The following is a 72,089-nucleotide window of genomic DNA, read 5'->3' as shown; positions in this document are numbered from 1 at the left end:
TATAAGTTTAGCCTATAGTTTAGAGATATTAATTTTATCATAAGGTTTAATTATTGAAGCTGGTCCTAGAAATATTATTTATTATAACCTAAGGTTTAGATAGAACAATTAAGAATGTGACATTTGTCACATGTATGTTTATTAAGGATTTTAGATGAATAAAATAATCAAGGATAAACCTAGGAAGTCTAGAACCTTCCCTCAGATGTTAGGATCTCGTTTTACTCAGTCAAAGTGGTTTAATCAAATTCAAGTGTGCTTAAAATGTGCAAAAACGTGATTTAATATATCAGGGTAAGTCGATATATCGCAGCAATAGGAGCCAATATATCACCTACGATGATACGGAAAACATGTTGACTTAGCCTCGGAAAATGGGGCAGGCGATATATCGCCTATAAGGGGTGATATATCGGCTCCATCATGCCACGCTACAAGAAAATAGGGGTTTTATGACTTTATTTGGGAGACATTGAAAGTCTACAATGTCTCCCAATTGGGAAGACGTTGTAGGCAAGGTCATTGTAGGTATAGGTCTCACGTCTCCCACTGGGAGAGGTGGGAGACTTCCCACGTCTCCCAGATTTAAAAAAAATAAATTTATAATTAATATTATTTAAATTTGATTTAATAATTAATTAAATTGAAATGATTTTAATTTTAATTTAAATTGATTTAATAATTAATTAAATTGAAATTATTTTAATTTTAATTTAAATTGATTTAATAATTAATTAAATTGAAATTATTTAATTAATTAAATTGAAATCAATTTAATATTAATTAAAATTGACATAATTAATAAAATAAAAATATGCAAGAAACACAAAATTTGTTAGACATATATTTGTTAGACATATACAAGAAATACAATATTTGTTAGACATATTCAAAATTAACAAATATTGCATTGTGTATGAAGAAAGATGTAAAAAATAAAAAAAACCAAATACAATATTTGTTAGACATATTCAAAATTAACAAATATTGCATTATGTATGAAGAAAGAGGTAAAAAATAAAAAAACCTATCAACTAGATCGGTTACTTTGGTCGTTGTGATCTGGTCCTACTTGTAGAGGGAGCTTGTATACAACAATATCAACAATTAAAAAAAATGCAAACAAATAAATATAGAATTGTAAAGATAATTATGTAAAAATTTGGCATCACCTCATGATATATATCTTCAGATATAATGACCAAATCCTTAGGCCACGCTATTGGCATCCCAATGACTTGAGCAACTATGTACATGTCCAAATCAGGATATGCAAAAGGGAGAGGACAGGTTGGCTTAATAACGCTAGTAATCATAACTTGGTAGTTGTTTCCTGCATCTCTTTCAATGAGTTTACTAGATGAAACAACGTTTGAAATCGAACCAATTGCTAATTGGCATGATCGGCCATGCGCAAGAAACATATTATATACAAATAAGCATGTTGAAACTGTAAAGAAATTTATTTGGTTTCAGAATATTCAAGAAAGTTTAATTACCTCTTGCAAAAGCGGTTGTAGTGCAATAATTTGTTCTTCTGCTTGAGGCACTAGTGGGTCAGAAGTATAGTAGGATGCATGCACTGGTGGCATTGGTGGGTCGGGCACATAGTATGATGGTGGCGTTGGTGGGACTCCAACGTTGGATCCCGACCCACTCTGTTGGGCCATGAATTTTCTCAAGAGCTCGTCTTGTTGCTGAAGGCGCTCTTCTAGACGTTGTGCTTGTTGACGATGCACTTCTTCTTGTTTTTGAAATCATTCTTCAATCTCCTTTCTAATGTCGTCATTCGAAGAAGAGGCTTTCGATTTATTTTTTGTTGAGGTAGGTGACGGAGTATTCCAGTATACTGTGCGGGACACACCGTGTCCTCCAACCCTAAGACGTCCTCGGGGCTCAGGAGTGCCCAACGCCCTCGTCAGCACATCATCAGGGCCATCAGTGACCACTTACCCTCAGCTTGGAGTTGTCGGTAATGATCTTGTAAAACAATATTTATATATAGAAGCTAATATATAATTTGATATATCAACATTATTAAATATGAACACTTACAATATTTTTTTGAATCTCAGAGGCCTCTCCAACTAGCTCTCCTTTTGCATTCTGACGACCCATGCTCCACAAGTCTGTCCTATTAAGTTCAGTCAGACTTTTCCCACTTTGTTCCATTAACATCTCTTCAATACGCACATAGCCTCCTCTAGAGATGTTGTGATTGTATTTATTCAATGCTCGATAATTTTGCATCTCTTCTCTCTTTCTACGCCACTCGGGAGTTAATCTTGAGTTCACAAACTTTAACCATTCATCTGGAGTTATGACACTCTCAAATCCAAATGGAATAGCTGGCGGGAACTCATTTGGGAATTTTTTCATAGTGCCATACACGTGTACCCTTGTGAGATTAGTATTACAATTTCGGAAGTACTTTCCCGCATCTATCAACATTTGTTTATTTTGTTTGGGGTCCAAATCATAAGTTTTCTGCAATTTTGAAAGTAAAAAGAATCATATTATCAAAACAATATATATTTTAAAAACATTAAATGAATTATAATTAATAAAATCATACATTCATTGTATCCCATATTATATTTTTATCCACCATACTAACATCGTTCCAACTGTTAGTGTTGATGGACACAGTGGCTCAAACAATAGCTCCAAGTTATGATGAAACATTGCTTCTAGTCTCACCAACTATTTGACCATACTCGTTGTATTCAACAGGTGTAAGATGTCATTCGCTCCTTTTTTTGGTGTTTTTAGACATCCATGTACGTCATCTCACAGTTTTTTGTTCTTGTTCCACTCGCTGAGAATGAGGGCGATGCTCCCCCTCATCAAAACTACCACCAAAATGATTACCCTCCATCTGTAAAACATAAATATCATTATTATAACCATTTTGGAACCTCATAATCATAAAAAAAATTTATACAAACATTTGAATTAAAGATGAAACTAAAAATTTCACATATCATAAACATATCAAACTCAATAAATGGTACCTCAAGACCCATTATCATCAACCCATAATCCTTCACCGTTTTCATGGAAACAAATACAATCATCATCAACTTCATCATTATCTTCTATTGCGGTGAATGTGACTAGTTCTTCTTCGAGATGTATATCATGTAAATCACCATCTTTAATGTTCCATTCTCGTGTTTGCGTTGGAAGAACAATTGACCATTGGTTGTCTGAAGGATCATTCACATAAAATACTTGTTTGGCTTGTGAAGCTAATATAAATCGGTGAGATTTGTGCCCAATTCGTTTTAGATTAACTAATGTGAAACCAAAATCTTCATATATTATACCGCTGTCACTTTTCACCCAATCACTAAAGAAAACAGGTACTCGAGTTGTGATATAATCTAGCACCCAAATTTCATTAACTACTCCATAAAAAGTCATATCACATTCAACTGGATTTTTATCTTTTGCACTAGAGATTTGCACAATTTTAGCAACAAGGCTAACACCACTGTTTTGTGTCTTTCTGTTTTTATCGCGTTCCCTAGTGTTAAATAGAGAACTGTTAATCATGTATGATGAAAACTTGATGATATTAACAGAAGGTCCTCAAGAAATCCACTTAGCGATGTCTGAAACCTTATTTGATGTGTTTTGTAATTCTGCCACAACCTATTAAATCAATATACCAAAAACAAATCACTAAAAACAACCAACCATGTCATCTTCTAATTACCAATTAATGACAACTTTCCATAATCAACACAATTTACCTTTTGTTCTATCCAACTACTAAAAGTTCGATAATGTTCATCTTGTAACCATTTTGAGTTCCTTGACTTGGATGGAAATTTGGTCTTTATCCAATTAAAATGTTCCCTTCAATTATACATATGTTTTTAAACAACTTAACATACAAAATTACACAACTTAAGCTAAATGTATTATATGAATATAACTCATTCGATATAAGGTTGAATTTCATTTATATTCTGCAACACAAGACGATGCGCTTCATCTAGTATATCTCGACTTACTGTGCATACAACGCTACCACGACGACTCTGAATCTCAACATTTTCAACATCATTTAGCCCAATTCTTTGTACACCAGTCATGTATTCAGAAAAAAAATTCAACTGCCTCTTCTACAATATAGCATTCGACAATGCATCCTTCTGGCCGAATTCTATTCCTAACATACCCCTTAAGAATCTTCACATATCGCTCAAATGGATACATCCATCTTAAATAAATAGGACCACAATATCTTAGTTCTCTAACCAAGTTAACTGTCAGATGGATCATTATATCAAAAAATGACGGCGGGAAATATTTCTCCAACTCACACAATACCTCAACAATTTCATATCTTAACTTATGTAACTTAAGCGGATCAATCACCTTACAACACAATGACTTGAGAAACAAGCATAACCTTGTGATTACAGCTCGAACTTTCCTAGGCAACATAGATCGAATGGCCACTGGTAGTAAATGCTACATTAGAATATGACAATCGTGAGATTTCATACCAGTCAGAATACAACTTTTCATGTCTACCAATGACCTTATATTTGAGGAATATCCGTCTATAACTTTTATATTAAACAAACATCTGCAAATTTCCATTCTTTCCTCTTTAGTAAGAGTGTAAGCAGCAAGAGGTAAATATGTTCGTCTCTTATCTGGTTTTGGAGTTAATTCTTCCCTTATACCCATTGTTGACCCAGATTTTGGTCAACTGACACGGAGTCAGAATATGCTTGATATGAATGAATGTGTAGAGAGGAACGTAATGACAAAAAGTAATAACAACACGATATTTTTATAGTGGTTCGGCCCCAGGATCTGGTAATAACTTACGTCCACTTAGACTGTTATTGATATAAGAATCAAGGGAGTGATCAAAGAACAAGGATTCAATGAATTTCACTAACCTCTGAAGAACAATACAATATCACTAGGAGAATTAATATAGTCTCAAATGATTCAAAAGCCAAAAGTCCTTTCCTTGAGCTATCTTTTGCTATCTATAGGCTCAAGGGGGATTACAAAAGATTGTTACAGATATTCTTTCCTGAATAATCGGATACTCAGGAGATTGTGTGAGTTAGATTCGGGATTTACAAAGATCTTCACAGTAATGTTGCTTTGTATGTGGAACCATTGACCAGATTGGTCGCAGGTAAGACTGGGCTGCTTACTGCTTCTAATGCGTCTTCTGGTCGATACTCTAGCAGAGCTTTTCCATGTGTCAGCCACGTGCCCAGGGATCACTTTCCACGTCATCAATGCTAATTTTTTGGATAACACCCATTGCCACCAAGTCTTGTCTAGCCTTAATTCCATCCTTAGTTTTCCCAGGAATATTCAACAAAGTGCCAAGCAAACTATCACATACATTTTTCTCTATGTGCATAACATCTAAATTATCGCATATAAGGAAGAAAGGCCAATATTCAAGTTCGAAGAAAACATATTTCTTTTTATAACACCCTTTTGGCTCCTCCACAACCTTAGCCTTATGACTACGTTTCATCTTTGTAGGTGTACGAACTTTAGGCTTCCCTAACTTGAACACAATTTTAGACATCTTCTCAAGAACTTGGATCCCATTCAATGGCTCAGGAACCTCCTCAAACACTTTTTTACCATTGAATTCCTTCTTCCTAGTCCGAAGTTTATGCGTATTTGGCAAGAACTTCCAATGTCCCATATAACATATTTTTCGAGAGTGTTTCAAGTATTCAGAACATATTTTTTCTTCACAAATGGGGCAAGCCTTATATCCTTTCACACTAAACCCAGATAAATTTCCATAAGCAGGAAAGTCATTAATTGTCCATAATAAGACCACTTTAATATTAAATTCTTCTTGCCAATACGCATCATAAACCTTAACCCCTTCATCCCACAAAGTTTACAAGTCATCTATAAGAGGAGCTAGATAGACGTCAATGTCATTACCAGGTTGTTTAGGTCCTGATATCAACAAGGTCAAAAGCGTATACTTTCTCTTCATACACAACCATGGGGGTAGATTGTAAATAACAAGCATAATAGGCTAACAACTATACTTATTGCTAAGAGATGCGTGTGGATTAAATCCGTCAGTTGAAAGACCTAGACGAATATTACGAGATTCATTTCCAAAAGAAGGCCACTTCAAATCAACTCTCTTCCAAGCTAGGGTGTCAGCTGGATGTCTTAATTTACCATCCTTTATTCTTTCATTAGCATGCCACGACAAACTTTTAGCATGTTCAACATTTCTAAACAATCGGATGAAATGAGGAATTGGCGGAAGGTACCACAAAATTTTGGCAAGTACTCCTTCCTTGACATAGTCACCATTTATTTTCTTTTGCCATCGTGACTCACCATAAGTAGGACATGATTTTGCGTCTGCAAAGCTATTTCGATATAATATGCAATCATTAGGACATGCATGAATTTTTTCGTACTGCATGCCTAATGAGCATAACGTCTTCTTTGCCTCATAAAATGAAATTGGAATTTCATTATCTTCGGGCAGTAACTCCTTCAAAAAACTAAATAAATCAGTAATGATTTTATCACTCCAGCCATGTTTAGCTTTTAGATTGTACAACCTAAGAAGCGTAGATAATTTTGTAAATCTTGTACAACCAGGGTAAATTGGTTTCTCAGCATCATTAAGGAGTGTCTCAAACTTATTTGGGTCTACTCCTGATCCAAAATGTGCGTCGTCAATCATTTCATCTAATGGATCCCAGTTCTCCTCTACTATATTTCTCCTCACTCCTTTTTGTCTACTTGGCAGAGTTGGAGCAATAGGAGCTATCTCCCCATGGTAATACCAAATTGTGTAACTCTTGTCGATCCCATTGAAATATAAGTGTTCTTTAGTCTTTTTAAGATCCATCTTTTTAACATTTCCACACTTAAGACATGGACAATAAGTAAAATTTGGGTCTTTCACATTTTCCGAACAAAACCTTAAGAATAAATCGACCCCGTTCCTATATTCTGCAGATAACCTATTCGCTGACATCCACTGTTTATCCATATAGTCTCCTGTCTATCAAAAAGAAAAGAAATGACACTAAATAAGCACGTGATAAAGTTGGATGTCTATATAAAACTAATCGTTTATTATCCTAAATAAAATCGGGCAACATTTCCCCTATAATAGTGACCTAACCATTTGCATGTGAATAGCAAAACAAACAATTCAAACAACATACAATAAGTTTCTTGCTTATAGGATGTCTATATAAAACTAATTGTTTATTATCCTAGATAAAATCAGGCAATATTTCCCCTATAATAGTGACCTAACCATCTGCATGTGAATAGCAAAACAAACAATTCAAATAACACACAATAAGTTTCTTCCTTATAGCTCCACAGCAGACAACCAAATTTCTCCTAACCTACTTCACTAAAACACACAAGTTCTTAACCTTCCGTTATCACCGCAGCACATAATTTTAATCTCAGAACCTACTTCACTATGGATTAATATTTAAGATATTCAAACTCCTCTAACATTTGTTTAATAATATTAAAAGTAGAAGTAAGAGAATATATATGTACATCTTGCAATTAATAATCCAAAAGCTAGCAAAATTACTTCACGTAGTAATCGAATTCGCTATTAAATCCACAAACCAATAAAATTAAATTAATAAATAACAAATAAAATATCACTAAATATCTAATAATAGTAAATGATTGGTAAACAAATAAAAAAAACTCCAATGCGCCACTAATTATAACCTAAACAAAAAATCAATAAACATTTTCATAATCTAAAAACTTAATAATCAACAAAAACATAAAAATTTTCATATATTTATATTTTAAAAATTATTTAATAAATTTATTTTAACATAGCTATATATATAACAAAATAGTTACAGTTTTTTTTAAAAAAGTTTAAATATTTAAACAAAAATATTTCTAAATTTCGGAATAAAAAAAAATTATGAACATATATACTCTAATGAAATCTATACAATGTGATAGGTTAAATTAAAAAAAAAAACTAAGAAATAATAAATCTATAAAAAAACTTCCATGAAAAAACTAATAAATCCTACAATGTATAGAAAAAAACGCATAAAAATGTAAAACTAATACAAAATCATGTATATTACTCATCCTAATGCTAAACCTATGATTTTTTTTTAAATAATTAACTAAAATTCAAGAAAATTAAAAAAATAACTTACCTTAAAACCCTAAAATCCCAGCTTTGTGCTCTCCTTTCGCTCTTTGGTTCGCGCATATGTGAGAAAGAAGAAGCAAAAATTAAGTAAATATGCTAGGGAGACATCCAACGTCTCCCAGTGGGAGACGTGTCACGTGTCCCACATCTCCCAGTGGGAGACGTTGGATGTCCCCCCTGGCCACTTCTCCAGCCTATTTTCAACGTCTTCCACCGTTTTTAATGTCTTCCAATTGTAGCCATTAATAAAAACTTTCAATGTCTTACACCATCAGACATTTAAAACCTCTGATAAGTTTTAATGTCTTACACCCACGGTGTAAGACATTGTAGGGAGTCATTGTATATCAAATTTGTTGTAGTGCCATTTTGAAACTCTGTGGAATTCGAAGCTAGAAACAGCCCTCAACAACTTGGACTTGCTTTTGAACGATTTTGATCGAGTTCTGGGAATCTGTTGAGCAGAAAATGTTGGTATTAAACAATTAAATCATGCAGCTGAATATATGGACCCATTTTAATAAATATTAATACCAGTCAGGATCATATACATATAAAAATATTAAATCACATACAAATAGATCAGGGATTACCTCTTGTAGCCTATCAAGTGTCCTTGAGTCTTTTTGTATAAATCAATGATCTTCCTATCCAGTGTTTTGAGATCTCACACCCTGATCTTCCAGACCAATCCTCAAACACACAAGGACATGTGTGGGCAGGTAGGATTCAAAAAGTTGATTAATGTGACTCCCTAGATGTACTCAACACATGAGTTCTAGAGTGTTTTGACAGAGAGAAGGTTTAGAATAGCTTTTAGGTTTATATAAATCTATCGCTTTTTAGGGAGTCTCATATCCTTCACAATCATTATTATCTTAATATCACGTAAATCAGATTTATAAAGATCTTATAATCTAATTAAATAATCTTTATTTAATATAATTCAAATTAAAAATGATTAGGTATTTTCATTTAATTGTCTTTTTAAATCATATTTAAACAAAATAATTAAATAATTTATCAAACAAATTTATTTGAAATTCAAAATTTAAATCTCATGGATAAAATCCCTGATGCTAGGCGCCACACACTGTACTGTACAGTGTGTGTCGCCTAACCCTATTAGGGTTTCCTTAATTTTCTTATTTGTTTATTTAATCAACTTTAAAGACAAGATATTTATTTCAAAATTAACTTTATCTTAAAATATCAGTTTTAAATTAAATAAATAAATATCATATTATAAAGAAGATATTTATTATTTTCTCTCTATATATTAATCCAAACAGGATTAATATTAATTTTAACCTGTAGTTTTTCAAAATAAAAACTCTATAGTTAAATAATTAATTAATTCACAATTGATCAATTACCCATAATTATCAAATAATTATTTCCTTGCCCTGCAAAATTAATTCATATACAATTTACTCCTTTCTCTTAACAAATCTTTATTTTGACATCCTTACCATTAACAGTGTAGACAGAGGTGATCTGGGGACCATGGACCTATAATACGATGCTCCAATAAACTAGATTATTAAGTAAACTTTTTAATCTAATAATCTTATTTATTAAATCCATGATTACTCCACTATAAATATGGAATTGCACTCTAAGTATTTATAGAATTATATTTACAGAGTTTTCTCTAGTAGTCCATTGATATAATCAATATATGTAGTTATTTCCTCCATCTATTGGTTCATTAATTAGAGCTGGTCAAAATTACCATTTTACCCTTCTAATTACCTCTTGATCCTTAAGTACCAGTAATTCACTAGTGAATAATTAATCTATAATCTAATTATAGATGTGAGCTCAATAACTATTCAATTCTAGAATCAACCCTTAAGGGAACCAATCTTCGATCGGTTAGGAAAGCATGGATTCTAATATTGTAATTCATGTTCCTAGCCATCCATGATATTGAACCTCCAAAACAAAAGTCATTAACCTCATTATTATAAGAGACCTTTTCGAGTGAATCAAAAGTTCCAATAGACATAAACCGGAGTTCATGAATACTTAGGATTTAGACTAATCTACAAATGATCATCTGCTATGACAAGAATTAAATCTTTACGTCAAACGACAAGTTTATAAAGATAATTATTTCTCAGCAGTCCTATCATATATAATCTCTATTATATACAACACCTTTACTAAGATGTCTATCCACATCAGTAATCCGAATCTAGATTTCTTGCATCTCGTATGCTTAGCAAACCGTAGTAGTAACCATTCATTAAAGACTCCTTACTTTAATATGTTACTAACTTTTTTATTTATTATATACGATCTTAATTCTCTCATACTAATACAAGATTATATTATCATATGTGAATAGGGAATTTTCTTGATATTATTATATAATTAATTTAAACAATAATTATAACATTCAAATATAATAAAATAGTACTTTTATTTAAAACCAATAAAATGTCTTTACATGCTTTTAGGGCATCAATTCTAACAGAAAATTCTATTTTTATTCATTTTAAAGTGAGTTAGTTTCACTCCTTGAACTCTATAAATAACACCCTTCACTCAGCCATTTTCATCATCTTTCAAACACTTTTCAGAGCCTCCAAGATGTTATTTTGGTTCTAGAGAGAAACATTAGGGTTTTCGGGTTAAAGCTTTCCAATCTAGGGTTTTCTAAACACTTGGGAAGTAAGCTATAGTGTGATTTCAGTGTTTGAGGTATAGATCGAAGCACTAAGCTATCTATCATACTCTTAATCCTCAGGTCTAATCTATTTCTATTCTTCCTTTTACTTCAATCATAACTCGTTATAATGACTTTTGGTTAGGAACTTGATTTCTTTGAACTTAAGGTTTTCGGTAAGTCCTTATTTCGATGGTTTAGATCTTCTTTTCATCATATTCTCTTTAGAAAACTTATAATTTACTATTTTTTTAGGAGTTTCCACTCCCGCGCTTGTCTTCAATACCCCTGTTTTGGAAAGGAAAATAAGTTAGATTTTATGTGCTATGTGTTTGAATGTATGTTCTTTTTATGTTTGTTGGTTGCTTGGGAAACACGATTGCTTAGATAGCAAATACCGAGATATTTTATCATTATCGTAGACTATAGTTGTGTCTAGACCTACCTTTAAAATAGTAGTTAAGAGGACTATATCGGTTTCTATCACATACTACGATAATGAGTTAATGGCCATTAATATTGTAGTCCATTTTATGTTTTTATGTTTTATGTTTTATGTCCTATGTTTTATGTTTTAGTAGTTTTTTCTTACTGGGCATTAGGCTCATTCCTTTTTATTTAGATTGTTCATGTAAATAAACATGGAAGGCGATACAGAACCAAGGTGGCTTTGGCATGTGTATTGGGTGAGGACTAAAGGCATGGGCCGATGGGATCGATCGAGGATGACGTTGACATTAGAGTCTTTTTATTATGTATTATTATGATTTCTGCATTTAGTATTTGAACTTTTAAAATAAAGTTTTAATTTTCTTTATGATTTTCTGTATAAACAATGGGATCATGTATTCTTGGATTTTCTATAATAATTTTTTATCATTTTATGTATGTATCCAAAAGATAGTAGTTATTGTCTTAGTTGTTTAATGGTTCGAGGTCTTTAAGTTACTCGGGTCTTTACAGAATGCAATATGCACTTGTCTGGCCCGAACTCCACCTAAATATTTAGAAGTGCAGTCTGCACTTGCCTAACTCATTGACTGTTTAAATTGGACTATGTGCTTGTTTAAGCAGGGTTGTCACTACTAAACTTGTTATTTATATTCTGTTGCTTATTAGAATCTATTGATTTAAGTTTTCTTGCTGAGCCTTGACTCACGGATGTTATGTGGTGCAGGTAAAGGAAAGGGGAAGCTGGACCAACCATGCGTTGAAGAGCTTTAGGGGCTACGTGTACATTTGGGGCTGCTCAACCGCCACTACAGAAGATTCAAGAGGGACTAGAGTCAAACCCTTATTTTGTCACTTAGGCCGGCTTATGTCGTAATTACCCTTTGGAGTTGTAAATGTTTATTTTGGGATCCCATGTAGAGACCCAAACATTTAAATGAAAGTAATCGTTCCTATGATCAAAAAATTTAAACCCTAATCTGTTAATTACTATTAGTTACACGTTTATATCAAAATGACTTGATTTGCAATTCCAGCACTATTTAAAATACACAGTGTAATGGTCTTGGCTATCTAGGGCGTTACAACTTTGTATCAGAGCGGTCTAGGTTTAAGGGTTCCTGAAGACTAGTTGGGCATGTACACTCACCACTAAAGACAAGCTCAACTCAGGGTTTTGTAACTATTTATGTGGTTATGTGTTTCACTACTTAAATAAAATATAAATGCCTTATATGCCTATCTTATTAGGGAAAATGATATCTACTGATAGGGCCTGGCCCTTGACTACTATGTGTACATGAAAAGGCATGCTTATTAGCATTGCTAATGTATGTTAGTGTTATTGAAATGGTTGTTTGTAACGTCCCAAATTCGCTATTAAGGCTAAGTGCCTTGAGTTATGGTGCCTGGAGGGCATAATAGGATATATGTGAAATTAACGGAATATATGTATGATTATGTGGCATACATGATTTAAATGATAATATGGATATATGTGCATGTTTATGTGTATTAAATATGCATGTGGGCCCTTTCTTATCATTACGGGCATATTTATAATTTTGGCCCACTGAGGGCATAAATGTGATTATATGTGTTAAATGAGTGAGGATCACATTATTATGTGGATATATTTGCGATATTCGGCACGAGGCGATCTTAGTGAGTGGATTAGCAAAATAGTCGCAACGGGGTCCAATACCTAGCTCAGGGTGAGCCTAGGGGTATTTTGGGGACATAGCGCATATTTAGGATGTATTGGATAACATGAAATTATTTGGTGATTAATTAGGCATGTCGGGATTTATTGGGAATTTATAAGACAATTCGAGGATTAGTTGGGAATGTGCCTAATGATGTTTTTGCCCTCGATGGCATTAGAAGATAAGGGTGTACTAAGGGGCATTATGGTCTTTTTATTAAGAGGATAGACTTACCTTAGGATAGTTTAAGCACTAGAAGCCTGTAGAACACAAGGAAACAAGCAGAAAATTCTCTACTCTCCCAACCGGCCCTGTCTCTTTTTCTCTCAACTTTGGTGGAATTCTTGAGGAAGCTAAGGGGAATTGGTGGCTGAAAGCATGGGTAATTGAAGACTTGAATCCTAGAATTTGGTTAGCTACAACTAGGAGGATTAATTCACAGCTGAGGTATGATTCAATTTCTGTTTTAATGGTGTTCTGTCTTTGGTTTTATGGTTGTTCTTAACTTTAAGGTTCAAGGTTATGGATTTGAGTTTGGATGGAAGTTTGAGTGTGTTGAGCTGGGGTTTTGTTGGTGGTATCATATTGGTATTGTGTTGGGGATTGAATTATAGTTCTAGGAATTATTTGGGAAGCTTTTGGTGGGTTTTAGGCTGAGGAAAAACAAAGCAATCCTGGGTTCGTTGGGTTAAGTCGCGACCCAGACGAACTTAGGCCAAGTCAGGGCTTCTTCTTTGGAGGTGCACCGTGACTCTCTAAGCCAAGTCGCAGCCCGTGTCCTTGTTCAAGTCAGGGGGGGTCTCTCACTTGGGAGGCGCACCGCGGCCCTTAGGGGTAAGTCGCGGCCCACCTGATCATTCATGGGCCACTTCAGGTTTTAGTGACAAGAACTTTATCCTAAGCACTCAGGATGAATAAATAGAAGTATGGTTTGCACTTAAATATTTCTATTGATTGATGAGTTTGGTTTATGCGTTTGATTGAGCTGAATGTTACTGTTGGTTGGTTGCTTACATCCTGTTATTGATTGATTCTAATGATTTATGTTTACTACGTTTATATAGTTGCCTAGTTGTTCATGCTGGTTTAAGTTTTATTACTGAGCCTTGGCTCACATGTGCTACGTGGTGCTTCAGGGTTGGTGTGTACATATGCAGCCTCCCCGATCGCCACGACTGGGATAGCCTAGGAGGAACTAGGGTTTCTCCTTGGTTTGTCGCTTCGGAAGACTAATTTGTATTACATTTATCTTTTATTAGTCTGTAACCAATTTTTGGGATCCCGGGTATAAAATTAATATTTTTGATGAAAAATAATCATTTTGTTGACAAAACCTTTTGATATCTGACCTTTACTTAGTCTTTAATTACACATTTAAGTCCAAATGACTTGCTTAGCGAGTTAAGCACTATTTTAAACACAAAGGGTAACAGTCTTGGTTAACTAGGGCATTACAACTTGGTATCAGAGCGGTCTAGGTTTATGGTTTCCTAAAGACTGGCTGGTTGTGTACACTCGCCGATAATGATGTTTTTGCCCTCGGGGGCATTATGGTCTTTTTATTAAGACGATAGACTTACCTTAGGATTGTTTAGGCACTAGAAGCCTGTAGAAACAAGGAAATAAGCACAAAATTCTCTCCTCTCTCGTTCTCTCTCAACTTTGGTGGAATTCTTTAGGAAGCTAAGGAGAATTCGTGGCCGAAAGCATGGGGACTTGAAGACTTGAGGCTTAGAATTTTGTTAGCCGTAGCTAGGAGGATTAATTCACAGCTGAGGCGAGTTTCAATTGCTGCTTTAAAGGTGATTTGTCTTTGGTTTTATGGTTGTTCTTAACTTTAAGGTTCAGGGTTATGGATTTGAGTTTGGAAGGAAGTTTGAGTGTCATGAGCTGGGGTTTTGCTAGTGGTATCATATTGATTTTGTGCTGGGGATTGAATTATAGTTCTAGAAATTATTTGGGCAGTTTTTTGTGGGTTTTAGGCTGAGGAAAAATATAGAAATCCTGGGTTCGTTGGGTCAAGTCACAACCCTGTTCTTGGTGTGCCATGACCCAGGTAAACCCAGGCTAGGTGGGGGCTTCTACTTTGGAGGTGTGCTATGACTCTCTCAGGCAAGTTTCGGCCCGTGTCCTAGTTCCAATCAGGAGGGCTCTCTCACCTGGGTGGTGCGCCGCGACCCTTACGAGCCAGTTGCGGCCCACCTAGTCATTCTTGGGCCACTTTGATTTTAGTGACAATAAATTTATCCTAAGTGCTCGAGATGAATAAACAGAAATGTGGTTTGCACTTAACAACTTCTATTGATTGATGAGCTTTTTTTATGCTTTTGATTGAGTTGAATGTTATTATTGATAGGTTGCTTATATCCTATTATTGATTGAATCTAGTGATATATGTTTACTACTTTTATATTGTTGCCTAGTTGTTCATGCTGGTTTAAGTTTTCTTGCTGAGCCTTGGCTCACGGGTGCTACGTGGTGCATGTAAGGGAAAGGGATAGTCGGACCAGCCATGAGTTGGAGAGCTTCAGGGGCGGTGTGTACAGATGTAGCCTACTCGATCGCCACGGCCAGGATAACCTGCGAGGATCTAGGGTTAAGCCCTGTTTTGCCGATTAGTACGGCTAATTTGTATTACATTTATCTTTTATCAGTTTATAACTTATTTTTGGGATCCTGTGTATAAACTTAATATTTTTAATGAAAAATAATCATTTTTTTTAGCAAACCTTTTGATATCTAACCTTGACTTAGTCTTTACTTACACATTTAAGTCCAAATAACTCATTTAGCGAGTTAACCACTATTTTAAACACACAGTGTAACGATATTGGTTAACCAGGGCGTTATATTATTAGCATTGTGGTTGCATGTATTTTCTTCATTATTGGTGTTGGACCGTAGGATGACTTCGAAAAACCTATTATCAATACCTAATCAACAGAGTCTTTGATTGTAAATATACTTAAAGACCTATTCCTCCAAGGCGATCAATTCAACTAGCCGGAGCTGACAACGAGGCTAGAGATGATAACGAGGGTCAGAACCCTCCGCCAGTCCCTGGGAGCTGGAAGTAGATGCTTCCTGATATGCAAGCCAGATTTCAAAGTCAAGGGGAAGAGATCTGTTTATTGAGACAGCAAGTTCTGCCAAGGAACGCTACACCAGTCATGCAACCTGTAGTGGTACCAGCCGTACATCAGCAATAGGTTGAAAACATTTGGGAACCGCTGTATGAGAGATTCAGGAAGCAACATCCTCCAACCTTTTGAGGAAGGACCAGATCCGCTCAAGGATGAGCAGTGGATGAACCTGACTAACTCCATCCTGGATTTTATGAGGGAGGTAGGTAATGAAAGAGTTGTTTGCGCCACTTTTTTCTTATGAGACGATGTCCGTGATTGCCAACGAAGGGAAATCACTAACAAAAGACAAGGGGCCCAAGGAAGAACCCACCAAAGCCGCCAACGGGTCGGAAAAGCCCAATGGCAACGACAAGGGAAATGGGAATGGCAGTGGTAGGAACGGTGGAAAACGGGCGAACAATGAACCCTCAGCTTCTGAGAGTAAATGCCCCAAAGGCAATCGATACGAGCCGAGATTCACCAACTACACGACCCTTGTCGAAAGCCGAGCTGAAGTCTACCTGGCGACCAGCTCAAGCATGCCTTACAAACGACTTGCAGCTATAAGGAAAGATATCTCCAAGAGAGATACGACAAAGTTCTGTCATTTTCACAATGACTACGGGCATGAAACCATTGAATGTAACTAGTTGAAAGATGAGATTGAGTTCTTGATCAGCCAGGGACATTTAAGAAGATATGTACGAGCCACAGGAGGGTCTCAGCGAGAAGCTCAAGGTGGCAATGAGCAGGCGCCTACTCGCCAGCACTCGCCACCTCTACAGCCTGCTCCTATGGCAGGCACTTTACTCACCATCTGCGGAGGCCCACATCTTACAGGAGACAGTGGGAAGGCAAGAGAACGATACGCTTGAACCCTACGCCACGACCAAGATCTCGAGATGATGAGTGGTGAGGATCGAGCACTGAAAAAGGTTCGAACAGAGGAGGAATCGATAACCTTCTCTGAAGACGATGCCCAGCATGTGCGATTTCCACACTCCGATCCGTTAGTCGTAGACGTACAAATTTCCAACATGATGGTGAAGAGGGTGTTGGTCGACACAGGAAGTTCGGTCAACATCCTGTACAAGTCTTCACTGGAAAGAATGAAGCTGTCTATCAAAGACCTGGAGCCATGCAACCAAACCATTTATGATTTTTTCGGTGAAGGGCTCACCCCAACAAGGTCAATTAAGCTTCCAGTTACAGCAGGTACTGCACCTGCTAATAGGACATTACTCACTACTTTCATAGTAGTTGATTATCCTTCCGCATACAATGTTGTAATTGGAAGACCAATTCTGGTCGACCTACGGGCCGTCATTTCAATATGGTGCCTTTCCATGAAATTCTCGACAGACGCAGGGGCAGGATGCATATTGGGAAATCAGCGGGAAGCAAGGGAGTGCTACAATGCCTCAATCACCAAGGTAAAGAAGGGTGTATCGAGAGATGTTCCCAGAAAAGAGTTGTAAGTGCCAATTGATGCTCAGGCTCACTCAGGTGATAATGTCACCAAATAGGGTGTTGCCCAAAGGAGGATAGAGACTTGGATCCTTGCTTTGGGGATTTGAGGAAGAAATAGGACTCATCGAGGACCTTGAAGAGGTCCAACTTGATGAAGAAAATCTGACCTGGGTTGTGAAAGTCGGTAAAACTTACAGACAACAACAAAACAAGCACTGGTGGAGTTTTTAAGGAGGAACCAGGAAATCTTTGCCTGGTCGCACAAAGACATGGTCGGGATAGACCCTGTAGTCATCAGCCATGTCCTGAACATCGACAAGAGTTTTCCACCGGTGCAACAAAAAAGAAGGATGCTCGACAAAGATAGATCAAAGGACTTAAAAGAAGAAGTCGAATAGCTGAAAGAGAATGGATTCATCAGGGTGGCGATTTATCCATCGTGGGTCTCTAATCCCGTGCTAGTTCCCAATCCAAATGGCTAGTGGTGCACGTGCGTGGATTTCACATACCTCAATAAAGGTTTCCCCAAAGATTATTTCCCACTCCCAAGAATCGACCAGCTGGTCGATGCCACTCCAAGGCATGAGCTTCTCTCATTCATGGATGCATACTCCGGGTATAATCAGATTAGTATGCATCCCCCTGATGAGGATCACACTAGCTTTCAGACTGATATAGGGCTTTATTGTTACAAAGTAATGCCTTTCAATTTGAAAAATGCTGGTGCGACTTACCAGCGACTAGTCAACCACATCTTTAAAGAACTGATCGGCACAAACATGGAGGTCTACGTCGATGACATGCTGGTCAAGTCGAAGAAGGCAGAAAGGCATATAAAGGATTTGCAGGAGTGCGTAAACGTCTTGAACAAATATCAAATGAAGTTGAATCCCCTTAAATGCTCCTTCGGAGTAGGATCAGGGAAGTTCTTGGGATTTATATTTAACTAGGATCAGAAAATTAAAGCCCTAATCGATATGAAATCGCCAGCAAAGATTAACGATGTTCAAAGTTTAACCGGAAGAATTGCCCCTCTCAGTAGATTCATTTTGAAGTCAACAGATAAGTGCGTTCCATTTTTTAATCTACTTAGAGGCAACGAGAAATTTGAATGGACGGAGGAGTGCGAGCAGGCTTTCCAAGCATTGAAGACTCATGTTGACGGTGAGAACTCGTCAACCAAGTTAAGTTAGAAAAATAGAAATGTAGAGATTATCAAATGAAAAACTTCAAAGATGTAATTGGAAACTCAAAGATCAGTTGCAGAAAGAAAATGGTGAAATGAACTTGTATTTCTTATGGTGTAGTGCTATAGTGTTTTTCCCAACCCCCTTCCATGTGGAAGTGGGATTCCTTTTATAGTGGGCTCTGATAGCACGTGATACATTGTGGTCCAGGGGACCAGATGGTACATAAGTACACTGTTAGGAGAATGGTCTCAGTGGTAGTGGCGTTGGCCCCAGTACAAGGTCAGATTTCGTGGGGATGTCTCCACTACTTATTTGGTACAAATGTCAGAGGAATGGAACCAGGCGTAGTGGTGCTGGTGGTTGTGTCGACTCTGACATCTGGTTAGAAGCATGCATGCCATGTCTCCTCTCCTAGTACTCCCACTACTTTTCTGGCATGGATGTTGTCCTTGTATTCAGACGCCTCCCGATTAGTACGCACATTCTATACCCTCATGTGTACCCTGCACCTAGTGGATGTTTTCACCTTTCAAAGATGTGCATGTTGATCTAGCCTCTTTATATCTTTCTAAGTATCGGATTACTTATTAACTAGGAAGGATACATATGGGAGGTAACCTTTGCTGGTGACACCTACTCTAAAAAGTAGGGTAGGGCCTCGTCAGTGAGGCTCAAGAAATGATGGCCTCAGGACACTTGCATGCGAGAAGCATGAAGAGGCATGGTGAGGCACGACATGCTCCCAGGCGCGACGCGCTTGCTCTCACGAGGCACTGCTTGGGGCGCGAGACGCCCACGCTCGCGAGGCATTGCCTGGTGTGCGAGACGCCTACCCTCGCGAGGCGCTACCTGGGGCGCGAGACGCCCACTCTCGCGAGGCGATGCCTGGGGCACGAAATTCCCACTCTCGCAAGGCGTTGCCTGGGGCGTGAGACGCCCACCCTCGTGAGGCACTGCCTGGGGCGCGAGACGCCTAACCTTGTGAGGCGTTGCCTGGGGCGCAGAACGCCTATCCTCGCGAGGCGCTGCCTGGGCCGTGAGACGCCTACCCTCGCGAGGTGCTGCCTGGGGTGCAAGACGCCTACTCCTCGCGAGGCACTACATGTGGCACTAGACGCCTACGTTCGCGAGGCACTGCCTGGGGCGCGAGACGCCCACTCTCGTGAGGCTCTGCCTGGGGCGCGAAACGCCTAATCTCTTGAGACGCTCCCAGGCGTGATGCGCTTCCTCTCGCGAGGCATTGAATGTGGCGCGAGGCGCTTGCTCTCGCGAGGCTCTGCCTGTGGCGCGAGATGCTAGCGGGCATCCGAGGTGAAGTTGTCATTTGGGGTAGGGTTGATTTTAGCACTACTTCGAAGGATCAAATGGAATTCAAATATGGTTACTTTGGACCTTCCAGGGACCTTAGACATGAGATGTGGGTTCTTTACCGGTGTTGAATTTTTAGTATCCACACTTGCCCCCCAGTCTATGAGAGAGTCTTCAGGCTCTCTTGTAGACTTTTCTCTTTGATTCTTATAAATAGGCCTTCATGCCTAGCCTATTATTTACACCTTACTTCCTGAGCTTAGTGGTTTTGAGATTCCTTCTTCTTTCAAGAGGTGAGGGGTTCAATCCCCCACTATCTCATTTTTTGTTATTGTTTCCTCCCCCTTTTTTTTATATATATATTTGAGCTAATTTTTGGTATGTTTATATCCCTTCATATATTTGGAGGGTAACACATCTTTTATGTTTATTTTTGCAGACGCGTACTTTCGAGCATTTGACTCTTTTTGACCGCGGCAGCGTCTCATTTCTCCTGCTTGAGGTATATTCTTTTTTTATTTTATATCCATTGGGTCCAAATTAGCACTGCTCGGGGTGGGGTATTTTAGCCTGAGCTCGTCGTGAGTTAGCCTTGATGCATGCCTCTTTATTCATACCCCGTAGTGGGTCATTTAGAGTGTTTGTGCCTAGAGGTTTTGAGTCCATTCCTTTGTGTTTTGTAGCAATCCTCCCATTTATACGTGAACCCTTTTTGCTTTCGGGATGAGGTCTCATGGCAAGTGAAGGTCCGTTCGACATTCCTCCGGCGGTCGAGTTTGTTGACTTGTCTTCAGACTCAGAGTCCCCTGAGGAAAATCCTTACCGTGACCATGACACTTTAAGGCAGGCTCGTATTCGTCATCTCGAGCACATGGTTGAACTTAGGCGTAAAATTTGGGTGGTAGAGAGCGAAATTGACTCGGTGTTGAGGGGAGACAGAGTACCTTTCCCTCCTGACCTTAGTGACCATATATCGAATCTTAGGGCGAACCTTTTAGATTTGCAGGTGGAGTTGGAGTTTATGGAGGGACATCTCCCGCTTGAGCCTCCTAGTCCGTTCTTTCCTGATGACTATCATGGGGTCGTCCCGTCTTCTCTTCAGCCCTTATTTTCGATCTTCCCTAGTTTAGCGCTTTCGCAGCTGGTGCCCCAGTGGAAGACTCTTGCTAGGAAGAAAAAATGGAGGGTAAAGTGTTTTGTCTCCTCCTCACCTTTTTCTTTTGGTTTTGCAGATATGCCGAAGAGAGGACGACGACAGGTGTGTGCTGATGACCAGGACGATGCCCCTTATTGGCATCCTCCCTAGTGTCCCACGTGTCTGAAAATAAATTGATTGAAATAGTAGAGCACTACCGTGTTCCTCCGAAGTACGCATTATACATCCCTTCGGACAAGTGCCGGGCTGACTGCCCTAATACTGGCTACGTGGCCATTAGCGAGCATATTCTGAAGGCGGGTGGTACAATCCCATTAGACCCGTTCTTCGTCGCGGTTTTCAACTATTTTGACCTCACTCCACTTCAGCTGGCACCCAACAGTTGGCTGACCTTGAGCTGCCTCTTCATCGCGTTTATGGAACTTGTCCACCGTGCTCCTACGGCCCAAGAGGTGCATTTCCTGTACAATCTCATGCCCTCTCCCAAATCCAAGAGCTTTTATTTCCTGCAAAAAGCCAATATTGCAGTCCCCTTGATAGATGGCGCTGTGTCCAACACGGGGTCCTGGAAGCAGGCCTTTTTCTTTGTGCAGGGCCCCCTTTCTGTTCGTGAGCACTGTCGTTCTACTCCCAGTAAGTACTACGAGCCACCCTTTTTTTTCTTTTCTTTTTGAAACTTATTGTTTTATAACTTATGTTTGTGTCGGCAATGGTGTGAATCGTGCAGAGCATTTCACCATACCTGTAGTTGTTGGATCAGAGGCGGAAGCTGTGAAGACATTCCTTAGTGCTGACCCCGCCGTGAAAAAGGCTACATACCTCTTCACCGTGGAAAAACTCAACTTTCACAAGCTGTCTCCGGTTTCAGATCCCGGGTTGCTGTGGACTCTTCCCAGGTCAAAGAAGACGACGGGTGCCTCGACTGAGCCTCGCCCGGGTGAAGGTGAGGTAGAGTGTGTGCCGGAAGGAGTCTCCCTTGGACACAGGCAACCTCACTAGCTATCTTCGTCCCCCGGGGAATGCCCTCCCTTTGCCTCTTTCGACCTTGACATGGCTTCCTAATCCCAGGGTCAACAGGCCATGCCGAGGCATTTGTTTTTGCCCCGATCCCACAGACTTTGACGCTTTTCCTCAGGCTCCCCTCGACCCCGGTCCATCGGAGGCTTACTTTCCTGATCTTTCTGCACCCCCTCCTGATCTACTCGGGGCTCATTTTTCCAACCTTCCTGCGCCCCCTCCTGTTTCAGCGAGCGGGTCGTCTGTCCTTACCTAGCCTGGTACCCTTGGCTTGAAAGGGGCGCCCTGGGTGGGCTGCATGGCGGCCTCTTACGGGCAGTGGCATGTCCAGATCGCCTCAGGCCTCCCCGAAGCTGATTGGAGTGGTCTTGGGAGTTTCACTATGTCGAATTTTGGGGAGACTCTTACGCGCTCTACTGCCTGGGTGAGTTTAGGCATCTTTTGTCGCCCTTATATCTTTTTATTCCTCTTTTTTTTTGTTACTTATCACTGTTGTTGTTATTTTTTTTGTGCAGGCCTATACCGTGGCTCACCTGTTTGCCGACTCGGCTCACAACCTTTCCACGTCGAATGTCGAGAGAGACCATCTTGCGGTTCGGGTCCAGGAGCTCGGGAGGGAGCTTGTTGAAACTAGGTCTAGGCTAGAAAAGGCCTTGGCGAAAATTTCTGCCTCATCGAAAAAGAAGAAGAGGCCGATTGCCAAGGCCACGATGTTGCAGGAAAGGGTCACCAGGCTAGAGGCCAAACTCCAGAGTGCCAAGGCTACCGCGGCTGCGTCGCAGGAGAGGGTCGCTTCCTTAGAGGGTGAACTTGAGGTTGCTAAAGCTGCTGCAATTGCGTCGCAGGAGAGGGTCGCTTCCTTAGAGGCGGACAGGGCAGCTATTGAGTATAGGTCCATAGAGCGCACCCTTTACGGTGTATGGAGGCAGGATCCAAACTTTGATTTCTCCTCCTTTGGCGAGCACGCTATTGCCCGAGCGGCTGGGTGGAACGCCCGTAGCAGGAGGCCTTGAGATCGTCACTTCATAATTTTTGCCAGTTAGTCCACTGTGGATGTATGCTCGTTCGTGGCTTATTGTGCTTGTAATAAATGTTTTTTTTAAATCTTGTCATGTTACCAAAACTCTTTTTTTATATATACATTTGCGATTATTCATTTCTTATTCCTCTGTGTTTGACATCTTTTTGAGCCCGGTATGATGGGGTTTGGTAGGTTCCCATTTTTTATTTATCAGGCTAGAGGTCCTTTGGAGCCCATGTGAAAGGGTTCAATGGGTCCTTTTTTGATGCCTCTTGATTGTTCTTATAAGGATATATTGACCCCTTGGGTTCTAGCTATCTTTTTATATATTTTTGCGGGCGCTTATTATTTCTTGCGAGAAGCATCCTTCTCGTCATTATTCATAGTACTATTTTGCAAGGGTCTCTTTTAGGACCCTTTTTGGCTAGACGGCTTGGTGGCCGCTCTAGGCTTATTGGCAGGTGATGTTTCTGGGGCTTCTCCCTTTGAGAGAGTATCTGCCTTTATTTGGAAGTTTGTTGTTGTTTTTTTTGTAATACGTTTTGGCCTCCTTGATGTTCATAAGGGTAGCTAATCCTTGCAAACTTCAGGAGATGCCTTGCAAGGTCTCCTCCCTGTTTGTTAGGGTTCACCACGCATTTTTTTTAAGGAACTCGTTTAAGGCCCTGATATAAGGGGTCCTTTTGGGTTCCTCCTGATAGAGGGTCCTTTTTAGGATCCTCCTGATACAAGGAGTCCTTTTTAGGATCCTCCTGCTTGCTTTATGTTTTGCCTCCCGTCCTACCCCCCAAGTGTCTGGTGAAATTTATTCCGACAGGCACTTTGGCTGATGCTCGCATAGAGAAGAAAAATAACATGCGAAGTTGTGAACAGTTTCATTCATAGTAGGCAGGTTACAACGATATATATATATATAAAAAAAAAGTTTACATCTACTTGTGAGGTTATCTAGGCAACCTCTTTGATTCTTGTCTACTAAGCTAACATAACACGGAACAAACTAAGCACAGATATTGCTTGCATTGGATGTGGAAGTCTCACTGGTAGTACTTCTTAAGGTGTTCCGCATTCCATGCTCGAGGCACGACAGTGTCGTCCATGCGCGCCAGCTTATAGGTGTTTGGTGGTATGCATTGAGCGACCTGGTAGGGTCCTTCCCAGTTCGCCCCCATTACGCACGCCCCCAGGTTTCACGTGTTGGGGAGTACCTTCCTCAATACTAAGTCTCCTACCCTAAACTTTCTCTCTCACACCCTTGAATTATAATACGTCGCTGCCCATTGCTGATATGTGGCCAGCCTTAGTTGTGCCCTTTCTCTCTTGGCTTCCAGCAGATCCAAGTTCCCGACCAACGCTGTGATGTTAGCCTAGTCATCGTATGCTTGCGTGCAGAATGAGTTAACCTTCATTTCTCCCAGAAGGACAGCCTCGTAGCCATAGGCTAAGGAAAAATGTGTCTCCACAGTGGTGGAATGAGGGGTGGTCCTGTAGGCCCAGAGCACATTTGGGAGTTCCTCGACCCAGGCCCCTTTCAACTTTTCCAACTTAGTTTTCAAGTTCCTTTTCAAGATCTTGTTGATGGCCTCTACTTTCCCATTGGCTTGGGGGTGTACTACTGCGGAGAAAGTCCTCCTGATTCATTTTGCGTTGCAGTAGTCCTCGAACACCCCTCCTTCAAATTGCGTTCCATTGTTGGAGATGATCTTGTAAGGTACTCCGAACCTGCAAACAATATATTTGTTGACAAAGGTGGTGATCTACTTAGCCGTTATGTTGACTAAAGGCTCTGCTTCCACCCACTTAGTGAAATACTCGACCGCTACCACCGCATACTTAGCTCCTCCTCTTCCGGTTGGCAGTGCCCCTATCAAGTCAATCCTCCACACAACGAAGAGCCACGGGCTAGTCATGCTCACCAGCTTATTTGGTGACTGTTGTGGGTAAGTCGTATGTCTCTGGCACTTGTCACACCTTCTTGCGAAGTCACTCGCGTCCTTCTCTATGGTAGGCCAATAATACCCCTTGCGGATGACCTTTTTTGTCGTGGACTGCCCCCCAGCATGGTTTACACATTCCCCTTCGTGTATCTCTTGAAAAATTATGACGCCTCTCCCTTATCAACGCACCGCAAGAGTTGGGAAGAGAAGCCTCTCTTATACAAGATTCCATCTACTAGGGTGTACTGGGTGGCTCTGTAAACCAGTCTGCGGGCCTCATTCTTATCCAAGGGCAAGGTCCCGTCATTTAAGTACCTCCTACTGGGTGCAAACCATGGCTCCTCGGAGCTCTTGACCGTGTTGACTGTCTCTTCTGCTATGCTTTGCTTGGGGAGATATTCGACCGGTATAGACTAAAGTGTATCTTCGTCTTGTGTGGAGGCGAGTTTCGCAAGTGCATCAGCGTTCGCGTTTTGCTCCCTGGGGATCTGTTCTATCGTGTATTTTTCGAACTGATCCAAATACTCCCTCACCTTGGTGAGGTATGTAGCCATTTTTGGACCTCTAGCTTTGTATTCGCCCTTCACCTGAAACATTACCAGCTGTGAGTCACTAAAGACATGCAAGTAGGATACCTTTAACTCCTTAGCTAGCCGCAGGCCGGCCAACAGCGCCTCATATTCTGCCTCATTATTGGAAGCCTCGAATCCAAATCTCAAGACACAATACATCTTGTGCCCTTCAGGTCTCATCATCACTATGCCAGCATCGGCTCCCCCTTCATTAGACGCCCCATCTACATGGAGGCTCCATTCTTCGGGGTGCCTTTCCTCTTCATGCGCCGGTTCATTCTCCTCTATTTCCCCCTCCTCTTGGGATCGGTAGGCAAACTCGACTATAAATTCTGCAAGTACCTGCCCGTTGATTGAGGTCCTTCGGGTGTAAGTGATGTCGAACTAACTCAATTCAATCGACCATTTTAACAATCTTCGTGAAGTTTCTAGCTTGTGCAAGACTTGATGCAGGGGATGTTGGTGAGCACCTCAATCGCATGAGCATGAAAATAGAGCCTCAATTTTCGAGAAGCCACTATCAGGGCATATGCTAACTTCTCTATTTCCGGGTACCGGGTTTCTGCGTTTACCAACCGCATACTCACATAGTAGATAGGTTGCTGGTGCTTCTTTTCCCCCTTGACCAAGGCGGTGCTTATGGCATGCTTTGATACAGCTAGATACAGGTACAACTTCTCCCCTTTTTCTGGCTTGGCCAAAAGGGGTGGCCTTCCAAGGTGTTCCTTTAGCTTGGTGAAGGCATCCTGACATTCATCATCCCAAGCGAACTTTTTGTTCCCTTTTTGTTCATCTCAGTCGACCAGGAGATTAATATATTGAGGGCTGCCACTCTCCCCGTCAAGCATTGCACCTATTTTTTGCTTCGTGGTGGGCTCATTTACAGCAATGCCTTGATTTTTTCAGGATTAGCCTCGATACCTTGGGAATTCACCATGAAACCAAGGAATTTTCCTGACGAAACTCCGATGGTGCATTTGAGTGGATTCAGCTTCATTATATACCTTCGAAGGGTGTGGAACATCTCCATGAGGTCAGTGGTGAGCTCTTCCTCTTTCTTTGTCTTCACCAGCATATCGTCCACGTACACTTCTATGTTCCTTCCTATTTGATTCACAAACATTTTGTTCACCAACCTCTGATAAGTGGCACTTGCATTTTTTAAACCAAAGGGCATCACTTTATAGCAGTACAACCCCTTATCCGTTATGAATGAAGTGTGCTCGTCGTTAGCAGGGTTCATGGGTATTTGGTTATACCTTGAATATGCATCCATGAAGCTAAGTAACTCGTGTCCCGCTGTGGCGTCCACCAACTGGTCTATCCTAGGATGCGGGAAGCTATCCTTAGGGCAGGCCTTATTGAGGCTGGTAAAATCCACATAAGTCCTCCATTTTCCGTTGGGCTTCGAGAATAGCACTGGGTTCGACACCCATAGTGGGTAAAATGCCTCTCGAATGAACCCGTTCTCCTTCAACTTGTCAACCTCCTCTTTTAGGGCCGCGTATCTCTCTAGGTCTAGTGCTCTCCTTTTCTGCCTCACCGGCCTTGCTTTCGGGTCGATGTTCAAATGGTGGCACATGACCACTTGGTCTATCCCTACCATATCCTTGTGACTCCAGGCGAATACATCGAGGTTGGCTTTTAAGAACTCTACTAGTTCCTCCTTCATGTCACCGGCAAGGTTTTTTTCTACCTTCAACTTCCTCAATGGCTCATTCATGACCGTTACTTCATCCAATTCCTCTACCAGTTTAGCTCTGGGCTCTTCTGTGACTCGTGGATCCAACTCTCTTGGGTTCGCGCCTTCATGCACAACCATCGCCATAGGTGCTGTCGGCTTTGTGGCTGTGCGGAGGGATGTGTTATAGAATTCTCTCTCTTCCTTCTGCTCTCCTTTCATGCATGTTATTCCCCCGGGAGTTGGGAATTTCATAGCTAAATTGTATACAGAAGTTATCGCCTTCAATTCTCTTAAGGAAGGTCTCCCTAATAACGCGTTGAAGGCTGAGGCACAATCTGCCACAATAAAGTTTACCATTATGATGGTTTGTCTGGGCTACTCTCCCATAGTAAGGGCTAGCTTGATTGCCCCCAGGGGCTGTATCGAATCTCCTGTAAATCCATACAAAGAAGTATTGCAAGGCTTTAGGTGTCAGAGGCTTAGTCCCATCTTCTCCAGTGCAGGGCGATACAAGATGTCCACAGAGCTTCCGTTATCCACCAAGACCATATGCACCCTCATGTTAGCAAGCTGGACAGTCAACACTAGGGGGTCATTGTGGGGGAAGTGTACACCCCGGGCATCTTATTCAGTGAAGGTTATTGAGTCATTTTCACCCTTAAAAATCTTTGGGGGGCGTTGCTCCAAACTTAGGAGGCACGGTGGTGGACTTCTTCTGGCCTCCCTGGCATATCTGTCTCGTCCCTTCCTTGATTCGCCCCCAAATCCTGGTCCTCCAAAGATGGTCCTAACCTCTACTTGTACTTCTGGGGCTACCTCTCGCGCCTGCGGAGAGGATGCTCCTTCTTCTGGCCTATGGTTCTCCTTCCGTACATATCTGCCCAAATGCCCCCTGCCGATGAGCTCCTCAATTTCCACCTTCAAATGGTTGCATTCCGCAGTTGTGTGGCCTATAGCTTTGTGATACTGGCAATAATTGCTGGGGTCTCTTTTAGAACGATCTTTTTTCATTCGCGGGGACCTTCTGAAAGGGACCTGGTTTTCGTTTGTAACGAAAATATGCTCACTCACATGGGTGAGGTCAGTATAAAAGGTGTAGGGGCCTTGTCTGCACTCATCAGAGCGCTGATGCTTCCGGGGTCGATCATCTCTTGCCCCCTCATAGACCCTATTTTTCTTTGCATTTCTTTGGCTCTCCTAGATTGAGGGCTTCACTGAATTCTGTTCTTTTCTGGCCTTGAGGCTCTCATGACCATCTTCCACGCAAATATACTTTTGCGCCCGCTCATAGAAATCATCCAAGTTCGTGACCTCCTTCTTGAGCATGTTATCCCATAACTTGCTTCCTGGGCGCACCCCAGCTGTGATGGCCATTTTCAGCTCTCTGCAGGTCAAGCTCCCTACTTTAGTTGCCTCCATATTAAACCTTTGAATGTAGCTCTTTAGACTCTCATTTTCTCCTTGCTTCACATTGGCGAGGCTAGTGCCTGACATCGTGTAGTCCCGCACGGCGTGGTGCTGCTGGAGGAATTCATCAGAAAACTATTGCCAAGATTTGATGGACCCCGGTCCAAGTATTTTGAACCATTTGTACGCAGGTCCTTTCAATGTGACAGCGAAGCAATGACATCTGGCCCCGCTACTAATTCCCCTCAGCTTCATTAGGTCGTTAAATGCTTCTAGATGGTATTTCGGATCTGTGCTCCCTTCATAGCGGGTTATATGGGGCTCCTTGAAGTTGGTCGGGAGCTGGAAGGAAGGGATCTCCTTGATGAAGGGTGACTCATGATCGAACTCATCCTCAAAGGCTTGACCTCCGGAGGCGGTGATGATTTTGCTTCGTAGGCTCCTCATTTCTGTGTCCAGGTCTTGCCTCCTCTTGCCTAGGGAGTCTTTTAGAGCGGATGGGTTAGGATCCCCCTTCCCTTTGCCTTCCCGGAGCACCATAGGGGGTGTGGTACTTTTACCTGCCCTCTTTTTGTTGAGTTCTTCTCGTAAATCTGAGGGTGTTCTCCTTGAGGTGACCTCGTCATCGTTACGAGGGGCAGCATTGGTCTTTGGCTCTGGCTTCTGGAGCTGTTTTGGTGGTCCGGGACGTTCGCGCTGCTTCGTCCGAGCTCTACAACAAAACCCCCCTTCAACAACACATCATTATAATACTATTAAAAAAGTATTATTGTATATATAAAGTTAATGAGTAAAGTCACACGTGGAAAGTTAAAAAAAAAAGCGGCAAGTGAAAATAAAAAGAGGCAAATTTTCTTTCTCATTTTCCCTATCTCGGACCGAAGTCTTCATCTCTTTCTCTCTCTGTCTCATTTTCCCTAACTCGGACCGAACCATCTCTTTCTCTCTGTCTCATTTTCCCCTATCAACCAGTCTTCATCTCTTTCTCTCTCTGTCTCATTTTCCACCATATTTTCCTTCTCTCCTTTCTCTTCCTGCTATACCCATCACCACCTCCTCCTCCTCCTCTCTCGGACCGAACCACTGCCTCTCTCGGACCGAACCTCCTACTGGAGCCTTGACATAGAAAAAAAAATGGAGCCAAAGTAAATCTCAAGATATATGCCTCCTCCTCATCATTTTCATCTCCATTTCAATTTTCATTTCAGAACCTAACAAAGGTTAGATCTTCCCTTGAGGTTTGATTTTTTTTTTTGGATATTTATGTTTTGATTGTTGTGTTCTATTGTCTATGAGCTCAATATTTTTGTTTCTTCATCTCACTCTAATCACTTTTTGAGTATTTATGATTTTGTTTTGAATATAATTTTGGGATTATACATGACATGAACATGAATAATTCTTACTAAATGGATTCGGGTGTTTATATATGTATGTATATATTGCTTAAACATGGGTATATTCGCAAATCACTGGACCCATAGGTTTGGAAACATGCTCCCGGATTGTATGTCGAGCTTGCAGGATATAGACGACCTCGAGTATGGTGACCTCGATGTATTCATGATCTCGGAAGACAGCTCCGGGAACACACTCATCTTCGGGGACGACTTCGGATCAGGGTTCCCGAGCTCGACGCACATACGATCTCGAAAAGCCATGTGACCTCGGAAAATGTCTCCAGCTCGAAAGGTGACGGGAAACCTGGGAGGCTAAAGCCTTAGAGATACGTGATAACCACCTTGAATATCTACAAGTGTTATAAATATGAGATGCAATCCTCATTTATTATTGTAAATCCCCTAGAATCATGGGATATTAATTGGTCAGTTATACGTCCCCTGGCCTTCAGGGGACGTTTCCTTTTATATCTGATTATAGGCATTTAAAACCATTAATTTTATTTACATAAAAAGAGTAACTACCCAAAAGATGTGGGATAGTATTCTGCAGCCTTCTCTATAAATAAAGAAGGCATGCACCATTGTAAATGACTGAAATTCTGATCCTTGATAGAAAACTCTGGAGAATTCATTTTTGAAGAATTCCTAGAGATAATCTTGAGTTTAATAACCAAGACTCGTGGACTAGACAGATTTAACTGCTGAACCACGTAAAAATCGTGTGTTTATATTGTTTTATTTCAATTGGCCATTTTCAATTATTGTTTTCGTGCTCTTCTTTCACTGTTTGACGAAAAACGGCGTCAACAATTATATTCCATACTAACACGAGATATATGTTTCTTGACAATTCAGGCACCTAGAACGTCAAGAGGAAACATTTTAAAATCTTCTGAAGGATCGAATGGCAATAGTCCATCAGCCAGCCCCTGGGGCAGCATCATTGACAACCTCAATGGATTAGTTTGGCAATTTTGAAGTTGGTCATCTCTTGATTTTCCTCTGTAACAAACTGCGAGCTTATCCATAGCTTTGTTTCAGGTTCCTCCAGTTCTTGCTCAGAAGATATTTTCTCAGGTTTTTACGTATATCAATGTGCAACTCTTTAATAGGAATTTCACTGTTTCAATTTTTTCATATACGTGTTTGGTTTCAATTAAAAGCAACTGTATTAACTTCAGAATACATTGTTCACTGATGTTGTGGCAGCCTTCTTCTACGTCGAGAGTGTTGCACTTTCAGCAATGGCGAATATGTGAAGTCTGGTTTGGCTGAATTAGAACTGTGGTGTTTCCAGGCAAAAGAAGAGGTACGGTTTTACTATTGTGATCATTTAAAGGATAACTCTCTCTTCCACTCTTCCCTTTTTCCACCCCTCTCTCTCATAATTTACCCCATATATGCTTTGAGTTTTCTTGGCTTAATAATTACTCTTCTTGCAGTATGCAGGCTCGTCTTGGGATGAACTCAAACATGTTAGGCAGGCTGTTGGATTTTTGGTATGTCTATTCAGTTGTGTTAAGAATAACTGCTGGATGAGATTTCTTTAGATTACATTGCTGGCATATGATTCCCTAAAATTTTGCTATCTTTTATGTTAATGGTTTATATAGTTGTGTAGTATAGAGTTGTGTTATCCCCATTTCCTCTCAGGGTTTTGGGCCCTCGCCCCGGCCCACGGTCAGAGGGGCCGGTTCGGTATTTGGGCCCAACCCGCGGACTACGGACTGGGCCTGTGTAGAAAGGTCCGGGAAGTACCTCCGGGTTCATGATTCGGCTCGAACGGTCCCGGCACTGTCCGGAGTGCCCCGGATCATCGCGTCCCGCTCCCGGGCCCAGAATGGTCCGGGCCCGAAGTAAACGCAGCGGGCCCAAGGTAAACTAACCTGGACCGCTTCATCCCCAGGCTATGGGCCAGGCGTCCAGGACACTGTAGGCGCCTCATTTCGCGTGGGTCTTGTCCCCCCACTTTTCACCTGCAGAAAGGGTCTCCTTGGGATTGTCTGCTGGCATGTCAGGACTGCGCAGCCAAGTACTCTGACCGGTCTTGTCCCCTGAATCTGCCTCGTGATTCGAAGTGGTCAGAGCCAAAGTGCCGTTTTGTCGGGAGAATGCTTGCATCTCAGGGTAACTAATTGGGCCTGAGCTGGTTTGGGCTTGATGTACTATATATCTTTTTAGCTCGGACCTCTACTAGGAAGGCCCCCTGTACACATATTCCAAATGGGCCCGGGTCAGGCCCGGCCCAAACCTGGTGTCCCCCTCATTCTATAAATATAAGTTGTAATGCTCCATAGAAAAAGGGGAAAAAAGGCAGAAACTCTGCTGAAATACAGTTAAACAACTCCATTGTAAAAGCTTATTCTAGCTCTAATACAGATTTATACACAGACTCGTGGACTAAGGCTAGTTAACGCCCCAACCACGTAAAAACCTTGTGTCGATCCTCTATTCTCTTTATTATAATCAGTAAATATCCTTCTTTAGGATAGTTGTCGAAAATCTCGGTTAACAGTTTGGTGCTTTCATTGAGAGCTGAAGGAAGCTAGCGCCAACGTCAGGCCTTTTCTACGATGGTGAACACTCGTAACACCACCTTCGACCCTGCCAACCCGGAGCAGGGCAACGAAGACCCACTGCCTTCTCAGCGCGTCCCTCAGAACCTGCCTGAAGACGTGCCTCCTCAGACATCTCACCAAGACGAGTCCCAAGACTACGAGGATGAGACGGAGTACGAAGTAGGAAACGAAGAAGAGTACTATGAGGAGGAGAACGAGGGGGAGTATCATGATGAAGCCGCGGATCCCGAGGTCCCTCGCGACGATCAGCAAGACCCGGAGGTGACTAGACTGAGGCAGCAGATCCAGGATCAGGAAGCCAGGATGGCTGAGCAGGCGAGGGCGCACCGCCGGGTGCAAGAGTCTCTCCATGCCCTGTAAGCGTTGATGGCCGCGCAGGGCCCGGCGGGCAACCCCGCAGGTGGCCCGCACCCAGAAACACAACATCCCGCTCCCCAAGCGCAAACCGAGGGCCCCAGGGGGGCCAGCCCGATCCGTTTCCCAGAGCCTCCCCCCGACACGGCTCCGAAAGTCCCGGACAAGGAGCGACGGACGACTCAGAAAAAGACTACCCCCGTCAGTAAAGCCGGGGCACGTTCACGACCGTTACCTAGGAAAGAGAAGGTGTGCCCCGTCCCAAGACGAGGCCACCCAATCGATCCGCAGGGGGTACAGCCGCAGGACGATCAGCCCCGGCCCGCCCCAAGGGCGAACAGGAGGGAAAAGTCTTTGCACCCGAGTGCCTCGGTCAACAAGAACCATCGGGAAAGACCCCGCCGCGAGGATCGTGACATTCTCAGCTCCGGGGACGACACTTCCCGAGTAGATTTACGTGATGGACTGAATGCCCGGAAAGAGCGAGCCCGCAAGCAAAAAATCCTTCCTCGAAACGGAGATCTCAGGAACGACATAAACGAAAGGCGGAACGAGAGAATCCCCCTGGAGGACAGCGCGGCCAGGCAGCTCATGGAGCAAATGGCAGCATTAAAAAAGGTCACCGACCGCTTGGTCCGCAAGCAAGAGGGCGCGGACACTGACTCCGACGAAGAGGACAAGGAGCCGTGCGCGAGACATATCTTAGTTGTCGTGTTGCCCAAGGGGTTCAAGATGCCAAATCTCACCGCCTACACTGGAAGCACAGACCCTAGGGATCATCTGTCCCGGTACAACCGACTCATGACCGTGGCTCACGTCAGCGACAGCGGCAAATGCCTCTGCTTCTCCATCACGTTGGGCGGTCCCGCCGAAGAGTGGTGGAAAAGGCTCAAACCGGGGTCCATCCAAACATGGTCCGGGCTACAGTCGGCTTTTCGGAAGCAATTCGAGGCTGCCATGAGGATGGATATGCAAATCAGTGCCCTCGCCAATATTAAGCAAATGCCCGCAGAAACATTGAGGGCCTACATCCAGCGCTTCACTGAAGAAGCCTCCAAGACGAAGGTCGACGACGGACAGCGCCTGGTGGCACTACAGTCTGGAATCCGGGCCGGTTCCCCGCTCTGGGACGACATGCAGCGCAGTAAAGCCGCCACCCTAGAAGAGGGGCTATGAGCCCCAATACTCGGAATACACTAACTTGGTGGATACCCGGGAAAACATCTACCTGGCTACGGAAAGAGCGGTCCATTACCGGAAACCTAGCCCCATGTTTAGGGGGGGGAGGAACCCCAGAGACACCAGCAAACGGTGCGCCTACCACAAAGATGTGGGCCACACCACCGACGAGTGTCGGCAGCTCAAAGATGAAATTGAAAACCTCATCAAGCTGGGACACCTCCATCAGTGGGTAAGGATGCCCATAGGCGTCCCAGGCATGGCAGCAAATCCCGCGCAGTCCGCGGCGCCGGCAACGACCCGTGCATACCCGCCCCAGGGAGGGTACGCACAAGGGTTCCCGGCACAGACCCCTCAGGGGGCTGTCGCCACGCAGGCCCCCGGTCCTGGGATGCCCTACCCTTCCGGGGCAGGGCCCCCTCGAGTGGACGGGCACGTGTCGACCATTTCAGGCGGACCCCACCTAGGGGGCCCTTCGAAGAATGATCAAAAGCGCTATCTGAACGAGCTGGACCATGACCAAGAAGTCTGCGCCCTCGTCCAGGCCCCCGCTCAGCGCCCTAAACTGATGAACCTCCCCATCACGTTCAAGGAAGACGACGCCCGTAACGTCCATTTCCCGCACCATGACCCACTGGTCATAGATGCTCAAATTGCCAACAAGATGGTGTCCCGAGTGTTGGTGGATGACGGAAGCTCCGTTAACTTGTTGTTCAAATCCGCCTTTGCCGCCATTGGCCTGACGGAGGCTGATCTGGCGTCGTGCCCGACCCAAATCTACGGCTTCAACGGAGACGCACTCCTCCCCATGGGAATGGTCCAGCTGCCTGTTACTCTAGGAGACGCATTGCAGCAATCGTTCAAGTTCTGCACCTTTGTGGTGGTGGATTGCCCAACCGCTTACAATGCCATCTTTGGCCGGCCCGCCCTGGTCGAGTTCGGGGCCATCACCTCCATCCGCCATCTATGCATGAAGTTCCCGTGCAGCAGTGGAGAGATTGGGACGGTCCGCGGAGATCAGAAAAGCGCGTGGAAGTGTTACCATATCTCTGCCCGTCATGTTTGTATGGTCCGGGATGAGCCCGTCGGGCCGGCACTCCGCCAGCCCGAGCAAGCTATCCGGGACGAAGACGATCTGGACCCACGGTTGGGAGAGGAGCGAACTCTTGAGCCAATGGACGAAATCGAAGAGGTATGCATCAGCGAGTCCGACCCTGCCAGGGTCATCCAAGTGGGAAAAAGCCTGCCGGAAGACATTCGGGCCACCATTATCGCCCAAGTCAAGAAAAACCAGGATCTTCTGGCATGGTCCCACTCCGATATGACCGGGATCGACCTTAACATCATATACCACGCGCTGAGTATTGAGCCAAACGCAACCCCGGTTCGCCAGAAGCGCAGACCTTTGGGGACGGAGAGGGCCGAGGCCCTCAAGCTGGAGGTAGAGAAGCTGTCCTCCATTAACTTCATCCGCGAAGCCGTGTACCCCGTATGGCTGGCCAACCCGGTCTTAGTACCGAAGCCTAACGGGACGTGGAGGACCTGCATCGACTTCACGGACCTCAACAAAGCATGTCCGAAGGACTGTTTCCCGCTCCCCCGAATAGACCAGACGGTGGATGCTACGTCCGATTACGAGATCTTGAGTTTCATGGACACCTACTCAGGCTACAACCAGATCTCCATGCACGTGGCAGATCAGGAGCACACCAGTTTCCAAACTGACAAGGGCATCTACTGCTATGTCGTCATGCCTTTCAGACTCAAGAATGCCGGGGCAACCTACCAGAGGCTCGTCAATCGAATGTTTAGGGCCCAGATGGGTCGAAACATGGAAGTATACATTGACGATATGCTGGTCAAATCCAAGACGTCGCGGGAACATTCGAGCAATTTGGCGGAGGCCTTCGCGGTTATCCAGAAGTACGGGATGAAGCTGAACCCTAAGAAGTGCACCTTCGGCGTCGCATCCGGGAAGTTCCTGGGCTTTATTGTGAGTTTCCGAGGAATTGAAGCCAACCCCGAGAAGATCAAGGCCCTGATCAACATGGCCTCTCCCCGGAAGCACAAGGACGTTCAAAGCCTGACGGGGCGAGTGGCCGCCCTAAGCCGTTTTGTCTCCAAGGCCACGGACAAGTGCGTCCCTTTTTTCAACGTCCTCCGGGGAAGCCAGCGGTTCGAATGGTCACCCGAGTGCGAAGAAGCCTTCCAGAAGCTGAAAGAGCACTTGGCCAAGGCCCCCATCCTGGCGAAGCCAGTCGAAGGAGAACTTTTGTACTTATACCTGGCCGTAACCGAACACGCCATCAGCGCCGCGTTGGTACGCGAAGAGGAGAGGACTCAACTCCCGGTGTACTACGTGAGCAAGCGATTACTAGACGCCAAATATAGATACCCACTAATCGAGAAGCTGACTTTCTGTCTGCTGACGGCATCCCGGAAGCTTCGGCCTTATTTCCAGGCCCACACGATAAAGGTCTTAACCAACCACCCCCTGCGGCAGGTGTTGCAGAAACCTGAGGCGTCGGGGAGACTCCTGAAATGGGCCATGGAGCTGAGCCAATTTGATATATCTTACATGCCCCGGGTGGCCATTAAGGGACAGGCTCTGGCCGACTTCATCGTCGAATGTTCCGGGATCACCCCAGAAGAGAGTTCCCCCGCGGCCTGCATTTCTCCCGTTTGGAAGATCTTTGTGGACGGAGCATCGAACGAGAACGGGGCCGGCGCTGGGATCATCCTGGTATCCCCGCAGCGGCATCAGCTACAAAACGCTCTCCGTTTCCAGTTCAAAGCGTCGAACAACGAGGCGGAGCATGAGGCCGTCATAGCAGGTTTGCGTCTGGCCCGAGAAGTAGGGGCGGCGAACCTCGAAATATACAGCGATTCTCAGCTGGTAGTCAAACAGATTTCGGGGGAATATCAGACCAAGGGAGAGCGAATGGAGGCGTACGTAACCCAAGCGAGGGAGATGCTCCAAGCGTTCGTAGCGCATTCCATCCGCCAGATCCCTCGGGAGAAGAACGTCTTTGCGGACACATTAGCAAAGTTGGCAACCGACGCAGAGGCCGAGTTGACCGGGCTGGTCCCCGTCAACCATCTCCCCGTCCCAAGCATAGGGACTCCGACCGTCCATGCCGTCGATCACTCCAATTCATGGATGGGGCCGCTGATCCACTACCTGTCCACCGGGGAGGTTCCAAACGAGCGAACCGCGCCCAGGAAGCTTTTGTACTAGGCCCACCGATACGTAATGATGGACGGGAAACTTTATCGCCGGGGACTGTCCATGCCTTACCTCAGGTGCGTGTCCTGGACTGAGCTGGGCGCCATCATGCATGAGGTCCACGGAGGCTTTTGCGGAGACCACACAGCCGGACCCAGTTTGTCCAAGAAGATTCTGCGCCAAGGATACTTCTGGCCCACCATGAAAAGGGACTGCATAGACTACGTCCGCAGGTGCGAACAATGCCAGAGGTACGCGAAGATCCCTCGGGCCCCCCCAACAGAGATAACCTTGATGAACAGACCCTGGCCCTTTGCAGTGTGGGGGATCGATCTTGTGGGATCCCTCCCAACCGGGAGAGGAGGGGTGAAGTATGCCATTGTGGCGGTAGACTATTTCACGAAATGGGTTGAGGCGGAGCCTATGAACACGATCACGTCCAAGAAGGCCTTAGATTTCGTCGTTAACAACATAGTGTGTCGGTATGGCCTCCCCTACAAAATCGTGTCTGACAACGGGAAACAATTTGACAGCCATCACTTCACGGATTTCTGTGAGAGTCACGGTATAGTGAAGAGTTTCTCCGCCGTGGCCAGGCCCCAGGCGAACGGACAGGCCGAAGGCGTGAACAAAATCCTGAAAGGGACACTAAAGAAAAAGCTTCAGGCCTGTAAGAGCAAGTGGCCCGAAGAGCTCCCCCGCGTGTTGTGGGCCTATCGGACAACCGAACGGACATCAACCGGGCACACCCCATACTCAATGACGTACGGATGCGAAGCCATCATCCCAATCGAAACGACCATCCCGTCCCATCGTCGCGACACGTATGATCCCACCCAGAACCATGCCTTACTCCAAGAGTCTCTGGACCTTATCGAGGAAATTCGGGAAGAGTCGCAAGTGCAGTTAAAGATGTACCAGGGCAAGATCGCTCGGCACTTCAACTCCAGAGTCAAGAGCCGCAAGTTCGAAACCGGCGATTTGATCCTGCGGAGAGTCTTCCCGGCCACTCAGGATCCGGGGGTAGGGGTTCTGGGCCCCAATTGGGAAGGGCCGTATGAGATCCAGCAAGAGATCTGCCCCGGGACGTACCGCTTGAAGCGGCTCGATGGTTCCGAGGTTCCGCGAGCCTGGAACGCAGAACACCTCCGTAAATACTACCAGTAGCCTAAGGGCTCGTCCGAGTTTAATTTTTACGCTATAACATGTACGCCTCAGGGCTAATTCCCTTTTGTAAAACAATGAAAATGACGTGTGCAAAACGTCATAGAGGGCTATTATTTCCATGAAAATGTGTGCCTCAGGGCTATAATCTCAAGTGACCATAGACCAGTCTCTGCTCACTTGCGGGGGGTGTCATCCCAGGCATAAAAATAAAAATAAGGCCGGTCCCACCCCGGACGAACGATGTCCGGGAGTATAAATAAAGAGGACCGGGCCCAAGGCCGGTCCCACCCCGGACGAACGACATCCGGGGGTATAAATAAAGAGGACCGAGCCCAAGGCCGGTCCCACCCCGGACGAACGATGTCTGGGGGTATAAAGTCCGTCAGACCCGGACGTGTTGGTCCTCGGAGCACAGAAGCACCAGGTCAACCCCGGAACAGACCCAGGACCTAAAATTCCAGGGAAAGCACACTCCAGGTTAAACAAAGCCCCAAGGGCCCCGAATTGAGCAAAGACTAGTCGTTGGGTTCAGTCCCGGCCGTTGGAACCGGGACAATACCCCCTGCAATCAGTTAGTCGCGACATCCACTTCTTACTGAATGGTGAAAGGAGAAATCTTTTAAAACCAAAGGAAGAAGCAGTGTTCGAAATTAAATTACAAGCTAAGCTAATTAACAAAAAAAATGAGGCCGAGACAAGGGCCTACATCGCGTCCGCCCGGAGATCCGCATCCTCCCTCTCCTTGGCCTCGTACTCGGCACGCTTCGAGTCGGGATCGGGGAAGATAAGGAGATTCATGTTCTTGTCCTTGCACCAGGCCATATAAATGGCCTCGTTAAAGGTGACATCCACTAAGTTGTCGGCCTCCTCCTTCTCCCGACGGGTGGTGTCATGTGCCACTTTCTCCTGAAGAAGGGAGTCACCCAGCTCAAGAACACAGGCTTTCAAGACCCGGATCTCCTCCTTGTCCTGGACGGACTGTGCCGCAGCCGTCTCCAAGAGAGTCTCCCTTTCGTCAGCCACCTTCGTCGTCCGGGACAACTCCTCTTCCACCCCGGTCTTGGCACGGTAAATTTCCTCGCGCTCCGCCTTCGCGCGGGCCAGCTCTTCTTGGAGGCGGGCCGTTTCCTTGCTGAGATTTTCCTTGACGATCTCCCTCTGGTTCTCGGCCGCCTCTAATTCCAGCCTGGCCGTCTCCATCTTGAGGGCAAGCTGGGCCATTAAATCGGCACTCCTTTGAGATAACAAGGCAACCTGGAACAAACGAAAGTTAGAAAAAAGAGTCACCACCAACGAACGACTGAAGAACATGAGTTGAAAATTACCGCGGTAGCCTGGTGGCGGAGAGCCTGAGAAATGAACAGCCCGTCCGGATTGGCTATCGTGGCGTACCTCTTCAGCTGGAGGTTAGACATAGTGCTCCCGAACTGATCGAGCAGATCAGCGGCCATGGGGGCAATGTCCTGGCCCAGCTTGGGGCGGAAGCCCACCTCGGCAGCTAGCCGATCCACGATCGGCTGAGGAGCGCTGAACTCGGCGGGACGATCTGAAAACTCGACCTGGCGACGGATCATGAGGGCCTTGTAAGCGTCGTCTCTCCAGCATCGGCCGCTCTCCCAGGTCCGGTTGACCAACCGGGACTGCTCGTCCCGCAGGGCGGACTCCCCCTCCTCGAGAAGGGTTGGGCGGAGTGGAAGGACAGGCAGAGCAGGGATCTCCTTCGCGGTTAGCCTGCTCTCCCCGTGAGACTCCTCGGCTGTCTCTGACAACGTCGTCCGAGGCCTCTTCCCGAGGTTGCCCTCCTGGGCATCATCTCCGGGGCCCCTCTTCCCAGAGCTCCGGCTTGTGGCTTCGCCCGCTTCCAAATCGATTACCGGGGGCTGGTCCGGGAGACCGTCTGCGGCCGGCTCCATGGCCCGGAGTGGTACAACTGCCAGTGCCTCGTCTCGGCCGGGCGTTGTGCCGGTTTTTTCACTGGTTGGGGGGAGCTCCGCGCGCGGCCACGACATTTGACCTCCTGGCCGCCTTCAAGGCTGATCTTTCCTTATTAAGCCTCCTCATCTCGCTGGCCGGGTCGGACATGTTGGAATCCTCTGCAAAAATACAGAAAAAACAAAGTTAGTATGATAAGCCGAACGGGAAAGTGCAACAGTAAGAAGAAAGTATAAGCCTAGGACAAACCCTCGTCTAGGCCCCCGGCGAGACTCAATTCCCTTAAAGCAAATGAATGTATCCGGTCTCCTACGTCGTCCGGGATTAGAAACCCCCCATACTGGAGGAACCCGGACAGGAACATTAGGGTTTCTGATCCTACAGGGATGGGAGACGAGGGCCTCATCTCCCCATCAGCCCCAAACGCGGGGCCCGGCGACTCTAGCCTATCCCTAGCCAAATCCCCAACTTGAGGGGCATAAATTAAGACTAAAGGGGAGTTACCTCGCCCCGATACGCTAGCCCCGGGAGTCCCAACGTTTGGTAGGGCATCTTCGAAAAGCCCTTCCAGCTCTTCCGAGGTGGCCTCTTCCACCGGGGGCTGATTCTCCTTACGCTGGGCTGCGGTGGCCCGCGCCGCTCTCACCACCCCGGCGATGTGGTCAAGGGCTAGCTGCTCCCGGACCTCGACGTTCTTCTCAAACGGGATGCCCCGGAAGCTAGGGACTACAATGGTCTGAGTTGCCGCGAGTAACCCTACTAGCCGGAGGTTTTTGTCGTTGACATAGCCCCCTACGTCCAGATCCTCCGCGGTCAGCTTGGCGTAGAACCTCCTCCTTTCCAGGAGAAAGGCGGTGAGGGGGGTTTGGATGAAGGGACCTGCGACCCGGAAGATACGATGAGAGATGAAAAACGAAAGGGGAGTGAAATAGAGGGTTCGGGGAAGTACTTACCCACTCGCTGGAAGTCTAGCAGCAGCGTGGGATTCTCGTCAATAAGGAACCCGGATGTCATAAACCAGTAATGCCTGACATCCGGGGGGTGCATCCAGGTACCGGTAGGAGCCGGATAGCCACTCCGCGGCTGCAGCCTGTAAAAGCCGTCCTGGCTCTTGTCTTTGACGTTGACCTGCGGCACCAGCTTGTAGAAGTACAGGACTTCCGCCGGGGTAGGATCCGCGATTTCTTTCGCGACACAAAACACCTTCCACCCAGCAAGCAGAAGGTATGCTTGTGGCAGCAGTTGGAATGGTGCGATCCCCACATACGTCAGGAACCGCACGAAGTAATCATGAAGCGGAAGCGTAGCTCCCGCGCTGATGTGGCCGGCACTCCAGGCCCCGAATCCATCCACGGACGTGTGCGCCCGCTCCTCTAACCTGGCCATACGATTGTGAAACAGGCCCGGAGTCGATTCGATGCCCAGCCTCGTCTCCAGGAGCAGCATCATCCGGTAGTTCCGGAACAGGTTGGGCGTTACGTCCATCTCCCACCTGTTGCCTTTGGGCGTCTTGGAGCCGGGAACGACTACAGGGGCCCTATTAACCTCCTCTTCGGAGTGAAGTGTGACGCCCGTGGCCATGAGTGACGATCTGGGAACAAAGAAAGAGAGGCCAAGCAGTCAGTACCTGAACCCAATAGAGTCGGTCGAGGTACAGGGAGTCTCCTAAGGACTGCTCGGAGTCCCGACGGATCAGGCCCGGGACCCCGAAAAGCCCCGGGTCCCTGATCGGGAGGAAAGGCTACTACGTTCCATCCCTTATCCAGGGATCATCCGAAACGGTGCCGCCCAAACTGGGCAGCCTTCCTAGCAAATTCTAAAGCACGGAGCCTAGGTGCATGCGTCTAGAGAGCCTAGGTTCACAAAATTGACAACAGAATCAGAAAATACTTACTGTGTGGTGTCAACGGCTGAAGCTGGCGGTTGTCCGATCATAAGGACGGCAAAACCTCGTTCTTGAAGTGGCACAGCCGGTAGAGCAGTTCGTCGGCGGGGCAAGTCCGAGAAGCGCCGTTGGGTTGCAGAACGAAAGTTGAGGCCCTGGGAAACAGGCGATGGCGCAGAACTAGTAAACGGCGAAGTATTTCGTCGGCGAGGTTGGACATGCAAAGCTCTGCGAGCGTTCTGGTTTTTCTTTCTCTCAAGTGGTGTCGGAAATGGAAAAATGTCGAATGCCTGTAGTCTGAGTCTTTATATCAGCCCTCAAATGACGGGAAACCTGGGAGGCTAAAGCCTTAGAGATACGTGATAACCACCTTGAATATCTACAAGTGTTATAAATATGAGATGCAATCCTCATTTATTATTGTAAATCCCCTAGAATCATGGGATATTAATTGGTCAGTTATACGTCCCCTGGCCTTCAGGGGACGTTTCCTTTTATATCTGATTATAGGCATTTAAAACCATTAATTTTATTTACATAAAAAGAGTAACTACCCAAAAGATGTGGGATAGTATTCTGCAGCCTTCTCTATAAATAAAGAAGGCATGCACCATTGTAAATGACTGAAATTCTGATCCTTGATAGAAAACTCTGGAGAATTCATTTTTGAAGAATTCCTAGAGATAATCTTGAGTTTAATAACCAAGACTCGTGGACTAGACAGATTTAACTGCTGAACCACGTAAAAATCGTGTGTTTATATTGTTTTATTTCAATTGGCCATTTTCAATTATTGTTTTCGTGCTCTTCTTTCACTGTTTGACGAAAAACGGCGTCAACAATTATATTCCATACTAACACGAGATATATGTTTCTTGACAATTCAGGCACCTAGAACGTCAAGAGGAAACATTTTAAAATCTTCTGAAGGATCGAATGGCAATAGTCCATCAGCCAGCCCCTGGGGCAGCATCATTGACAACCTCAATGGATTAGTTTGGCAATTTTGAAGTTGGTCATCTCTTGATTTTCCTCTGTAACAAACTGCGAGCTTATCCATAGCTTTGTTTCAGGTTCCTCCAGTTCTTGCTCAGAAGATATTTTCTCAGGTTTTTACGTATATCAATGTGCAACTCTTTAATAGGAATTTCACTGTTTCAATTTTTTCATATACGTGTTTGGTTTCAATTAAAAGCAACTGTATTAACTTCAGAATACATTGTTCACTGATGTTGTGGCAGCCTTCTTCTACGTCGAGAGTGTTGCACTTTCAGCAATGGCGAATATGTGAAGTCTGGTTTGGCTGAATTAGAACTGTGGTGTTTCCAGGCAAAAGAAGAGGTACGGTTTTACTATTGTGATCATTTAAAGGATAACTCTCTCTTCCACTCTTCCCTTTTTCCACCCCTCTCTCTCATAATTTACCCCATATATGCTTTGAGTTTTCTTGGCTTAATAATTACTCTTCTTGCAGTATGCAGGCTCGTCTTGGGATGAACTCAAACATGTTAGGCAGGCTGTTGGATTTTTGGTATGTCTATTCAGTTGTGTTAAGAATAACTGCTGGATGAGATTTCTTTAGATTACATTGCTGGCATATGATTCCCTAAAATTTTGCTATCTTTTATGTTAATGGTTTATATAGTTGTGTAGTATAGAGTTGTGTTATCCCCATTTCCTCTCAGGGTTTTGGGCCCTCGCCCCGGCCCACGGTCAGAGGGGCCGGTTCGGTATTTGGGCCCAACCCGCGGACTACGGACTGGGCCTGTGTAGAAAGGTCCGGGAAGTACCTCCGGGTTCATGATTCGGCTCGAACGGTCCCGGCACTGTCCGGAGTGCCCCGGATCATCGCGTCCCGCTCCCGGGCCCAGAATGGTCCGGGCCCGAAGTAAACGCAGCGGGCCCAAGGTAAACTAACCTGGACCGCTTCATCCCCAGGCTATGGGCCAGGCGTCCAGGACACTGTAGGCGCCTCATTTCGCGTGGGTCTTGTCCCCCCACTTTTCACCTGCAGAAAGGGTCTCCTTGGGATTGTCTGCTGGCATGTCAGGACTGCGCAGCCAAGTACTCTGACCGGTCTTGTCCCCTGAATCTGCCTCGTGATTCGAAGTGGTCAGAGCCAAAGTGCCGTTTTGTCGGGAGAATGCTTGCATCTCAGGGTAACTAATTGGGCCTGAGCTGGTTTGGGCTTGATGTACTATATATCTTTTTAGCTCGGACCTCTACTAGGAAGGCCCCCTGTACACATATTCCAAATGGGCCCGGGTCAGGCCCGGCCCAAACCTGGTGTCCCCCTCATTCTATAAATATAAGTTGTAATGCTCCATAGAAAAAGGGGAAAAAAGGCAGAAACTCTGCTGAAATACAGTTAAACAACTCCATTGTAAAAGCTTATTCTAGCTCTAATACAGATTTATACACAGACTCGTGGACTAAGGCTAGTTAACGCCCCAACCACGTAAAAACCTTGTGTCGATCCTCTATTCTCTTTATTATAATCAGTAAATATCCTTCTTTAGGATAGTTGCCGAAAATCTCGGTTAACAAGTTGTATGGTTTAGTATGCAGAATGGCAGGAACCTTGAGTTATGTAGAAAAGCCATTTAAAAATTTTAAATTCTCATTAATATGAATAGTAAATGAGCATATTACCTTTTCATTGACATTTTTTTTTAAATATATGTAATATTATATATATATATACACATATATATATATACATAAACTGTCATTATCATGCTTTAACTTCATACGATGATTAATTGTAAAACTAATTTGTGAAATGATTAATTTGCAGGTTATACATCAGAAATCTAGAATTTCATATGATGAAATTACAAATGACCTATGCCCAATAAGTTTCTCTTCTCTTGTAAAACTGGGAGAACATCAACTGTGGATGTTTCCAGGATGCAATATTCCGAGTTGTGGCTGCAATACTCCACTTAGGGAATATCGAATTTTCAAAGGGGATAGAATCAGATTCCTCTGAACCCAAGGATGAGAAATCACGGTTCCATCTCAAAACAGCAGCTGAGCTTTTCATGTGGGATCATTATTTTATACTGTTTTCTAAAATGCAATTTTGGATATTCATGGATAGATGAATGCTAATAGTTCATTTTGCAACGTTTGTTAGGTGCAATGAGAAGTCTCTTGAGGACTCTTTATGCAAACGTGTGATTGTGACCCGTGATGAGACCATAACAAAGTGTTTGGATTCAAATTCTGCAGCTCTCAGAAGAGATGCTCTGGCTAAAATTGTTTATTCAAGATTGTTTGATTGGTAATGTCAAATTGTCAATACACTCATGAAGAATGAATATAATAAGCTGCATTTATTTTGATTGTTTGTTCATACTGTGAACTTTGAATTCCCCAGGCTTGTGAACAAGATCAATAACTCTATTGGTCAAGATCCTGATTCGAAGAACTTGATTGGGGTTCTAGATATTTATGGATTTGAGAGTTTCAAGACAAACAGGTGCTTAACCAGTACGCCTTTTGTTTTTTTTTATTTAGAGAGGACTGCACTAAATCACTGTGTTCCAGGTGGTAGAGTTGTTTAATTAGGCAGAATTTCTATTTTGTGGTATAACAAAATTGATTCCTTTGTTAATATTCTTGATTATATGCTGAGTGGTTTTACTTGTGCAAATAAGCCATCTGGAAAATGTTATTGCCAGGGCTGTCTTTTGGTAATAGAGGTGATGCTGTACCTATTTTCTTTGTATGGTTTACTCTCATGAAAACACATTCTTTTCTCTTTAGGGAACCCTTTGGGTTATGGCTCAGTTCTCACTTTCACTTAGATTTTACTGCTAGCATTTGATTTCATCTCGAGTGTTTTGCTGATTCTTATGTTATCTGGTTCGGCAGTTTTGAGCAATTCTGTATCAATTTGACAAATGAAAAACTACAGCAACATTTTAATCAGGTTTGAGAAGATTTATCTTCTTTTGGTTTTAGTGAATCTGCTAAACTTTTTTTGGCTTACTTAAATTACTATTTGACAGCATGTTTTCAAGATGGAGCAAGAAGAATATACAAAAGAAGAAATTGACTGGAGTTATATAGAGTTTATTGACAATCAAGATGTTCTTAATCTCATTGAAAAGGTTGGTTGCTGTCTTTATATATATATATATACACATATTATGAAACATGTTTCTTGGCATACTTGTGTTAAAATCAATTATGATCTTTCCAACTTTGGTCCTTGAGGCTTTATATCTTTAATATACAAGTGCTTTTGCTGTTATAAGGATTCTAAGACATGTAATTTCTTTGTTGTTTCAGGCCATATGATTTAGACTATTACATTACTGAATATGATGCATCTTAATCGGAGAACTTTATTTGATATTGGGTAGTTATTTGGATATTCAATGATATAAAGTTATATGGGATTGTCCGGGAAAATATTGGATATAGTTTGATATTGGGTAGTTATTTGGTTATTCAATGTGAAAGAGTCAAAAGTGTTTTTATATGCTGACTGAGTTTGCTAGAGACTGGAGTTTCTTGTTGTAATTTTCTTCAATCTGATCTTCTATCAGACCTGTATTTTTTCATATATTTATACAAGTTCATCTTAAAAAAAAAAAAAATCTGGGAACTTTATTAGTATGGATTTATAACAAGTACGAGTCTTATTTGTAAAATTTTATTAAACTATGTTTTCTGTAACATTTATCTTGAAGCTGACATATCTATGATCTGTCAAATATTGAAATAATTTGAGAGTTTATTTTTGAAGTTTGACTTAGTTATTGATTTGCTTAACTCCCTACCCTCCCTGCTGAGTATAGAGTGGTCTTTTTTTTTAGGGGATTTATTCAACTTCAATCAGTTGGTGAGGCATATAAATTGTTCTACCTTGGGCCCCTTCAATTCACAAAAATTAAGAAGGGTATTAGAGCATGTTGGCTTTCTTACACCCACAAGTATTCAGAATAGCAATTCATACATACACATTCTTTCAAATAATTAATTGTCACATACTTTAGCTTTTGATAATTCCATGTTGACTTTTGCAAAACAATAGCTGCTTGATTGGACATTGTCATTTGATAGACATGTTTTTCTTCTCTTTGCTAGAATCTATCATTTGATGAATGAGAGAGTAGTTGGAAGTTCATTTCTTTGTTTCTATTTTAATGTACATGTACTTCTATTATTTCAGAAACCTGGAGGAATCATTGCTCTTCTGGATGAGGCGTGGTATATATACAAGCTTTTATGGAATAACCTCTTTCATTCATTTTTTTAAGATAGGAATATTTACATTTTACTTTAGATGTATTGTTCTATGTTCGTGAGGTTGTGACAGCTTGTGTTATTTGTAGTATGTTTCCAAGATCAACAAATGAGACTTTTGCGCAGAAGCTGTATCAAACCTATAAAGACCACAAACGATTTAGCAAGCCGAAATTAGCACGCAGTGACTTCACAATTTGTCATTATGCTGGAGAAGTAAGTGTAAAATTTAATTATATATATTTATATTATGAAATATCATAATCATTTAATCATGTAGAAGAGGATGCAAAAAATTGCTCAATGTATATATCCATGGTAAAATCTTATTGTCAGGGTACATATCAAACAGAGCTCTTCTTGGATAAGAACAAAGATTATGTTGTTGCTGAACATCAAGAACTTTTGGATGCTTCCCATTGTTCTTTTGTTTCAGGCATGTTCCCTCCTTTACTAGAAGAATCTTCCAAATCATCAAAATTATCTTCAATAGGTTCTCGCTTTAAGGTCTATTTTCTGTCCTAATATGTATATCCTTGGGAAAAAAGGTCAGTTCCTTGATGGTGACTATCATCATTCTTGTACTTTCTACAGCAACAACTACAATCTTTTCTTGAAACGTTGAGTGTCACTGAGCCACACTACATAAGATGTGTAAGCCCAATAATCTTCTAAAGCCGTCTATATTTGAGAATAACAATCTTTTGCAGCAGCTTCATTGTGGGGTAAGTATATTACTGTGGTCTTTCAGATGTTTTTGTTTCACTATCATTTGATTATGTTTGGTTGCATTATCCACATGATGTAATTAATAAATATCTTAATCTAGGGAGTTATGGAGGCCATCAGGATTAGTTGTGCTGGATATCCTACAAGAAAGCCATTCCATGAATTTGTAGGCCGTTTTGGCATCTTGGCACCTAATGTCTTTGCTGGGAGGTAGGTTAATCAAAATTCAGGACATAATTATTATTAGTATTATTTTTTGGATTCTGGAAGTGATATGTATATTTTTAAATTGTCTACTTTTAGCTGCGATGAAGTAACTACTTGTAAGAGCCTTCTAGAGAAGGTGAATCTCAAGGGTTATCAGGTAATCATTTGTAGATTACTTACTGCCTTTTATTTTGATCCACTGTTGTTCCTAATTACCCACCCCGAATTTTATTTTCCTTAGCAGTTCAGTCCTAGTTTCAAAGGTTCTAGAATTTTATAAACTAATCTTATTCTACTTCTAAGGTTAGAAGCTACCTATAATGGAAAATTTTCCTGATCTGTTTGTGTTTTAACTATTTCAATGATAGATTGGTAAAACCAAAGTGTTTCTCAGAGCTAGCCAGATGGCAGAATTGGATGCTTGTCGAAGTAAGGTCTTAGGAAGATCAGCAGGTGTCATACAGAGGAAATTTCGATCTTATCTTGCTCAGAAAAGCTTTATCTTGTTACGGGTTTCTTCCATTCAAATTCAAGCCTTTTGTAGAGGTAAACAATAGTTTCCACTTGTTCTTGTTCGTGAAAGTCACTTTCCAGGCCATGAGACTATTGAACATAGACTATTATCCATTGATACAAAATTTTATATGACTAATGTTTTGTTTCTTTGGATCTATGGCAGGACAAGTTGCACGCTATCAGTATGAATGCAAGAGAAGGGAGGCAGCTTCTGTTAAAATCCAGACACATTATCGTATGTGTCTCTCTAAGAATGCATACCAAAAGTTGTACTCTTCAGCTGTTTTAATTCAAACATGTAAACGTGGGATGGCTGCTCGTAGTGACCTTAAGTTCCGGAAGTAGACAAGGGCTGCTATTATTATCCAGGTAAAGATATCATGTGTATTGATATACAGTTGCTATAAAGAGCTATTTCAACTGAAATTTGAGCAATATGCCAACTGAATTTATGGGTGCATGGCATGTTATAGGATATGACTGATTATTTTTTACTTTTAGAAGTATTAAATTGAAAGATAGTGGTTTGTATTTCCATTTTCTATATTGTCAAAGCTAACTTATTCTTGTCTATGGACTATGTCAGAGTCAAGACCGGAAATACTTAAATCGCTGCCGTTATTTGAGGATAAAGAAGCAGCAGTGACCACACAATGTGCTTGGAGAGGAAAAGTTTCACGCAGAGAATTACGAAAGCTCAAAATGGTTATTCTTTTTTATTATTTCTTTTTCCTTTCTAAGGTTTTCTCATCATCATTTAGATCTATTCTAGTGTTATTTGTTGATGTCATGCTTGTTCTATTGCTTTATGAAATTGTTTGAGGTTACAATTTGCAAAATTCTCTTGCCAAAATTATTTTCTTCTTCTTCCTGATTTTAGACCTAGAACTCATGCGCGTTCATGTATTGACAATAATTTTAAGTTTTTTAATATATTTGGATATCATCCAATCTTTTGCAGGCTGCTAAGGAAACTGGTGCCCTTCAGGCTGCCAAAAATATGCTGGAAAAGCAAGTTGAAGAATTGACCTGGCATCTGCAGCTAGAGAAGCGAATGAGGGTAAGCTTTGCTTCTTCTTTTCTAATTTTTATTTTAGATTATTTTTCTGCTTTTATATTTCCAGTTGTTATCTTCCTAGAGATTAATTGATATTTATGGTACTTGTATCATGTTTGATTGATATGATTTGATTGAGTTTGATACTTTTACCATGTGTTTTAGCTATGTAATTTAGAAAACATATTAAAAAGATTAATTCAACTACCAAATTTATCCACTTAGCATGTGATAACTAAGTTCAAATTTATCCACTTAGCATGTGATAACTAAGTTCCATTGAGAAACATTAGAATAATTTTTTCAACTTTTTATCCATCTTCTATGTTGTTTGCAAATGAACACATCTTTTTATGTCTAATCCAATGCTATACTATCCTATAATTTACATGTGTACCTATAAGATACAAAATAAACATATAAGAATCTGATCTCACTTGGCTAGTGGTTGCTCATTTTTTTGTTCTGTTACCAGAAAAAATATTTGGACATGGAAATAGTGTGTTTGAAAGTTTCAAACTTTGGATTCTTTTGGCTTTTATTGATTGTTGCTTTTACTAGTAGGCAGAAGTTAGGCCATGTAGATATTGTTGGGGGCTGCTATTTGGTCAGAAGGCACAAACAAAAAAATTATTAACTTAGTGTGGTAATGCAATTAGATATATTGTTTCTTGTGCCTTCTGTTTAGAGGCTTGTACTATCTAAATACTCATTTACTTTCTTGTACATTTAAGCAACTGGTGTGCAACACTTATTGTAGCTTATGCTACAACAAAACTGGTTTATTTTCTGTGGGCAGCCTTTTTCTTATTTTTATGTTTGTGTGACTAGGGTTTCAGATTTTAACTTTCCTTAATATGTATTGGTTTATATCATGAATAGTGATGGTGCAGCTGCATTAGTCCTAGTGAGTGGAGAGAAGACACTTCAACTTGGATTGCAAGTAATTACAAAGATTAAGGGCTATGCTGATGCAGCTCAGGTACTCCAATGAATTGGCTTCCTAGTTCTATTTTACTGTTGCTGAAACATAGCTCAAAGAAGATTATCTTCGCAGGCACCTGAATTCTTTACAACTGCTCCAGCCCTTGTGATACCAAAAGTTATTTCAAATGCTGGTTTAGATGCTTCTCAGATTGATTACTATGAAATAAATGAAGCATTTTCTGTAAGATTTTAGTACTTGTAATCCCTATACTGTTCCTGATTTAGTAAGCATTTTTTTTCATTCATTTATATTTGTCCTTCTTCTCTCTAGGTTGTAGCTCTAGCCAATCAAAAGCTGCTTGGTCTTAATCCTGTGAGTTTGGAGAAAACTAGATAATTTCTTTCAAGTTGATTTACTCTTAAGTCTGAAATGTATGCTATTTTAAATGTGATCACTCTTCCATTTTCTGCAATTTGTAGTTATTCATCTGTCCACAATGCATTTCAGCTTTGCTCACGGGAAGGTGCTGATGCGGTCATGCTTTCTGGAGAAACTGCCCACGGAAAGTAAGTTAACTAATTCATTTGGCCTTGGGTGGCCTCTTAATATATTTCCAATGTGCAATGCGCTATTGAAAAAGTATTATCAAAACTCAATAAATATGTTTGTTTTCTAAATTTTTTGCTTTCTTTGTAGTAGTGTGTATCCCACAAAAATAATTATAGTAGTATTCTCTAGTTAAAAAAATGTTAATGATTCTTAGACACTTTAGAGTTATCAGTTATGTATGACTTTTTCCTCTTGTCTGATGCAAATTTTCGGTCTTGTCATTTCTAATGATGTAACCAATATAGTGTCAAAATTCTCAATAAAACTGAAGAATGAAAGGGAAAAAACAGTGGAATGCTTGTCAGTTTCTGTTGTCCTAACCAGAATACCTGATAATTGATATGGAAGTGCATGTTTATTTCAAAATACTATCTTATTAATTTAGTTGATAATACACATCTTGTTCAAATGGTGCATCATATCAACAATTTTTCTAAGAACTAAAGTCTTATAAATCACCACAATAAATGAAAGTTCCTCACTTTGCCAATGATGCAGGATCCCATGAATGAAAGTTCCTCACTTTGCTAGACAATTTTATTGTGAGTCTTGTCTCCATGAAGTTTAATAAAAAGGTCCAAATATTATGAGACATGTCTAGAATCCATTCTTTTTTGTTTTTCCTCTTCTTTTTTTATATAATTCTTTTGGCTGCTCCTTCTCATGATTAATTATTCTTTCCAGGTGACATTCTTCTTTCTTTTTATTAGAAAGAGTTCTTTTTTCTAACTTTATTTTTAGTTTTATTGCAGAAATTGGGCTAAACCTTATATTAAAGATGCTAAAGAAGTTTCCAGGTGCATTTTTAATTTATTGTTTTTCTTTATGATTTTGTTGTATAAGAAGTCAAAGTGTGATTATGTTTTTATTCTTTAATTTTATTGGGGATATATTGACAGAATTTAGAGCTCTGGAATCAATTCTTCCTCACATACTTTTTTATCATTGAGAATGATATATTTTTTATCTTGATACATTTCACAATCCTTGTTTTAAGTTGCATGTTTTTTTGCTTCAGTCGTTGTTTTGCATGGTAGTACATCTTGCTATACCCTGCTGTTTCGTCAAGTTTTGGAGTTATTACAAATTTAATTTAAACTTTATATGCTTACAGGTGGAAACTAGCTTAAGTCTTATGTTCTTAATAATAAAAGGACTTTTTTTTTACAATGTGCAGGTATATTGAGATGATTTCTTTGGAGCAATTCTTGACAACATTTGTAGTTGAGGCCTTTAGAATGGAAGAATGTATTTCACTAATTTTTGTATACATTTCTTTTTTTGTATTTAGTGATAAAGGAATCTGAATTGGGCATAAATTATGTTGTAATATGATTTCTTAAGCCTAGACTAGTAGACTAAATATTCTAATTACATTTGAGTAATTAATAAAAATCTATTTATGTTACCTTATTTGGCTTCAACTTTCATATTTGTTTTCCTAGTTTTGTGTAAGTAAAAAAAGATTATGTTTCTCTAAGCTAATATAACACGTGTTATACTAAAGTGTAGTATAACACAAATAATGTGTTATACTAAAGTGTAGTATAACACAAATTTATAAGTATTGAAATGTGTTATATAATCGACTATAAATAACATAATTAAACACTTATTTATTTATTAAAATAACACAGAAATTGTGTTATCGTTGACAGTATAATAACACATCTGTATAACAATGATAAAGTGTTATGTAAAGTACCCTGACCTATGATAACATAGTCGGTCTTAACACATCAAAAAGTGTAATGGTATGTTTTGATAACACATTTTCGGTGTTATTAAAAGCATTTTTTCTTGTAGTGGGGGGGTGTTACTAGTGGAGAGTCGGGTCCTTCCATCATCTACTGGGACGGTGGTTTGTACACCCCTCTGGTCTCCCTCTTTCTGCTTAGGGAGTGTCACGTTTGATCTCCCTTGCAACAGCCCATTTAGCACCTCTTGCATGTTTTCCAGGGTGGTTTCTACCCTCTGATTCTTGCGGTGAAGTTCTCATATCTCGTCTTCGTAGAATTGAGACTTCGAACTCGAGCAAATGGAGTGGACCTGAGGGTGCTTGTCAGCCTGACGCTTCGACGGGCCTGGATCCTACCGACCAGAGTTTGGCACCTGCGGCGGCCATGGAGGCAGGAACTCATCGGCACCCCTTGCTGGGGCAACTGCCGACCTTGGACGATCCTCCTCAGGTGGGACCGCCGGGGACGAGGCCTCCTTTTTGTCTCTGGGAACCTCAGGGTCCCTTGGGGCCTCCATGATTGCAGGTGGAGGAGGATCCCTCATGGGGGTTTTTAGTTGATCCCCGTCAAGATGGACCTCCACCTCGTGCGGCTCTCTCAACTGTTTCGAACGTTACGACATCTTTTTTCTTATCGGAATCGACGGAAGAACAATGACTTGCAATCTATCCTTCCCACAGACGGCGCCAAATTGTTGACGGTGAGAACTCGTCAACCAACTTAAGTTAGAAAATAGAAATGTAGAGATTATCAAATGAAAAACTTCACATATCTAATTGGAAACTCAAAGAACAGTTGCAGAAAGAAAATGGTGAAATGAACCTGTATATCCTATGGTGTAGTGCTACAGTTTTTTATCCAACCCCCTTCCATGTGGAAGTGGGATTCCTTTTATAGTGGACTCTGATAGCATGTGATACATTGTGGTCCAGGGGACCAGATGGTACATAAGTACACTGTTAGGAGAATGGTCTCAGTGGTAGTGGCGTTGGCCCCAGTACAAGGTCAGATTTCGTGGGGATGTCTCCACTACTTATTTGGTACAAATGTCAGAGGAATGGAACCAGGCGTAGTGGTGCTGGAGGTGGTGTCGACTCTGACATCTGGTTAGAAGCATGCAGGCCATGTCTCCTCTCCTAGTACTCCCACTACTTGTCTGGCGTGGATGTTGTCCTTGTATTCAAACGCCTCCCGATTGGTACGCACATTCTGTACCCTCATGTGTACCCTACACCTAGTGGATGTTTTCACCTTTTGAAGATGTGCATGTTGATCTAGCCTCTTTATATCTTTCTAAGTATCTGATTACTTATTAACTAGGAAGGATACATATGGGAGGTAAGCTTTGCTGGTGGCACCTACTCTAAAAAGTAGGGAAGGGCCTCGTCAGCGAGGCTCAAGAAATGATGGCCTCGGGACACTTGCGGGCGAGAAGCATGGAGAGGCGTGGTGAGGCACGAGACGCTCCTAGGCGCGACGCGCTTGCTCTCGTGAGGCACTGCCTGGGGCGTGAAACGCCCACGCTCGCGAGGCGCTGCTTGGGGCACGAAACGCCTACTCTCACGAGGCCCTGCCTGGGGCGCGAGATGCCTACCCTCGCGAGGTGCTGCCTGGGGCGCGAGACACCCACTCTCGTGAGGCGTTGCCTGGGGCACGAGACACCCACACTTGCGAGGCGCTGCCTAGGGCGCGAGACACCCACTCTCGTGAGGCGCTGCTTGGGGCACGAGACGCCCACCCTCGCGAGGCGCTGCCTGGGGCACGAGACGTGTACCCTCGCGAGGCACAACCTTGGGCGCAGGACACCTACCCTCGCGAAGTGGTGCCTTGGGCGTGAGACGCCTACTCCTCGCGAGGCGCTGCATGTGGTAGGAGACGTCTACGCTCACGAGGCGCGAGATGCCCACTCTCGCGAGGTGCTGCTTGGGCCGCGAGACGCCTACTCTCTTGAGACGCTCCTAGGCGCGACGCGCTTGCTCTCGTGAGGCACTGAATGTGGCGCGAGGCGCTTGCTCTCGTGAGGTACTGCCTGTGGTGCGAGACACTAGCGGGTGTCCGAGGTGAAGTGGTCATTTTGGGCAGGGTTGGTTTGAGCACTACTTTGAGGGATCAAATGGAATTCAAATATGGTTGCTTTGGACCTTCCAGGGACCTTAGACATGAGATGTGGGTTCTTTACCTGTTTTGAATTTTTAGTATCCACAACTCACATGGCACAACCACCCATCCTGTCAAAGCCGATCGATAAGGAAACTTTGTTCATCTACCTGGCGATCACGGAATATGCTGCTAGTGTCGTTTTTGTAAGGGAGGAAGAAGGCGTGGAGAAGGTTGTTTATTATGTAAGCAAGAGGCTAATTGGAGTGGAGCTGCGGTACCCACCTATTGAAAATTTAGCATATTGCTTAATTTGGGCCTCCAAGAAGCTGCGGCCTTACTTTCAAGCTCACCCAATCGCGATTTCGACCGACCAGCCTCTACAGCAAGTCCTGCAAAATCCAGAGGCTGCAGGTAGATTGCTAAAATGGGCAGTCGAACTTGGGCAGTTCGATATATCTTACTTGCCGCAAGCAGCGATAAAAGGGTAAGCCTTGGCTGACTTTATTGCAAAGTTCACTGAACTTACAGATACCGAGTAGACTCAAGAGCGTAATGAGCCTGAGTCTCAAAACCAAGCTCCCTCCTGGAAATTATTTATAGATGGTTCTTCTAACGATTGCCACACCGGAGCAGGAGTGATATTGATAACGTCGGAAGGGAATCGATTTCACTACGCAATCAGGTTTGACTTCACTGCTTCTAACAACGAAGCCGAGTATGAAGCATTACTCGCTGGGTTGCGGTTAGCCAGGGACATGAATATAAAGGTGCTCGACATCCACAGTGATTCTTAGCTGGTGGTTAATCAAGTCTTGGGAGAATACCAGGCACGAGGTTTATAGATGGTTGCCTATTTAAACAAAACAAAAGATCTATTGGCTCAGTTCGACAAATACACCCTCCAGCAAGTACCTTGCGACCAGAATTCCAATGCCGATGCTTTGGCCAAGTTAGCAATTGCGAAGGATGCTGATACTCTGAATATAGTACCGGTTGAGCGGCTGTCTATGCCAAGAAGGAGACCACTATGGTGATCCAGATGGAAGATACATGGATGGCACCATATATAGAGTATCTGTCGCAAGACGTGTTACCAACGGACAGAAACAAAGCTAGGACCCTTCAGCAGGAAGCCGCTAGGTATATCCTGGTCAATGGAATCTTATACTGAAGGGGATACTCAATGCCACTCCTCAGATGTATTTCAAAAGAGAAGGCCAAAGAATTGATGAAAGAGGTACACAAAGGCTTTTGTGGAGACCACATTGGGGGGGAAAGCTTGTCAGAAAAGATCCTGAGGCAAGGATACTTTTGGCCCACGATGAATGTAGACTCGATGGAGTTTGTACGGAGGTACGACTAGTGCTAGAGGTTCTCCAAAATTACATGAGCAGCCCTTAATGAGATTAAACAAATGCAAAGACTATGGCCGTTTGCAGTTTGGGGCATAGATCTAATCAGATCTTTGCTGACAGGAAAGGGCGGCGTCAAGTATGCTGTGGTTGCCATTGATTACTCACCAAGTGGGCCGAAGCTGAGCCACTCGCAACCATAACGACCAAAAAGGTGCTAGATTTCGTGATAAAAAACATCATTTGTCGCTATGGATTGCCAAGGAAAATCATCTCGGATAACGGCACACAGTTTGATAGTGATTTATTCACGGACTGTTGGGAACGGCATGGGATTATCAAGAGCATTTCTTCAGTCGCTCATCCCCAAGAAAATGGACAAGTCGAAGCAGTCAATAAAATGATAAAGGATACTCTGAAGAAAAGACTGGAAGAAGCTAAGGGGGCATGGCCAGAACAATTGCCTGAAGTCCTTTGGTCGAACAGAACTTCCCACCGAATAGCGACAGACCATACCCCGTTTTCCCTGGCTTATGGGTATGAAGTTATGTTGCCGGTTGAGTTAGATTCGCCTTCGCATCGCAGAATAACGTACGATCAAGGCTCGAACAGCCAACTACTGATGGAATCCCTAGACTTGGTCGATGAGAAGCGTGAGCAAGCCCAACTCCGAGTAGCTGCGTACCAGCAAAAATTTGCCCGGTATTTCAATTCTAAAGTGCAAGAAAGGAAATTCAATGTCAGAGATCTAGTACTTCGAAGAGTATTCCTAAACACCCGTGACCAAGTTGCTGGAGTACTCTAACCTAATTGGGAAAGGCCTTACCAGATTGAATAAGTCCTCCATCCAGGCACCTACAAACTTGCTCGCCTAAATGGAGATCTCATTCCTCGCTATTTGAATAGAGAACACATGCGCAAGTACTATCAATGAACAATCCTTCTTAAAGGATTGGCTTGTATTAATTTTACTTTTTACAAGTTACGAAAAAGGGTTGGTCATTTTATGTGACTAATTGCTAATAAGTGTAAGATCTTTTTGATCACTCGTGCAGACACGTTTTTTCCATTTGCTCATTACGTGTGTTGTTTTGTTGTATTACAATTTTAATTATTTTGCTCCGAGCAGTATTGTTCGAATAGGTTTTGGTCAAGGCAGGTGGCCAAGGACCTAAAGCTCCTTGATCACTTGGGGGGCACATAACGTATCTAGTAAGCAAAGCATATCGAAAGGTATGTAAACACATGAGCAAAATAAGTGAAAGCATGCTAAGGTACTTTGTTAAATCAAACCAAAGTACTATGCTAAGTTCGGTCATGCGAACAGATGTTATAATAAGATGCAAATATATTATAATATCAAAATGGATCATTTTACGCTGCGATCAGTCGCTGCTCGAATGTAATTGTTCAATTAAAAGTAAAAGCTGCCCGTGCAGTAATAAAAATTCAACTTGAAAATAAAAGTGTCTTTACATCATGACCCGTAGGCCATGTACTTAAAAGATTAAAGAGAAAGAAAAATAGCAGACTACGAGGCTGGAGGATCTTGAGGGGTGCCCTGGTCAACGAAAGTTATAGCTTCATTGTCTACCCCGTCCACGCCAGTGGCCAAGGAGATTTCGGGCGAGGCAGGTACCCTTGCTCTCTCTTTTTCCGCTAATCGAGCAACGCAGTGGGCTCTCTCAGCATGCCTTGCGCGCTCGAGAAGATAGCTGAAATCAGCCTCTTGGTTGTGTTTCCAGAAGTCATAGAAACACTTAACTGTGGCGTTCTTGTACCTTTCCAAATTCCTGCCGTTAGCTTTTTCAAGCTTCTCGATCTGGCCCTCCAATGTTGTAGTCTCCTGTCTGCTCGCGGTCAAGTCTTCCTCGAGCTTTTTAGCCTCGCGGTTAGACTCCTTGAACTTGTCTCTTTGCTCAACGTCCTTATCCAGAGCAGCCTGCTTCTCCCTTAACTCCTCAGCCATTTTTTCTTCTCCTCAAGCACTGCCATAAGTTGTTCAACATATTTCGCTTCGGCAGCTTTAAGTTCTTCAACGTGTCGTTGCTCCGAAGCCCTGGACTGCTCGATGATAGCACCCGAGCGGAGTTGGCCGGCAGTAAGGGTCAGCATTTCCTGCGATCATCGCGAAAGTTAAACTGACTGTAGAGTATAAAAGGGTTGTCTCCACAGAAAAAGATAACTTACACTGGAAAAATCATTTAATGTGCAGGTTAAGATCTGGTCGACGTCCATTGTCTTCGTCACAGCCATCGCCTCTCGGCAATGTTCGTGCTTCAAAATTTTGGCCACCCTGTCTTTGAACGATCTTAAGGTACGACTCGATATGTCGCCCTCTATGGAAGCAGGAGCAGCCTGCTCAGTCTGGTCGGTTGGGGCAGATGGAGAAGGTGTCGACCCGACAGGTGCAGGAGGAGTTTGCTGCTCAAGAGGAGAAGGAGGTGGTGTTACCTTTGTTGAAGGTCCGTCTGCCGGAGGGTCTGCAGTATGAGTTTTCTTGGCTAGAGGCACTTTACTGGTTTCCCTGGGATGCCACTTGTTCGTTTTCTTCTTGCTCGAGGGAGTTTCAGGAGCCTCGGGGGCACTGTATATGTCGAACACATTCTCGGAGTCCATAACTGTAAGAAAAGAAAATACACGAACTGTGAGATAGTATAAACGATTGAGCATGTTATGTCAGGAGAAGAAACAAAGAAAATTGTAAGTGAAATACCCGAGCTATCATTACTGGTCACTACATTATATACTCTACTAGTGTTACACTCACTCTCTGGCATGAAGAAGTCCGAATCTAAATTGGGAGCGTACTTAAAATTGTCGTCCCCATCAAATAAGTGACAGGGAATTGGCAAACTATCTAAGAGCAAGAGATCAGTACCGTTCTCATTCGAAGATTCGTCGAGGGGCTCGAGAGGTTTGGTGGCTTTCTTTTTTCCCTTTCCTGTTGGGGTGGGGGAGCAGCAGCCCGCGGGGTGCTGTAGGGTTCCCTGATTGTCACTCCAGTTGCCCTCCTTAGAGGTGGTTGTGACACGTCTGGGTGTTGCTCGGGAACCTCTCCACTAGTGGCACTTCCCGCTGTTGACTCCCTCACATCCTGGTGGGGGGCCAAAAGGCCGACCAATCTCACATTGACCTCGCTGACCTGCTATTTGACACTTTTCTCTATGTCGGTCATGCTGGCCAGTAGGGCTGATCGGATATCCATGTCCGGAGTAGGCTCTGGTCGCAACCATGGGCCTAAAACGCATTAAATTTCTAAGGGAAATGCAACAAAAAATTGAAGAAAGATAAACAACTAGTGGTACAAAGACTTTACCTCCTTGTGTGAAGGCCAAGTTGTTCGCGACCATGTCAGTGGTCAGATGGTACTTCCCCACGTTCGAGATATAAGTGGTGTCAGTCAGGAAAGTGCGACCTGTTTCCTGGTGACAGAAGTGGAAAAACCCTGTGTTTTCCTGGTTGGGGTTGGATTTAAGGTCGAACAAGTAGTTGACCTCATGAGGCGTGGGGACGGGCCATTTCTTATGGCTATCGAGGATATAGAGTGTAGCAAGCATTCTATATCCATTGGGAGTTATTTGAAAAGGGGAGACCCCTAAGAAATTGACCACCCCCTGGAAAAAAGGATGAAGAGGCAGGATTACTCCTACCTCGATGTGGTACCTCTACTAGGCACTGAAAGCGCCTCTAGGCAAGTTCACCCGTTGGTCTTGAGTGGGTTGGACTAGGGTCACTCCAGGAAGTCAGTATTTTATAATGTAATTAGCGATCATCCTAATCGTTACTCGACTAGGAGGGGCAACGTACCATTCAACGTCTGGTTGAACGATGTTTCGAGGCTAAGCGCGAGTTTGAATGTTAGGGTCAGGGATATTTCTTTCCCGACCACTGGTCGAGGAAATTCCAGCCTGAGGAGCAGGATGATTTGAAGGGTTGGAAGGTTTCTTTTTCTGGGCAGTGGATTTTACTCTACCCATGGCTAGAAGGTTTGACTGAGGTCTATTGGGTGGGGTTCGAGAAAAAGGAATTTATGGTATCAACAACGACGGTTGCTCCTCGTCTTCAAGTAATTGGGCAAGCAATTCGTCGTCGATAGGCCTTTCATCTCCCCACGGATCTTGCATGAGAAGTTGCGAACAGAGAAAGGGGGAGGTGAGAACGTAAAGCCTAAAAATCTGTGTCGAGAGTTAGAATAACGTTTCTCGCGTATAAAAGTTAAGCTTTTATACGGCCAGCAGCTTTCTAGCAAAAACACTAATTTTTATACGAGCAGTTTGAAAAACAGATTGAAAAGCGGAAGTAAAAAGTTTTTCGGGAAAAAAGTTTTTCGATTCCGAAGTGGCGGGGAAAACCCAGTTTTTCAACTAGCCTAAAAATCAAATTTTTACTTCGATTTTACGCCCTAAATCTACAATCTCGACTACCAAACTATCTCCTAACTCCTACGAAACATTACTTCACTACCCTATCAAACATCTATTGATATACACACAATCCCCATAACAGTTTCAGCCAAGAGCATGCAAAGGTTCAGAGATAAAAATAAGTATGAAATAGTTTTGCATGGAAACTCAAATGTCTAAGATGTTCGAAAGCGTCCAGATGTGAGTTCTTGGGAATTTCTGGGATCCGAAGATGGAATTTCTTCGAAGTTCTTCGAGAGGAGATGGCAAGTGAAAAGTAAAAAGTAAAAATTTGGATTTTGGGTATTACTTATAGTGACTGCGACACGGTAGAAGAAGTAATCATGAATTACCTTTTTCAAAGCATGGGGAAGTGTAATGGCCATCAGACAAGTTATTGGGAAACCGAAAAGACTAGATTGGACATGATTGATCACTTTTTTCAAGAAAGCACGGGCGACTCTGACAGATTTCGTGGGGTATTCGAAGGGTCAGTTTCCTAAGTTTACTTATTGCTGGTCACAATAAATAAACTTGTGGGGCAAATGTTTACCCAAAAAAGGGCTGCTAATGACGTGGCAGAGATTTCTCCCACGTGTTTGACATGTGGCGGAAGTGCTGTTCGACTATCGACCAGAAGCACATCACTTCGTCAGGACTTAATTAATAGATACGACATGTTTGGTCGTATAGTTTATTTTATTTACTTCTAAAGTTGTAATCTTATAATAATTGCATTGAATATTTCCTCATTATTACCTTGATACGCGGTTATTAAGGAAAGATATGGCGCGTTGGCCCATGTAACCCTCCTTGAGCTTATAAATATACATGAAATTGCTCAAGGGAGGGCCTTTTGATCCCTGAATTTCTTTGCGAAGACAGAGAGAAAAAGAGAGCTACAGTGCAATCATCCATCATTTCATTGTATTTCTTCCAAGGTTTGTGAAACTCAAGAAAACTAGTTCTTTGATCACGGCTTTGAGATTCAATAATAATAATAGCACTAATTGGACGTAGGTCATTACCATTCTTTGGGGCCGAACCACTATAAATCCTTGGTGTTTTCTTCTTTTCCATTGGATTAAATTCTGAATTGTCATTTTATCTTTTGTCGTACATTTGACTCCATGTCGTTGGCCAAATCAAGGGTCATCAACCTGCGACTAATTTTTCTTAAAATTTTGGCATCAAGTTGCGACCATATTTTCACAGGCTATGGCCTGAGAAGAATTTTTTCTTAATTTTTCAGGCTCTGACCGCAACCTGTGATAAAAAATTTCTTAAAATTTGAATTTTGAATGTGTTTTTTAATGGGTTAATACAAAAAGTTCAGATCTTTTTCTATTATTTAAAAATATATTTTTGAAATACAATATTTTTGTTGTTTGGTCTTTTAAAAAATTGATATTTTCTACAAAATTCAAATTCAAATTTAAAAATAGGTTAACTAATTAATTTTAAATATTTTTATATATTAAAATATTAGAATTAACTTATCAAATATTAAAAATATTTTTTAAATATTTTATTTAAAAATAATAATATGTGATTATTCTATGGATTTTTTTAATACTTAAATAATTTGAAATTTGAAAATTTGTTGACTAGATTTTTGAATTTGTTTTACTGTTTAAGATATTTTTTCAAAAACAGCAAATGATATTTGTTTCAAAAATATAAATCTAGTTAATTTTTTTAAAATATCACATTTTTCAAACAAATTAATAAAATATTTTTTTAATAGATGGGATTAAAATTAACTTGGTTAATTGTTGATAAATCCTATTTAAATTAAATAATATTTTTCAAAATGACCTAAACTAAGTTGATTGTTGATAAATGAAATTTAAATTAACTTTTGTTAATTGTTTTGTATATTTCATTTAAATTGACTTATTTATTTTTGCAAAAATTTAATTAATTCAATTTTTTTTATAAATTCTAGAAAATAAAATGTGGTATTTTTGCAAATGAAATAAATTGTGGTATTTTTTACATAAAGTCAGAGACTTGCTCATATAGTAACATGATTAGGCCCATCCAATTATAACTTGTCTGTTTGCAATATATGTGATATTTTTGCAGTTGGGCTTAGATGCATATAGTGGCCCATATGTTTGCATAATATATGGATTTTTCCAAATAAAATATTCATAAAATGATAGGTTTTATTTAGGCCCATTAGAAAATGTAAAGTTTAAATTCCTCTCTTGTGGGTGATTATACTTGTGAAGACCAATTTGCTTTGCATGACTATAGTGGGACTAATCAATTAATAACAATTAATAAAACAAAGGTTTAAATTTCTGTCTTTTGGACCTTGTATGGAAGTATGAGGGCCTTAGAAGTGGGAACGACATACTGGACCAAGCCCTCCTCCATACAAGCCCAATTGTTAAAGCCTATTTGCCTGAGTTAGACTTAATTGTATATGTTCATTATAATAGTTTAACCTAAACATTGATTAGCAACAAATTAATTCTAATTTAATTGAATTTGTTTCAATGTGACACTTTAGTATTAATAAGAAATTATAGGACTTTGGTTTTAAAAAATTAATTTTACAATTTTTTGGAGAACCATATTCATTAATTTTCGAAAATTAATAATAAAAACACTATTTTACTAATGAGCTTATTTTAATAATTATATTCAATCTCCACCTTTTGTTTAACAAGGTCAACAACTTAATGGGGCACCGAGACGCTTTGATTCGTCCCCCTACAGAAGGTGTTTATTAGTTATTTTGCCAAGGTTAAATTTCGAAAGATAGATAATTATAGGTCAAATTCTACTAGACTCACGCCAACGGTGACTACTAGGACTAAATATATTGATTATCGAAACTGTGGGTCTAGCTCATAAAATAGGAGATTTTGTTTTCTTATTTTGATCGAATAGTAGGTTGTTAATAATAGTGTCCATTATTAAATAAGTTTACAACTTCATTTAACTAGTGTTATTTTTTACTCTCACCTACCGGGACAAGGATATCATAAATTGGTTAAAAACCTAAAGAACTGGAGATATGATAGTTTTTGGTATTTTTTTTCTCATATCTTACATATTTTTGGTATATGGTGTGCCATTTCTTGAAATTTGTGTGAATATAAGTTTTATTGAGCAAAAGTGATTGATTTCTATTTTATTGATAATTTGTAGTATCATTATGGCTGTGTCTACTCCCATCATTTCTCCACTTTCGATGGAGAAACTCACTGAAGAAAACTTCTATAAATTGAAGCAAAACATCAACATTGTGTTGATTGGTGACCACTCCAAGTTCGTCATGACTTAAGAATCCCCGGAAGTTCCAGTTGAAGGAGCTACCAAGTCTATGAGAGATAAGTATGAGCATTGGCAGGCACCTAACAGCAATGTGCAATGCTACATGTTGACTAGTTTGGTCAACAATCTCAAGACAAAGATGGAAAATGTCGAGATGGCCTACGAAATCATGGATCAGCTCAAAGACATGCTTGGTGCCAAGTCAGCGCAGTGTAGAGTCCCAGAATATTTACTTAACTAACTAGATAGTAGTAGTAGTAGTTAGTATTAGTTTGTAGTATGTTAGATTCTGTGGATTTTGGTTCAAGTCCGGACTTAGTTGGAAACTCATAGCAATAGTTTTGAATTTGATAAGTTTAACCTATAGTTTAAGAATATATATTATAACATAATGTTTGATTAATATTGCTGGTCCTAGGTGTATTATTTATTATAACCTAAGGTTTAGATAGAGTCAATAAGAATATGACACTTGTCATAAGCATGATTATTAGGGAATTAGAGTTTGTTATTTTATGGTTAGTTAAGAAATTTGTGAATTAGGTTGTTATTTAGATAATTAAATAGATTTTCCCATAACTTTAGGGTACTGTAACTTTCGACCTATTTTTGACCTAGTTATATTATGAATTTCAAAAAATAACATTTCTAGAAAATTGTGGATAATTGAATTAACTTTCTAATGGTATAAAGATTATATAAATTGGAGTATTATAGCTCCAGTAATGATGATTTTACTACAAGTGAGTTTAGAGTTACGAGATTTAAGAAGTTAGAAGTTAGGATTCAATTTTTTTTATTTTTGTATTTAATTTTTAAAATAAGTTTTGACTTCGTAGACTTCCCTCTGAACGATTTGACCGAGTCCTAAGCCTTTGACTGAAGAATATTAAAATATTTGCAATTAAATTCATTATTTTTATTCATAGCCAAAAAGAAGATCTTATTCCTAGAACTCTATAAATAGGACTTAGAACCCAGCCCTTCTCCTCACTCTTCAGCTGTGATCAGACTCCAAGGTGCTAGTACTACCATAGAGTGATAAACACTTGGGTTGGGAAAAAGCTTTGCCATTCTTAAGCTTTATAAAATACTTGAGAAGTGAGGTTTAGTGTATTTCAGTATTGGAGTTAGACCAATCCATAAGGTCAACTAAGGTACTCCTATTCTTTAAGTTCAATTCTTTAAAACTCTTTAGTTTTCTTTAGTTCCTTTTATTCAGATCCTAACTTTCGTTATTGGTTCTTGCTAAGGTTCTTGAAACTTAAGTTCTTTCTTGGTAAGTTTCTTCTTTATGGTTTAGTTTCCACATTCAGTCTTTATTCTTTAGAAATACTCACCATTTGTATTGTTGGGTTTAGGAGTGTTCCAAATCCCATCCTTGTTCTAATATCCCAGTTTTGGTAAGGAAAATAGGATAGATTTTATGTGCTTTTATGTTCTGATATGTTTATGTTATGTTATGTTATGATATGTTATGTTATATGTTTATGTTATGATATGTATATGTATGATATGTTTTACTTGTTGGATATATGTTTTGTTTAGATAACAAGCATATAATTTATTTAGATAACAAGTCCCAATAGTATATTCCTTGTGCATATGATTTGTTTAGATAACAAGCCCCATAAATTTATATGACTTGTCTAGATAACTAGCCCTGTAGAATTATGGGCATATGATTGCCTAGCTAGCAAGCCCCAAGATGTTAGATGGCCATTGTAATAAATGTTTTTGTTGCCATATGTTTTATAGTGTATCCTTATAATATATGATATATGTTTTAGATAGTCTTATGTTCTAGTATAGTATTTGATGTAGCCTTATGCTTATGTTTACGATGTATGTTTTGTTTTTAGTAGATTTTCCTTGCTGGGCATTAGTCTCATTCCTTTATTTTAGTGTGATGCAAGAAAATGATTATGGAGGCGGAAGGATTCTTGGTAGCATGGCATGTGTGTTGAGGATGCGTGTCGATCGAGGATGACGTTTATTTTAGTCTTTTGAAATATGTCTCTTTTGTAATTCCGCATTCAACTTTTTTTGAACTTGTGTTTTAAAGCATTGTTTTATGTTTTGTAAACAATGGGATCCCATACCATTTCACATTTTATTTTACATTTTTAATAAAGACATGCTATTTCTTATATTTTGGGTTTTCAATAAAGACATGTTATTTCTTATGTTTGTATCAAAATAGTAGCTATGTCTAGTAATTTTAATGGTCCAAGGTCTTAGAAATAGTTGGGTCATTACAGTTGGTATCAGAGCAATGATCCATTTGCATGAAGTTCTCCTTGATACACATGCTCAAGCTCCGAATATAACCACCAATGTAAGTGTTTATGTTATAGTTGTTATGATTATGTGTTTAGTTAACATTTTAGCCCTTATGTTTTTAGTTAAGAATATTTGTAAAATAGTTTATTTTATTTATTTTCTTTGCATTTATGATTGTTTTTAGTGAAAACCTTTTTCCAAATGAATATCATTGTTATTTTTGAATGACATGTATGAGTTTCATTTTCTTTTACAATCATAATAAATAATAAATTTAATAAATAATGACCAAGTTCAGTGAGGGTGGATACAAATAAATGAACCAGGTTCTAAATTGGGAGTTAGGGGGCCATAGTAGTGGGAACGATTTTACTGATCCTAGCCCTCCCTCAGTATGGTTAACTTTGGAACAACGATGAGTTTCGAGCCTGAGAATTAAGTCATATAGGATGATTAGAAACACACTTAGAAAATAATAAAGACAGCTTATTTTTCTAAAGTTTAGAAATACACCCTAATTATAAAGAAGGCTTAAGAAGTCATAGATTAATAGGTCCGAGTTATGTTAACTTAGATTAAGTTTTGCCTTAGAGCCTATTAGGGTATGTTATAACATGCTCTCAACTGTTAAAACTTTTGGTAAAGATGTCGCTCAGAAGATCTACTCGCAACAACGCCAATGCCTCCTACGTCGTTCCTAAGAGCAATGAATCCCCACCAGTTCGCAGAAGGGTAGTGCATTCTACCGCCAACCGAAGTACACCGCAGCTACCGCCGATTGACAACACCGTAGAAATTGCAAGACTACGACAACAAGTGGAGGAATTGCTATAGCAACAGCGACAACAGACTCAGCCTCAGCAAATGGCTCAAGTACCCCATCAAGTAGGTCCTTATTGGGGATGGCCAATGGCGAACCATGCGCCATACTTAGCTCAGCACATGGAGCCAATCTATGAGTGGTTTCATAAGCAACACGCTCTAAACTTTGAAGGGACAACATACTCCTTTGAAGCAGAAGAATGGCTCAGAAATGTAGAGCCGATTCTAGCACATATGAATCTCGACAACACGGACTGCATATCCTGCATTTCGTCTCTACTTGAGAAGGATGCTAGAATATGGGGGGACTTAGTTCAGCAGACTAACGATGTCGCCACCATGACATGGACAAGATTTATGGAGCTATTCCACATGTAGTATTACAACTCGGCAGTCATCGCTACAAGGGTCGAGGAGTTTGCTAGTTTGAAGATGGGCAACTTAACCGTAGTAGAATATGCTCAGCAGTCCGACAAATTAGCCAAGTTTGCACCAGAGTTGGTTCCAACTGATTTTCTGAGGGTGACCAAGTTCGTTAGAGGACTTAGACCAAAGATTGAATTAGGGGTTAAGCTAGCAAACCCGGGAAATACTACCTATGCCGATGTCCTAGAAACGACTATAGAAGTAAAAAGGTTTCAGGGGAATGTTAGTAAGGAGAAGGCTAGTAAGCCTGAGCCTAAACAGTAGGGTCAACGTCTGTAGAGTCCAAGAACTTTACTTAGCTAATTGTTTAGTAGTATTATAGTATGTTTAGTGTTATCATTGTTACTTTAGATTTTTGGTTCAGACTGGGAGTTATTTGTACACTCATAGTAGTACTTATAGATTTTCTAAGTTTAACCTATAGTTTAAGAATATTAAGTATAACCTAAGGTTTGATTAATGTGACTGATATTAAGGATTATATTATAAGGTTTAGACATCAACCAATAGGATTTTAAGCACATGTTTTGAATGGTAATTAAGGATTAAGTATTTTTGAGGATTAAATTAAATAAGGGTAAAAGTTTGAATGTATAGGGTCAGTCAGCAGCTTTGAGCACGTTGAGGGCTTAGTCAAGGCTGTTTAATCCATTCAAACTTAGCTAAAAATGTGTAAATTCATGTTTAAATATTCTGCGTATGCCGATATATCGCAGCTATAGGGGGCGATATGTCGCAGCACGTAGATACGGAAAACACGAATCGATGCACGGTCGCCTCGGGAACAAAGGTCCAGGCGATATATCGCCTATAGGGGGCGATATATCGCCTCCACCAGCATGAATTCAAATACTTTTGAATTCTTTTCCCTTCAGCCATTCAAACTCCTTCAATAGTCCAGCATCTTCTGAACGAGTCTTCAGCCTCTGCTGAACGATTATTCAAATGATTTTCACTTAAAAAGCCATTATTTTTATTCAAGTAAAATCAAGATATTTTCATTCCCAAACTCTATAAATAGGACCTAGTACCCAGCCATTATTCACCATTTGCTCTAAGTTCAGAGGCTGCTAGTGTTAAGTGAGTGTGAGAGTGTAAACACTTGGTTTGGGGAAAAACTATAAGCTTAAACATCATAAGCTTATCAAACACTTTGGGAAGAGAGTGCTATAGTATTTCGGTGGATGTTAGATTGATCTTGCAATCTTTGAGGTAAACCCAAAACTTTAGTTCTTTTCTGTATTTTTTATGTTATTTCCTTTCTCAAAACCTTCTACTCAGTCCCCTAACCTTATTCTTATTTTGGTTAGGGAATCCAAGCTTTTAAGCATATAAGTAGGTAAGTATGTTTTCTATGGTTTAGTCTTTCCATCTCTTTCATTTCATCTCCTTTCTTTAGGCTTACTCTTTCTTATGGTTTTAGGAGTGTTCCAACAATCCCAACTCAGTCCATAATCTCGGTAACTTTGGTAAGGAAAATAGGCTAGAATTAATATGTTATGTGCTTATGTTATGTATATGTTTATGTCATTAAAAGTGTTATGATATGTATATGTGTATGTTTGTAGGCTTGGGCATATGACCCATATGACTAACAAGACCCCAAATGGGTTATGGGCATATGACCTACTTAGCTAGTAGGACCCCATTAACCCCATGGGCATATGCTTGTTTAGTCTATGGGACCCCAAGTAATAATGGCCATTATAATAAGTGTATGTTATATGTATTATGTTAAGTCTTTATGTTTTCTTATGAAATTATGTATGTGACTTTGTGTTAGATTTTCCTTACTGGGCATTAGGCTCACTCCTTTCTGTTTATGTGCAGGAAAATAAGTTTAGAGGCGGAAAGATTCGTGACGCTTGGAGAATGTGTATCGATGATGAATGGAGTCAAGGGGCCGAGCGTTATTCGATTCGAGGATATAGTCTTCCTTTTATGTTTTTTATGGTTTTTATGTGTATTTTCCGCATTATGATGTAATGTCTTTTATTTAAAACCATGTTTTGTTTTAAAAACAATGGGATCCCAAAATCCTTCTTAGTATTCTGTTTATTTGTAAATAACTCTTATTTTCAAGTTACTCAATAAATTATGGTATTTTCGTAAAAATGTAAGTTTTATGTATAGTTTCGATAATGGTCCAATTAGTCTAGATTAGTGGGTCATTACAGTTGGTATCAGAGCAAACGGTTCCTTCGCATGAAGTTCTCCTCGATACACATGCTCAAAGCTCCGAATCGGACCGCCAAGTAAGTGTTTAAGTTACAAGTTACTTTGTCTATGTGTATAGCTAACAACTTTAGTGTTTATGTTTCAGTTAAAAATGAATGGAGCTTTAACCTACCAAGATATCCGAGCCATTAAGGCCTTAAAAAGAATAAGGGAGCCAAGAAACACCGTAGGAGCCTTAGAAAGGATTACACGAAGGTTGCTTTTGTTTCACCAAGCAATAGGTGGCCTTCAAGAGGCTAAACAAATAATGCTAAGATCAACAGAACAATATGTATTAGTGATTAGATTGTTTAAAGATTTCCATCCTGTAATAGCAGCCTTAGAAGAAATATGGGAAGAAATGAATGATGAGGATGAATCACCATTAGCAATGAGATACTACTTCCTCTTAATTAGGTTCACCGCAAAATTTGAATTTCAATTCACCAAGGAGCAAAAGAATAGGATTCTCACAAACCTTCCTAGAGGGCATTTTGATGCTCATGATAATGATGACTATGAGGCTATAGATGATGATATGTTAGATGACGGATCGGATGTAGAAGATCCCGATTTTTAGATTAGTAGTTTTTATTTGTTTTATTTACTTTTATGTTATGATTGTAATAAGTGAAATTGTTTTCCAAATGAATAAACATGCTATTTGAATATCATGTGTGAGTTTGAATTTTTTTTCACAATCATAATAAATACTAAATAAAATGAATAATGACTGAGTTCGGTGAGGGTGGATACAAATCAATGAACCTGGTTTCCTTATTGAGAGTTAGGGGGCCTTAGTAGTGGGAACGATTTTACTGATCCCAGCCCTCCCTCAATATGGTTAACTTTCGAACAAAGATAAGTTTCGAGCCTGAGAATTAAGTCATATAGGATGATTAGAAACACACTTAGAAAATAAAGATGACTTGTTTTTCTAAGTATAGAAACCCACTCTAATAATAAATAAAGACCTATATAATTTTTCATAAAAAGTCATAATAAATAGGTCCGAGATATGTTTGTTTTAGAATAAGTTTTTGCCTTAGAGCCTATTAGGAAAAAGTTCTAACATGTTTCTTTTAACTGTTAGAACTCTGCTACGATGTCTCTCCGAAGATCTGCTCGCACCAACGGGAACGCTTCCAACGATGTTCCAGCGACCAATGCGGTCCCTACCGTTCGCCGAAGGGGAGTGCGTGCTACTGCTCGCCGCAACGCGCCGGCACAGCCAGCTGACAACACTGCAGAGATTGCCAGACTGCGACAGCAAGTCGAGGAACTTCTGCAGCAACAACGCCAACAGGCTCAATCTCAGCCTCAGCCTCCGCCACAGCCGCAGCCGCAGCCGCAGCCACAGCCAATGGCCCCAGCACCCCAACAAGTTGGTCCGTATGGGGGATGGCCTATGACGAACTACGCTCCTTATCCTGTATAGCATATGGAGCCAGTGTACGAGAGGTTTCGCAAGCAGCACGCTCCGAACTTCGAAGGGACTACGGACCC

At 41.8% G+C, this 72,089-nt stretch overlaps 1 pseudogene; it reads left to right on the top strand.

Annotated features, from left to right (window-relative positions):
- Positions 1–31,413: 31,413 nt before the first annotated feature.
- Positions 31,414–53,355, top strand: LOC133779712 (myosin-6-like; annotated as a pseudogene).
- Positions 53,356–72,089: the final 18,734 nt, after the last annotated feature.

The sequence above is a fragment of the Humulus lupulus genome, chromosome 5, assembly GCF_963169125.1.
Source record: "Humulus lupulus chromosome 5, drHumLupu1.1, whole genome shotgun sequence".
NCBI classification, from domain to species: Eukaryota; Viridiplantae; Streptophyta; class Magnoliopsida; order Rosales; family Cannabaceae; genus Humulus; species Humulus lupulus.
Note: the sequence above shows the minus strand (reverse complement) of the source record. Positions and strands in the feature narration are given on the sequence as shown.